Source organism: Sycon ciliatum, chromosome 8, assembly GCF_964019385.1.
Source record: "Sycon ciliatum chromosome 8, ocSycCili1.1, whole genome shotgun sequence".
Classification (NCBI taxonomy): Eukaryota; Metazoa; Porifera; class Calcarea; order Leucosolenida; family Sycettidae; genus Sycon; species Sycon ciliatum.
In genome coordinates, this window is record NC_088650.1 from 31,480,921 (window position 1) to 31,551,857 (window position 70,937).

The 70,937-nt window shown below is 47.4% G+C and overlaps 5 protein-coding genes across 6 annotated transcripts; 4 read left to right on the forward strand and 1 right to left on the reverse strand.

Annotated features, from left to right (window-relative positions):
- The first annotated feature begins 4,613 nt into the window (after window positions 1-4,613).
- LOC135822742 (protein Wnt-4a-like) lies at window positions 4,614-18,094 on the forward strand. The gene is made up of 6 exons (XM_065335569.1): window positions 4,614-5,527; window positions 14,480-14,591; window positions 15,040-15,250; window positions 15,574-15,723; window positions 16,300-16,362; window positions 16,990-18,094. Exons 1-6 carry the CDS (start codon window positions 4,873-4,875, stop codon window positions 17,317-17,319), a joined length of 1,521 nt encoding a protein of 506 aa, XP_065191641.1. The 5' UTR covers window positions 4,614-4,872; the 3' UTR covers window positions 17,320-18,094.
- Window positions 18,095-18,281: 187 nt separating this feature from the next.
- LOC135822743 (small ribosomal subunit protein mS37-like) lies at window positions 18,282-23,106 on the reverse strand. Its single transcript, XM_065335570.1, has 3 exons — window positions 22,868-23,106; window positions 19,812-19,982; window positions 18,282-18,549 (listed from the first exon to the last, which is right to left on the reverse strand). The coding sequence occupies exons 1-3, from the start codon at window positions 22,934-22,936 to the stop codon at window positions 18,475-18,477; spliced, it is 315 nt and encodes a 104-aa protein (XP_065191642.1). The 5' UTR covers window positions 22,937-23,106; the 3' UTR covers window positions 18,282-18,474.
- A 169-nt stretch (window positions 23,107-23,275) lies between these two features.
- LOC135822744 (tRNA-specific adenosine deaminase 2-like) lies at window positions 23,276-24,541 on the forward strand. Its single transcript, XM_065335571.1, has one exon. It carries the CDS (start codon window positions 23,499-23,501, stop codon window positions 24,489-24,491), a length of 993 nt encoding a protein of 330 aa, XP_065191643.1. The 5' UTR covers window positions 23,276-23,498; the 3' UTR covers window positions 24,492-24,541.
- Window positions 24,542-28,009: 3,468 nt separating this feature from the next.
- LOC135822745 (clumping factor A-like) lies at window positions 28,010-36,725 on the forward strand. Of its 2 annotated transcripts, none has more exons than XM_065335572.1 (4): window positions 28,010-28,159; window positions 31,311-31,393; window positions 33,402-34,781; window positions 35,819-36,725. In XM_065335572.1, the coding sequence occupies exons 2-4, from the start codon at window positions 31,327-31,329 to the stop codon at window positions 35,989-35,991; spliced, it is 1,620 nt and encodes a 539-aa protein (XP_065191644.1). In that variant the 5' UTR covers window positions 28,010-28,159; window positions 31,311-31,326; the 3' UTR covers window positions 35,992-36,725. The 2 variants fall into 2 exon arrangements, with proteins under 2 accessions (XP_065191644.1, XP_065191645.1); XM_065335573.1 differs by having other exon boundaries at window positions 28,027-28,154.
- Window positions 36,726-42,283: 5,558 nt separating this feature from the next.
- LOC135822746 (uncharacterized) lies at window positions 42,284-59,276 on the forward strand. The gene is made up of 7 exons (XM_065335574.1): window positions 42,284-42,712; window positions 45,794-45,983; window positions 50,611-50,802; window positions 55,603-55,779; window positions 56,028-56,139; window positions 57,462-57,585; window positions 57,902-59,276. The coding sequence occupies exons 1-7, from the start codon at window positions 42,659-42,661 to the stop codon at window positions 58,121-58,123; spliced, it is 1,071 nt and encodes a 356-aa protein (XP_065191646.1). The 5' UTR covers window positions 42,284-42,658; the 3' UTR covers window positions 58,124-59,276.
- Window positions 59,277-70,937: the final 11,661 nt, after the last annotated feature.

Genomic DNA, 70,937 nt, shown 5'->3' on the forward strand with positions numbered 1-70,937 from the left:
GCAGGAGTGCGTGACCACGGTGACCCCTAGCCTTGCTATTCAATCTCATCATTTTCTCTGTGTTATAAGTTATAACTCTCTCCACTCTACATGTACTTGTACAGTCACGTGTATTCGTCATTCATATTTTTTATATGCTGATATGGAGGCTCCCTCGACAGGCCTTCCAGCCTCTGGGGAATCCTGAAATTAATAATACAAAACTACCAGTGTACTCGTGCACTGCAGCTCTTAGCGGATAATGGCGGCAGAGAACCGGTCGACTTTGGTGCTCTTTCAGGTGCGGCTTCGTGTTTGGTATATTCAAGAAGAGGACGCCTGCCATATCTCTGCACTGCTGAGCTTCGATGTGATACTTATATTCGGGTTTGAATTCTCCACAACAGTCTGATAATCAAAGTACAGTCATCTTGTTCCTTTGCATTACTGAGTCCACGAGGATCAGCTCCAAGGCAGTAATCGCCTTCAAAGCATGCTCACCTCCATCTTATTCTGACCAAGCCCACATAACACAAGCACAATACTCAATAGAATATTACTAGTACACAAGGTCACGTGCAGTGCCAGTACCGGTATGGTTCTTTTCTCACTGATATCGAAAGTACGTAACCCCTGGGGTTACAAGGAGGAAAACTTCCTTCTGCCAGCGGAGAGGGCTAGAGGGCTAGAGGGCTCAACACAATAATGTGGAGCACTAGTACACACTGTGTCAGTGTGTGTCACCCCTGGGCCATGGGGTTATGTACTTTTGCTGATATTGATACCAAGCGTAAACAAGCTCCAAGCATAATACTCTTGTTGATATCCGTATATGTGTGTGGATATGGTTGGACGCTTCTCAACCGAAACCTTCGCCGAAACGTCACTCATGTACATAATCGTCATTGTAACTGTTACCACTGCGGATGTACATGATGTAATGCAGCTGATCCTTCTAGCTGCCAGTACTGCAGTGCTGAACTGTCCCAACGTAACGTTAGTTGCCAACGGAGCATCTAGACGACCTGGCGGTGACTTTGTGTTGAGAGGCGCAGCAAAAAGCACGCCATCATGAAACCCGGGCCTCTCCACCCCACGGCGAGCTGCTGCTATCACCCAGGCTCTACATTAATAGCCCCTGCAATAGGAGTCGACAGTCGTGGAGCGTTAGGTCTGGCCTGCGTGGCGGTGGCCTCTTTGATACTCCTCTGTGAGAGAATATACCCCAGTGGTCGTGAAAAGCCGCTTGCTTCTACGCGAAAGTTGCGTGTCTGTGAACGCTGCGAGCACATTGCTTTTACACGATCTGACATGTTTCCAAGTCGCAGTTCTCTCCGCAGATCAAATACATGTACAGTAGACGTGTATTTTTCAGGTCATGTTTGCATGTTTGACTAATGTTTGAACTATTTCAATGATGTACGATACGTTGAATGTGCCGCGGATCGCGAAAGGTAAACCAATACTATACGAGGAAGGCACACAGAAAGTAGAACACTGTTTTAGCATGCCGCTTGAGCTTCGCGCAGAGCGATCCTCCGGACCACTAAAAATTGTCATGAAACATTTGAGGAGGTTCATAAAGCATACTTCAAGTAATATTATTGTCACTGCCCAATTGTCTCGCTCCCTGTTAATCTGTATGCGTACGTATCATCATACTTCTCATTCTCCTCTTCGCCCTGGTTCGCCGAAACTCACATCACCTTGGTCCAATCTTCTCCCTGACGGTTATTAAGATGTCAGCGGTTAGTTGATGGTGACACCATTAGCACGAGTAACAGTTTATGCAGCACACACTCCCCAGTGTAACTTCTTGTTGTTGTTGTTGTTGTTGTTGTTGTTGTTGTTGTTGTTGTTGTTGTTGTTGTTGTTGTTGTTGTTGTTGTTGTTGTTGTTGTTGTTGTTGTTGTTGTTGTTGTTGTTGTTGTTGTTGTTGTTGTTGTTGTTGTTGTTGTACTTTTTTAAAGTTACATCAAAACAGACAATTTTGCCTGCTCACATGGAGTGTGGCTATGGGAAGAGAAACATTATGGAAAACTCAGCACCAGTTGCAGTACTACAGCGGGGGAACATTGACATGTAGAAGACTGGCAACTTCAATCGATAAACCGTCTCATGGACAGCTCGCAGAGTCTAGCTAGTCACACTTGGCTGTGTTTGTCCTAGATTGTGCACGTCTGACTGTTCAAAAGCTGGTTTAGTTGGTGAACTCGATTGCATAACCTGTGCCTACAATTTCCATGTTACAAATATCTTTGTATTATTATTATGCTTGTTCGCGTTGACATCACCAAGCAAACTATCTGTGTATACTGCTCTAAAACATCTCCATGATCTGACGCAATCCACAAGTCCGCTGGCTCTCACCTGCACCTAAATCTGATAGAAAGGTTCGCCAATACTACGAGCGTTGTATTGCGCCCATTAGGCATCATCATGGCGTTGGGCAACTCTGGACATCCGGATAATCATGTACATGTAATTGTTATGATCGAATAACCCACAATATCCGCCTACTCATCCCTGAAGGTGCCCTGACCGTGTGTGAACATTTAGAAGAGACCTATTGAAGTGGTGTAGCCAAGGACTGAAGAAAGTCGTGCGTTGACTGCACAACAAATGTATAGCTTTCTTGTTGTTTCCCTAGTCTTGAACTAACGACACTGCATGTACAAGTAACGTTACGTGTAGATCTACGCGTACAAAGTGACTATTGGCTTCTTGTTCTCATTGAACTTGAATGGCGAGCCAATATAATCATGGGTAAAAAGGAGAAGGACAAAATGGTAGCAGTGTTGGAGCTACAATGTACATGTATAGGTGTCAGGTCGCTGAATGTCTCAGAACTCCTTGTCAGTTTTGTGCCTTCTTGTCGCACTGTCTGACTGTATTATGATCTGGTTTCGTTGGTGGAGAGTTAGTCATAACTTGTACCATGTTGTCCTTCTTCTTTTTATTCCTGTTCTCATTGTTTGTTTTAAGAGCTTGGTGATGACAATCATGGAATATTAATGCACGATCATGGCCATGAGATTGTCGAAACGCTCAAAATACTGTTGCAAACGAATGTAGTCTTCAGAATCGTTTAACCACACACATGGAGCCAGCCTTGGGGAGTTCCGCTCCTGTTCTGCCAGAACCCGCTGGGCACTTTTCGATCGTCTACGAAACGAATACGAGACCAGATGCGATGAGAGTAGAGGGACAGCCATCAACTATCCAATGGACAGCCATCCCCGCAACGACTCCTCTTCAGAGCTCCTGCGAATCCCGTGCCCTTCTCGTATTGCTGGGAGCCTGGTGAAGCTGCCGGATGGTCTCTATTCTGATGAGGCAGAGAAAGAGCGGGACGTCATTGCAAATCAGCTAGCCTCGCAAGTAATGTTCTCACCATTTCTCAGCTACCACACACCCATACATTTACACTACAGTACATACAATGTATTAATGCATCGGAGTATCATTCTTTCTTCTGCCTGTATTCGGCACTACGTCCAGACACAGAACAGGAATACCCAGCAATTATGTATAGCAATGCACAGACATGTATAGAAACGTTGAGACCTGGATATGTGAAACCCGAGCTGAGGCCTGAGCAACCCGGGCTACATGACACAAGTGCATTGTGTTATTTGATCTAGCAGTGCAAGTGGTCGATCTCCGCCTTGCTTGTTATGTTTTCTTTCATGTATTTGATGGTCCCCAGATCTTTTAAACTGGAGATCATATGTGCATGTTAGTGGGAAAACATGAAGACAATCATAGTACATACAACTGATTGGGTGAGCCTCGGCACGAAGGCTCAACAAACACAAAACAAGATACTGGCTAATCAGCACAATACTGACTAATGTAACGGGGACAAACAGTCATCTGGTCGTTGACAAAGAGCTGAAAAGTGGAGGTCACAATGCATCCTCCAGCAAAGAAGTCAGCCAACATCAGGTCTTTTCGTTGTAACTAAGTCCGTCAACACAAAACATAAGTTTCTTCTTACTATGAACAAAGCCGTACTGGGAAACATGTGAAGAACAACATAAAACAAGACAAACAGGAGATGTAGGGGTGATATGCCCATGTACTGAGAGCAACTCAACCGACCAGAAGCCTCGGTGTTACCATTACAATCAGGCATCCGATCGAGAATGTGGATGGGGGTTAGGGCAGCAGGGGTATTGCAGAGGAAGATTGCAGTTCAAAACTTGCTAATGAAAAGCTCCCAGAAAGTTAAGTTAATAATTTCTCTATAGCTGTATATGCTACGTATGACGAGCAAAACTAACTGTGCCGTGATCGATATCGACCTATGGTGGGGTCATTTTGCAGATGGCCTGAGCTCCAACACACGAATCGCCTAATGCTATGCGCGCATACATAAATTATGCATTCCTACTCCACTAGTAGATCTACTAGCGATGAGCTAGAATCCGTAACCGATACACAAGCGGCTCAGCTCATGCTATGGAGCTGCGTAGGCTAGGCTAGGCTGGGGGGCTAGTGGCAGTGCGCGGCGCGGAGTACGAGTGCTAGCTCTAGTGCCGAGACTGCGAAAGGCCGGATCCAGCGGAACGGTCACGCGAGGAAGGTTGTGAGACTAAAGAGAGAAAAGGCCGAAGAAGGTGGCAGTAGCTGACTTTTCGGGTGCGTGCTCTGAGGAAGTGGGTTGCTTTATTTTCCGTGCTCATTTCTTCCCCTCCCGAGCCTCCCAAGCCTTCCAGGCGCACGGAAACGCAGTCCCCTATCAACCTTCCCTCACCAAAGCCCAAGGCTCTTTGCTCTAACTACTTGTAGCTACTATCATCGCGACCATCTTGGTGAGAGTCCCAGGTAAGGTCTCCTTAGAAGCATCACGTACAGAAAGACGCGAGACGTGCTCACCAGCATCTTGCCATGGACGACGGCAGTAGTAGCAGACGGAGGTTTGTCTCCCGGGTGCCGTCCCTGCCGACGTCCACATACATCAGCTCTGTTTCGGGAGTACCCGATGAGAGCATGTCCAGAATGTGTGGTCCTTCAGCAGCGCCTGCAGTGCACAGTGTGGCTTGCCGAGTTTCAGCACGGCAGCCGGTTGCAGAGTTCAGCAACTCAACGAAGACAGCAGCAGCAGAGCAGGAGTCAAGAAACGCGTCAGAAACGAGACGAACGCTGCTAGAAAGCAAGAGTTCCAGCACGTTTCGCACTCGCAGTCGAAGGTACAACAGCAACATTAGCACGTGGAACGGGAGCGTTATGGGCCAGCGGCTGTTTCTTCTCGCTGCGTCCGTTCTAGTGTTGTGCGACCTTTCCTGGGCAGTATTTGTGACCCGCAGTACGTGTGATCGCACCGACCAACCAATCCACGACATGGTGGAAGCGCTGAACTCGGAACAGCGCAAGATCCTAGCGCAACACGCCATTAACGCCACCACACCGCTTATGTACAGAGGAGAGTACTGCGCCGTGCACGTTTGCCAAGAGCTGATGCAAGGTACGCGCTGGGCATGCCACCTCAACCATTCACGCTATCCATTCTTCGGCGTGGACAATCCGCCAAAGCTTCTCAAAGGTGAGTCGCGATTTATGACCAGATTATAGTTATGTCGTCCCGCCCCTGAAGTTGATGCACATCAATGTCTGACAGACATGATTGTAACTTGCTGCAATTGCATGTGAACTCGCGGACAGGTTAGGAGACAAGTTACACCCTCCGTGATCCGTGCCACCCTATGTGTTCCCTATTATTTTATTGTAACGCCTGTCTGTGTGGTGTCGCTGTACACGTGTACGGTGCAGCGCACTGATGAGCCGTAGTAGTTCGTTTGTAATTAGATCAACGGCTTACGAGTCAATTCTTGCCCTTCGACGTTAGCCTTTTTTGCCACCTGAGTGGAGTCGAGTCCTAGAGACAGTAGAGTTGAAACGTGGTGTGCCTGATGGCAATCACTGGCAGTGGTGCGTCTAATACCTCTTCTAGTCACACACCCAACCGCCCTACTAGACACTGTATGATGGAGTGAGGCAAGCCAACGGCAATTGTAGCAAGTCCAGCGAGTGCCCTACATCTATGTACTGGCAAAGGTAACGCAGTAATCATGTCCAAGTTCAGCATCGCTAAACTGGCCACACACACTTGCTCTACATGAAACGGTCGCGCGCATCACCTCCTTCAATACATGCTTTGAGCGTATCACTCGCGTGTACGCGGGTATTTCGTGGATCCGACGCCGGGCGAATCATCGGTGATGGATAAGTGTTTGATTTTCCTGGTCTCCTCCAGATATAGATGGTGGCCGCTTGTACATGAAAAACGCGTTGTCGACATGTAGTTGATATTGTGATCTTGAGCCAGGATGGGTAGTGTAGGAAGTTCTAGTGTGCCAAGCTCCAGTCCGACCAAATATACAGCTGTTCAGCACCTGTCTAAGAGTACCTCAAGAGATGGTTGCGTGTCTCCTGACGTTGCCGCCCGTGTTGCTATATTCTGTGCGCGCGCGCGCGCGCGTGTGTGTGTGTATGTGTGTGTGTGCCTTTGGAGGCAAACTCTCGAGCTAGGTGCTCTTGCCAGTCTTGTCAGTGTTGGCAGTGTTGATGTCGAGCCAAAGCACTGGCTAATGATTGTTTCCGTGACTTGGTGCCTGGCGAGATATGATTGGGTGCAGCTTGCCTCTAGAGCTCTCTCTCCATGTACTTCTCCGAGAAGGGTGTAAAATGTATGACAGTATGTGCTCTCTTGACGATGATGAGTGTGTTGTCTTGGAATAGGCACGGGTGACCTCGCATGTCATTAGCCTTCGGGCGCTCATCCACTACCATCACGTAAGCAAGCCAGTGGTTGGTCGGGGCCTGTTTTGCAGGCATATTAGCAGTGCCATGATTCCCCTCTTCCAGTTCTCCGACGGAAGTCACTCGTACCTAGCCAAGTCATAGCTCCGTTGCAACTGGTAGGCGCTTGACGCGTCTGTCCAATGGCAATTAAATTATTTGTTTGTGCACAAGGAGATCGAGCTGCAAACCTTCTGCAAGGGAAATCATACTAGTTAACTGTTAGGTGACAGTCTTGTATGCAGTTGAAGGAAGAACAATGTATTCTAGTTTCGGTTCGTCCACTTCCACACGATGACAGCTGGCACAAAGGGAGCCTGGTATGGCTGAACACTAAGGTACAAGGACAAGTGCTTTTCTGGCACTCTGCTGCGAACAAACACCACAGTCACAGTCCACACATGATAGCTACAGTGTACTACTAATGCACACAGTGGTGCATTGTGCCAGAGTCGTTCGCGGTTTCACCACAAGGCTCCCAGAATACGTCGTCCAGCTCTATCAGTTTGCTGGAACGTCGTCGCGGAAGCACATGCAACATCCTAGCGCGAGACAGTTCTTGAAAGACCTCCACGTGCGCGCAAACCTGGCGACCTTCTTCCACTCCACTCACTATGTGCGCTTCCGCCTCCTTGCTGGATGGAACACACACGATACGTGCACGCATACACACACACACACGCGGGCACGCACGTGATGGCTCGCGCCGGCGATGAGGGACGTCACCGTTGCTTTTACCACTTCGTGCGGTGGCGATCAGTGAAAAAGTCTGAACGAGCCGTAGGAACTTTACTTCCACTGCGGGACAAGGTGTGATACTACCTGCATGACTAGTGTAAGCCCCTATCGAGTGGCCTAAACAGGAGATGTGATCCACAGTGAATTGAACCTCACAGGAAGTTTAAAACCTGTCTGTGCATACGATTGCTGTGCGCTGACTAGAGTGATTCGCGCTCACCGACACCTTGCCGCGGGCTAGAGAGACGGAACGAGATCCTGGGCAACACTGCCAGGGTTATGCGTGCTGGGCGTCGTCGAACACAGGGTAGCTCCAAGGCCGACATCATCAGCCGCCCAGACGTCCCCGAGGATATGCGCCGGCGAAGCGTGGAAAGTAGAGACAACGAACTAACGTTACTTCAGGTTTCAACGCCAGCATTTGCCAAGGCCATGCGCGTGCGACGTTAACGCGTTGTACATGATTTGGAGCCGTGTTGCGCACGGACCTACTACATGCAGTAGTATGCGAATGGCGTGTTGTTCCAGTATTTTAGCAAAATAGGAATTCGAACAGAAGAAATTACAAGTATCCGCCTATAGGCTATACTCACCTCATCTCTGGTGGAAACCTAAGTAAGTTTAGTTGGACTGTCAAGACTTCAGTCTTCAGAGAGAGAATTTGGGTTATGGATGCTACGTCCCGCCGAGTACTGTATAGCGGCAACAACACAACGCCGGCTAGATCCAACCACTACAAGAAGGTGTTACCTAAAATACATTAGCGCACCCGTGCATGCAGTGTCAAGAGCGCGTTGAAAATGATCACGCATTCCTGGTATTATGAACATTTCGTGATGACATTCACGGTGTTTATTCACCAGCAATACAACAGTCAAGAAAACAGGAATGGGTAGCTCATTAGTCGGCTCTACGACACATGCCTTTGCACTTGTACTTGGGTAACGAAGCCGCCCGCTGTCCGCGATGCTGATAGCTCTCACAAGTAAAGTGACCCTCAACGCTGATGTACCGTGTACTGAATCCCATTGGACTTTGAGTTTGTGCGCCCTGGCAATGTAAAGTGACCACTCGAACGTACAGATACGACCTATCGAAAAGCCATTAGCAGCTGGCCAAATGAAAGATGTAGGTACTAAGGCCTTGTCCCCATTCCCTCTGTGCTTAGTCCTACAATCTCGTCTTCCTGGTTTTTCCAGGAGTGCATGCGTGCGTGCGTGCCATCAAACACCTGCAGAGCATCTTGTCGAGGTGTCTGCAGACTGCACATGGCCAACTCCAAGATGATTTCGCATGTGAAGATCTCCGGTACCTGGCACTCGGGCGCGTGCGCTTAGGGTGCTCAGAATGGTCGGGATCTGCTCTCTTTGTGGTCTTGGCTTGCCCTCAAAGTCTTCACTTCCGCGATGAACAGTTCTGAAGAAGGCGGAAGGATAGAATTAAATTTTATCCCCGGAGCCGGAGGCGGAGTACGGGTTACTTGCCTGGCGCATTTTCAATCACACAAAAAACTGGAAATAATTGGTGTCCCCTCGCTGAATGGAATTCGAAAAGGGAAGTACAAAAAGGCTTGGAGTTGTTTATGACGCCAATTGACAACAAGGTTTCAATCGCCTCACAAAGCGTTCTATGTACGGATCTAGTGACATGTAGTGGCGTGACATTCACTCAGTGACAGTTCGTTCTTCGAATGCTTCAAGTGAAGAAGTGGATTGAGCTACAAATTCCGTGATGTTGTCCGCAATGGACGTGCAGTTGTTGTTAGGCCCCTGATGCAGCTAAGTTGGCACTGGATGCTACAACTTAGTACAAGTGACTTTGCGGCGAGGCGCTTTTCGAAGTGTCCTCTTCTATGGATTAATTATTCTAGCGGTTTCATGGAGACCGCTCGCCCAGTACATGGCCACCTAGCGTCGATGAGTCGTCTCGGTACGGTAGTGCATGTTGTCAAGCAAAAGAAGATACATCTGCAGTTGGCGTGCCCCGAAATTACACCGGTGCATCGATGCCAGCTGTGTGTCGTTGACTGCAGAATTCCGACACTGTTCTTCTTGTAGTCGCACTATAAACACTGCTACATGGAGGGAATTCCAGCCGACATACCAAGCCCGCTGTATGTAGCATGGATCCATGGAGGAGTCGGGCTGCACGCCGCCACGTGGCCGGAGTGCTTACTATGTGCAGCTGCTGTGCCTGGTGTCGCCTATATGGTCATACAGCCTTTTACAGGTACAATTAAATTGTGTGCCGCCGCTGCATGCATTGTTTGGCGTTGCATTGTCCGAAGACAAACGATGGGGGCTGCGAAAGGACCGGTAGTAGGGTGAGCTCCTTTGTTATTTTTTTTAAATTACGTTCTTTTGTTCGCAGGTCTCCGAACTGACTGGGTTAGACTTATGCATGGAGTAGTATCCTGTGTGATAACTGTGTGATAACTGTGTGATAACTGTGTGATAACTGTGTGATAACTGTGTGATAACTGTGTGATAACTGTCTGTGTACTGTCTGTGTACTGTGTTCTGTAGACATGGACATGATTATAACAATACCCACTGCCTGTCTTTGTATGTTTGTGTGAGTTGTGAGCAGTGATGACTGGATTTGTATGTATGTGTGAGTTGTGAGCAGTGATGACTGGATTTGTATGTATGTGTGAGTTGTGAGCAGTGATGACTGGCTTTGTATGTATGTGTGAGTTGTGAGCAGTGATGACTGCTCTGTATGTATGCATGTACAGAGTCGCCACGTATGTTATGTCCGGCCAGCATGGTGCAGTCGTGAACAGTGAAATAGGGGCAAATATGCACACCTAGCCTTTCGATGCCACCTCCTGTCTGGGTGCGAGGCCATGTGGGTGTCCACCCGGACTCTGCAAGTCGTATAGTGGCCCAGATTTCGCTGTCCACATCTGCAGTTAACTGTTTGGTATCACCAGATACACACCTGCAGGAAATGACCCGCATACATCTACTGGAACGTGTACTATAATTATTAGCTTCAAGTTTCCACAAGAGCAGTCCAGTGTGCATAGTAATAACCCAAGCAGCTCATTGTACTCAGCACTTGTCGTATTCAACTGTTGGGGAGTACCTGGTGGCCTAGTACCAGTACTTGTAGATTTCAACTTCAAGTCTTCAAAGGGACTGCTGTCCTGCCAAATAACGGCACTACATGTAACAGTATCAGACAATGTGTGCTTAGACTTAGTCTTTGTTCCCCGGGACACCATTGAATACAGTACAGTCCAGACGCTGGCACTGGTTCATGCAAACAAGGCGGCATAATTCCTGCTAATGAGGTCGGAGTGTGGACCATGCCGCGGCCTATGTTGCCTGGAATTAGATTTGCTGAACTAATGTCTGATGTGTCTCCAGTATGCTACTGATGCTAGTTATACCACTGATGTACAGCTACATACATAGGCCAGTGTGACGTGTACAGTGCACGCAGGGCTGATGTGCAAGCTGCTAGCGCATGGCATCATATCCAGGCTCATAAGCCAGTGGTGTACACTAGTGCACTGGTGTGCAGTCCCATGTTAGTTAACAGGTCTAGGCTATAGCCTAGGGCTGCCGATGATGAGTGTCTGGGGCTGAGCTGATCCAGAAGGTCTGGGCTGATCCAGGAGGGCTGAGCTGATCCAGAAGGTCTGGGCTGATCCAGGAGGGCTGAGCTGATCCAGAAGGGCTGAGCTGATCCAGGAGGGCTGAGCTGATCCAGGAGGTCTGAGCTGATCCAGGAGGTCTGAGCTGATCCAGGAGGGCTGAGCTGATCCAGGAGGGCTGAGCTTATCCAGGAGGTCTGGATTTCATTGATTAGTGAGACTTACCACCTCACCCTCACCGGCGTTAGGAGCTGCATCTGCCACCCTGGTATAGTCAGGCATGGTGGTGGCCCTGCTGGCACGAGTGAAACTTCTCTAAGCTGGCTTTGTTTCTCAACACAATTGTAAGCCACTGGTAAAGGGGATGTGCAAACTTGACTTACTTAGTGAAAACATTGAATTGTCGTTATGGTGGAGACGGAGAGATTTTGTTAATAGAGAGCAAATGAATTTGATTGTGTGGAAATCAAGCAGCCTTTGTCATGAGAGATACGGCATAAACACCACCTACCTTATCACCTCGTGTACATAGATATGGTGTACGCTGGCTCACCACTGCTGACCCACTGCCAAATGTTTTAGAAGTACAGGTACAACGTACAACGTGTTCTTTATGGGTTTGGCTATCAAATCAGTTCTTTATGGGTTTGGCTATCAAATCAGTTCTTTATGGGTTCGGCTATCAAATCAGTTCTTTATGGGTTTGGCTATCAAATCAGTTCTTTATGGGTTTGGCTATCAAATCAGAGTAATGAGACCACTTTGTTCCAGGGCTTTAGTGTACATGCACTATGTCCAGCATTGATTCTATACCCCACCCCAGGTGCACCCCCATCCCAGAGAACCATGCATGGACGTTGATTGGTGTGGTCAGGGATCAGTAACCTGGGAGGCAAGGCATTAGCACTTTCCTTCTCTGACAATGAGCAAGGACCATGGAGGAATCTTGATTTGAACTAGTCGGGGTTGTGCTGCTAATGACTGATAAAGATGCTGCTGCTGCCACGACCGTGGACCCTTGATAGCTGTGCTGCTGCTGCCACGACCCTAGGCCCTTGATGGTTGTGCTGCTCTGGTTGCTACCGTGGACCCTTAGGGGCTTAGGGGCTGTGCCTGGGATGCCAGGCATACTTTGCCTTGGCCTTTATGGTGAAAGCTTACGGTCAACTGAACACTTACATGACTATTGTACTACAGTGGCCAAGACATTCCACTGTATAGCTGCTGAACATCTCAGGTAGCCTGTTCTAGGTGACAGTACGGGGTGCTGGACTTGGCTCTGGGAAAGAGTAGACGATGTGACAAAGCCGAGACTGCTCCAGGAATGGACCCTTTGGGGCTGCATGCGGGTGGTCTTTTGTTCTTCCTGTCATTGTTGATTGTGTATTGTGTGCGTATTTATCTCATTCCTCACTCTTAACTCTAACCCAGTGATGCAAATACCTTGTGCAAATCGTCGCAACAATTGTGCCATAAATTACTTTCATGATCAATCAGAGGTAATATACATGAGGTATTGAGCCCTTGCTGAGACGGTAATCAGACACCCAAGACACCCTTGATTGGGTGCCCTGCTTCTGCCCCAGCAAACTGCCAGTGGCGATTCTTGGCTGGCTACTATGCCATTGTGATGGGAGATAATTTGGCTGATCATGAGCTGGTATTGTCGGTTATTAAACCACGCAGTCAAGTGATTTTCTTCTGTAGACATCGTCTTGTATTCTAGATAATTGCCTGGAGGGTATGCACGTGGAATGGCGAGAGTGGTGTTCCAGGAAAAGCGGACCTTGGTCAGCATATAGTGTAGCACCCCAAGATGGGTGGAATTGTTGTTGAAATAGGATAGGGTAATCAGTACTTATCACTCGGGAGAGAGGTTATTACCAGGCGTATTGCCCCGACAACACAAAGCATGACGCTCATGATGGTGCAGGGTGGTGATATCCTGCAGCATGATCATTGCCCCCCCCCCCCCGGCCCAGTAGACTGAAACCCGATCGGAGATACGTTTCTGCAGTTCCTGAGTAATGTGTCACCTGATACTCAGTCTGTGTGTTGTACACACACTATATGTACAGTCAACTGTCAATGTACATGACATTGTGTGCGTGCGTGCAATATAGCCGCCTGTTGAGTGTGGGAGACAGCATGCGAGATCTACAGTCGTGCCACTGTCAGCCTATGCAAGTGGCCTTGCGACGGTCGGCCTTGCGATGCCGGGCTTGCAGCATTCATGTTCTTAACTCACGTAGAAAATGATATTGTGACGGAGATGTTTGTCTGAGCTGGGCGCACGACCCTCTATCCCTTGCTCTCTCTCTCTCTCTCTCTCTCTCTCTCTCTCTCTCTCTCTCTCTCTCTCTCTCTCTCTCTCTCTCTCTCTCTCTCCCTGTCTCTCTCACTCATTCTCTCTCTCTCTCAGGGGATGGCTGCTTCATGCCAAGCCTAATTCTCTCTCCGGCTCTCTCTCTCTCGCACTCTCTCTCTCTCTCACTCTCTCTCTCTCTCTCTCTCTCTCTCTCTCTCTCTCTCTCTCTCTCTCTCTATCTATCTATCTGTGTGTGTGTGTGTGTGTGTGTGTGTGTGTGTGTGTGTGTGTGTGTCTCTGTCTCTCTCTCTCTCTCTGTCCGCTCTCTCTCTGTCTCTCTCTCTGTGTCTCTCTTTGGGGTCGGCTCAAACCCAGTGAGCCCTTTGTTGCCTTCCGGCGCATACAAGCTCGGTATGTATATGTACGTGTGATCATACTCCAGCCGTTTCCGGGACGACTGGGAAGGGGATCTTGTCACGTCCAAAACTACTCAGAGCTTGGTGTGAGAATGGCCATATTGGGGAATCTTCCAAAATAGACGCGTGGGCTATGGGCAGCTGGTGCAGCTGATAACGACAAGCGAGGCTGTGGTTTAAAAACGTATCATCAGTAGATCCGAATATGAGGTGTACCAGTCTGATGCTGCCCAAGGCGGAATACGCGTCGCCACTAGATGCTGAACAGCATGTTTCAAATCCTGAAAGCCTAATATTCAATGATAACAGTGACTCAGTCAGTCAAGTGAAGTAGGCTGCCAGTGTGTCAGTACACTGAGATGCCCAAAGTATAGTTTGAGCGTGTTATTAGCTGTGTTGTTCACATGCATATTGTCTTGATCGTCTTTGACGCAAGGTGTGCTGGCTTCACAGCATGGAGCCAATAGACTGAAGACAGATCGTCCTTGAATGTTGTCAACCTGTTGTAGTATTTACAGCAAGTTGTCGAGAGACTCGGATGAACACACGCCGTTGTGCAATGTGCTTGTTTACGTGCCTGATATCTGTATCCCATGGTTTCTGCTCGCTGTCGTTGTGTTGTCATTGCAGGAACAAAGGAGAGAGCCATTCTGTCAGCACTAGACTCGGCGGGGGTGCTGGTCAAGCTTTCTCGTGAATGTAACAAAGGTGGCCCACCACTGCGTGCTTGTCAGTGCCTTGGGTGAGTTCAAGTTCTCCACTTCTTGACTGCATGAGCCTTGCCCAGCATTTTGTGCCTTTTAAATTCCTTCCCATGTTGAAGCTTCCATCATACTTTGAATGGCATTCAGAAAAATGGCGGCCAGCCGTGACAAGACCAGCCGAAAAACAGGCTCTCTTGGGTGTAAGCAGAGTTCTGGCACATCGGGCACGTCAGCCCTGCGGATGTGCTGACACCGTGGCCCGTTCACGGGTGTGCTATTGCTAGCTGGAGTTGCTGCACATGGGTGCGGATGAATGGTCTTCCCTGAGATGATAACTTCGGTACTCCTGCAGCAGTGCAGTTTTATAATCTATGTATCCACCAATCTCCCCCACCATGATGGTGTGTTACAGTGACTCACTGTTGCTCATCCAGCAGGAGAGCGGAAAGGATCATGACTATTGTATGTTTGCCTGTGGTCTTGCAGATCAACCACCAGCGCTGGAACAACACAGGAGGAATTTGTGCGGCACACTGTCGAGTGCAGCCGAAATGAGGACGCCAGCTCCGGACCGATGGCCATTGCCAAGAACTTTGTGGATGCAAACGAGCACGAGATATGTAAAGGAAGTGCGAGAGCCGGTCGTGATGAAACACAATGTATGACGAACCTGCACAATAACTTGGTTGGGAGAAGGGTAAGTTTCCACATTGTTTAGTTTAAATTTTTAAATTTTACATACTTCTGTACGTACGGATGCTGTGGTGCTGTGGCATTACTGGTGCTATGGCTTTGCATCTTTGTTCCCATCCTTTGCCCCAGTCTCACTGACCCGATGATTCGAAACTCTGCTTTGTCGCAATAAAGAGCTATTTGGGTATTGTGCTTTGCCCGCAGTCGTGCACCATGCATGCGATGCGAGCTGTTGCTGTGCGAGTCTGCGTGGAGAGCTTTACGCTTTTCAAAGGACATGTACATATGTACTGACTCTGGTGCTGTCCTTCTCTGCGTCCCTCGCAGCTCGTTGTGCGACACATGCGCAGAAAGTGCCACTGCGTGGGCACCAGCGGCTCCTGCTTGGACCAAGTCTGCGTAAAGTACATGCCAGATATCTTGCACGAGGCACCATTGAAGAGAGAGTTTCTTCGGAGCTTCAACCAAGCTAAGCAGGTGAGACACAGACGTATGGACACAGACGTATGGCTGCTACGTATGCCAATGCGGCAACTTGATAACATTACAATGGCCTTCCATGGTTCATGTTGGCAAGGCAATCTTAGGGTGTGGATGCAGGGCATGACTGCAGATAGATGGCGAGACAACACATGAGTACCATAGCAACGTGTAACTATCAAGTGACAGTGGTGTATCGGTCCTCCAAGCCGTACACCGTCAAGTCAATCCGACCATGAACGTGTAGCACAGCTACAAGCAGTGATGAGCACCGGAACACAACTTCTCTGCTCCAGATAATTATACTGTTTGCTAGCGGCTGGTGAAGGTTTGCATACAGAATGCACGGTTTCTGTCAGGAAGTTATAACGAAGCAGGCTCAACCGTTAGATTTTAAACTGACAAATTCCTATACGAACCCTGTTAGATGTTGACTGACAAATTCCAATGCGAATCCACTGACCCTATTCCCTGCCGGCTTGAAGTTTTATCGCGGTGATTTCATAAGCATTAGCCAGTGCCCGCACTGGAGTATTACTGACGTGTTTCGGTGTTCTTCGTGTGTGCCTACAGGTATATGTGTCCAAAGGACAGTCTGGAAAGCTTCGTTTATCAAAGGCCACCGACCATAAGAAGGTACATTGTACATGCTCAACTGTAGATGTGGACATGCTAATAGTACACATGTTGTCGGGAGTTGCGAATACTAGTAGATCAATTTCCAAAATGTTCGTGTTTAATATGAACATATCCCGGGACTTTCGCAGAACTTTACGGGACCCTGGGAGAGAACACCATATTCCCGGGAAACCTGGGGCGGTTGGCATGTATGCATGTATCAGACAGCTGTTACAGGACAGAGGAGTGTGGCCGTGGCTATTGTTTAATCTGCTCAAAAGATCACACGCTCCAACTACACATGACATGATGCATGGAATAAACAGAATAGACCATCTTGTATCCGTCTTCCATAGCCTCTGCCTCCTTTTTAGTGACTTTATGATTCTGGCCCCAACCCCTGCCCTTCCCCTTTCTTTCTCTTTTCTTCATTCATCCCTCGCTTGTTGAGCGGCCTGGGCGAATGCTATGGTGGTTGAGTGTAATATTTATGTATCGCCTTTTTGCAGTACGACATCCTGATGCAAACACAGAGACACAAATAATTATAATAATTATCACGTGTAATCCAACTGTTCGCAATTACACAGACGTGGGCTAATTTCCTGTCTCTCTGTCCGTGTGTCTGTCTGTGTGTGCTTTCAGCCCGGTAACACTGAACTTGTATACTTCAGGCCGTCGCCCCGCCTGTGCAGCCACCAATTCCGTCCAATTGGCCCACCGGTGCACCACCGCTACTGCAAGAACATCACCGGTCCGGGAATTGTACCTGGGTCCTGCAAGTATTTGTGCTGTGGTGGGCAGTTTGAGAAGGAGATAGAAAAAGTGCCATACACGTGCAATGCACGTCTACGGAGGATGCCCAATGCCGAAGGCTACAGGTGGATATTTGATACGTGCTACAAGGAGGTTCATAAGTTCAAGTGCAGCGAGCGCAAAGAGAGACAGCGTGCTAGTCCCAGCAGTATTGCCTAGCTGCACTGGAGAATACGCATGGTGTTTGGCGAGGCGCTCGCTGCCGACAGCACAGACATATGAAATAGGCTCTCCTAACATTAGATGCAGTCTGTGCCTGTGTGTGTGTGTGCGTGCGTGTGCACGCCACCCTGCTCCGTCATTGCATTGCAACAGCATGAGACTAGTAAGAGCCAGCGCATAGATCCTACCGCCGTCGCCAAGCCACTGACCTATAAGACCTGATTGAGCCAAGTACACATTATGCATTACGCCATGCATACCAAGCCTTCTCAACTCAAAACACTTGCTCTTATTTCTTTGAAATTTTTGAAATTGTGTCCTTCCGCGGACAGAGCGGCACAGCGACAGTTTAGGAACTCTACACAACAATGATATCTACTTGAGAGCTAATAACATGCATTAGAGTGAGGGTAGAGGCGTGCATCTTGCTTGGGAAATCTAAGTTAGCGCCCTTTGGATAACTCCGACATTCTAGAACTATCTTATAGTAAGCTGTAAGCGGTAAGACCCCCTAAAACTAATAACTGAATGTTAAAATACATTTCAAAGTCACACTAATACACTGGCACCATGCACAATATCGGCCAGCCAATAAATCTCCCGTCACAGCTAACAATGTTTGCTTTCTTCTTCTTCTTCTTCGCCGTGTTTTCTTCCCGATTTCTGAGTCAGAGTTGCATCTCAACCTATTTATTCCCCCCCCCCTCCCATCTCTATGGAAACAGCTATTGATCTGTTTGTTGTTGAACATCTTATTCGCTCTATTTCCACATGATGCCATGCCGACTCAGCTCAATGTGTGATGGGAGTGTGTGAGAAGGTAAAGGGTATTGTTTCGCACTTGATGCGAAGAGCCAAACTAATGAACACTAGATGCGTGCAATCACAACCCTTTGTACAAGTGACCCAACCCCCTCCATGCTCCCAGCAGCAGTAACAGAGGAAGGCCTGGACATTAGTTTTTCCTTCATTCAGAATTGATTTTTGCAAGAAAATGAATATGGTACAAGATCGGGCTTTTGTTGCCCAGCAGGTGGTTGCTCAAATTTGTACAGTCAAAAGGGGAGCATGAACAGCACGAATACAGATACGCACACAAGCAGGCAAGCACACGCGTGTGGGCGCGCACACAAAATATTATTATACGTTGGCTCATAGTTGTCTGTATCGGATCCTGAGCATCTCGTTGATCTCCGCGCTTGTCATGCGACCCTCGGATTGGTTCAGCTGAACAGGATCACACACAGCAGCGTAAGGAGACGCGTGGATGTGCACACATGTACACAGAAAGGCACACACACATACGCACGCGCGCGCGCACACACACACACACACACAGAGTCAACTACACTTCAAGGGGGAGCTTGCACACAGTTTCTTGATATTGGACACTATTAATCCGCACCCCTGTTGCAGCATGTACCGAAAGCATACTTATTCACCGGGACTTAATTCCAGCTTTCGTCCAAAGAGTTTCAAACTTTTAAAAAAACCGCTAGACCTTCGGCAATAAAGTCGGGTTATCCACATGTGCCCGTGTTACCCATTGCCATTGGTGTTACGGGCAGTTGGACAGGAAAATTGTGAAACAACCGCGATCTGCTAGTACCAAGAGCATATAGGCCAGAGTGTGTAGCAGATACAGAGTCGGGGAAACGTAGTTTACGTCATTTCAGACATGATCAAGGCAGGCAAGAGCTGACGCCGCAGATTGTACTGATGCGCTGCAACAGTGGTATAGCAGATCACTACATCCTGCTCTATGAACTCTTGCTGGTACGCTAAATCAATATGAATCTTGATGCTCGATGTTCCGTTCGATTATACGCAACAACACTGGTCTATTTGAGTGGTTTTTGACGATCTGAGGCTCGTCGGAAGCTCTTGGAGAGAAGTTACAGTTGGAGCACATCAAGAAGGTTCAGTCCACATGTGCCATGCACGTACACACGACGAAACATGGCACGTCGTCATAGCAACAATACCCAATAGATACAGTAAAACCTGCGACTAATGACCACCCCTCGGGCCCAGAGAAAGCGGTCTTTAGTGGCAGGTGGACCTTAGTTAGAGGTTTGCAGCGCACAACCATTATATGACTGTGTGAGACCGCCCATGCCTGGCAAAGTGGTCTGTAGTAGCAGGCTGGTCGTTAGTCACGGTGGTCTGTAGTAGCAGGCTGGTCGCTAGTCACGGTGGTCTGTAGTAGCAGGCTGGTCGTTAGTCACGGTGGTCGTTAGCCACGGTGGTCTGTAGCTACAGGTTTTACTGTACTCGTGTTGCCAACAGTACATTACCGCCAACAGTGTTTAACTGCTATCTACATGTATTGGGGCGCACATGAGGCCATCACATTCCCGCGTATGCATGCAAGCACACGCAGCAACCATAGTTCAAACGAAGCTTTGCATGTGCCCGCACGCGCCTGCACGCACAGACACAGAGACACACACGCACACACAAACACGCAAGCACGATTTGCAGCATACCTGTCCTGTTTGGCGAAGGTGAATGCGCTCACGGCCACAATTAAGGAAGGCTGCATTCTGCGCCGCGCAGTATTGATCCTGAAACTCATTCTGCGCGAGACAGTCGAACAACGAAGTCATCTCTTCCATACAGGACGCAGCTTTATGTGTTTTCGTCGACACCATGGCAACCTGGACACAAGAAGAATGGGACACCGTGGAGTGTTATCATCAACCAGTCCCCAGGTCTGGCAAGAGTTCGCCCAATAGCCAAGTGATTATGACATCAACATTATCGATATGGCCAGGAGTCCAGGGCTGAAAGTGCTACTCCAGAATCAGGTCAACACTCACTCAATACAATAATATATAAGGCCATGGTAAAAAATATCTTTGCTTCTCAAGTATGCGCGCATCGATTTTTGGTGGTGCACAGACGATTTTTTTTATTTCTATGCATGCATATGCGTGCATGAAAACGGTCAATGCGAAAGGCATGAATCCGGGAGTAGTAAAATACCGGCCTGAATAATAAATTAATTATAAATTAATTATGAACCTGTGACGTACACATGTGTGACCCTATCTTTGGAAATAAAAAATTGTGGGAATTAAAATAAAAAATCGCTCGCTCGCACCGATTTTCACAGGCTCATGACCTGAGAATCAACTTTATTTTTTACCATGGCCTAATGGACTGGTGGTGTTAGTGGACATTGTAGACTAACTTGTAGTTCCTTGGCCTTTTTCTTCTTCTATAAATCAATTTATTATAATAATCTTTATTAGGATGACCCAAGGTCTTGTCGCCTAGCAAGGGATTTACTGCTTTGAAGGATGTACACGTATGAGCTAAAGTAGAAGTGGTGAAAAAATAGTGCAGTGTGAATGCGTTGGGGAGCACACAGGGGAAGTTAGAACATTAGAGAGGTTAAGATGCACGTTATTTCCGACGTGACGCGAAAGTTCAGCTCGCGTTATTTGCTCGCACGTCGAAAAATCAACGCGAGTGACCTGCTGCTCACGTCGAAATTTGGAGTTTTACGCCAAATTTGACGTGAAAGTGCGCGTCACGTCGGAAATAACGTGCATCTTAACCTCTCTATTTACTGATTCACTCATGCTTGAAGTAGCTTCCTTCGCAGCAGTGTGTCGCATGCACTGCTACTGACTGAACTGAGTTCTGGGGGCCATTGTCTGACCACCGATGCTGTTACCCATCACAAGTCCTGGGGGGGGGGGGGGGGGGGGGTCACTGCTGTTACCCATCACAAGTCCTTGGGGGGGGGGGGGGGGGTCACTGCTGTTCCCCAACACAAGTCCTGGGGGGGGGGGTCACTGCTGTTACCCATCATAAGTCCCGGGGGCCGGTGTCTACCTGCCACTGCCGTTACCAAGAGTACATGAAAACCAGAGTGTGCAGCTCGGATGGGTTGCTGTCACGGCGAAATTCCGTGATAACATCATTTTAGTGATGTAGTGCGTACAAGCAGGATTCAAGCAGGTCTCTTTCTGCACAACTGCAGCTCAGTTGTACGCACTACGCCATTTCCCGCCTCAGATCTGCACCAAATATGATGTAATCACGGAATTCCGCCGTGACAGACACCCATAGCAGAGAAGACCCCAAGCTGCACACTCTGGTTTTCATGTACTCTTGCCGTTACCCAACACCACAGCAGCATGATTCCATGGGGGGTTGGTACTGCAGGGACAGACTAACAAAGGTTTTACTCCACACTACCAAGAAATTATCTCCTTTAAAGTTCAGTGGCACCTCAAAGGGTTAAAGGGGAAGTATACCCTAAAATCAAATTTCACCAGTTGTAGTCTTCGGGGTGCTGAGTCGAATGGTCTTGGTCCGAGGAAGCTGAGACGCTCCTTCCTCCTTTATTCCCAATCGAACTCGCGCACTTCCACCGAAACTGGGTGACTGCGCCCTACTAGATAGGGATTTGTATGGAAAAGTCACTAAAAACGCCGTTTCGTTCTTATAAAAGCGCAGATGACCGCGATTGGTCCATATGTTGTAGTATTTTGGCCGCTGAGTCGACTGGTTTTGGTCCGAAAGGGCTGCGATGCAGCGTTCGGCCCTTATTCCCAATCGAACACGGTTGAGTAAGCAGTCACGTGCTCATGCGTACACCAGTCGCCTGGTCACCGTGCCTGCAGGCTACAATTTTCACATCAAGGTTCAACTCAAAGGTTCAAAGCAGGGAGTCATAAGAGGCTTTTACGACTCCCTAGTTCAAAGGTTCAACTCGAGTGACATAAACGGGCCCAAACAGGCTGTAAATGAGCACGTGACCTCTTACTCAACCGTGTTCGATTGGGAATAAGGGCCGAACGCTGCATCGCAGCCTTTTCGGACCAACACCAGTCGACTCAGCGGCCAAACGACTACAACATACTAGTATGGACCAATCGCGGTCATCTGCGCTTTTATAAGAACGAAACGGCGTTTTAGTGACTTTTTCCATACAAATCCCTATCTAGTAGGGCGCAGTCACCCAGTTTCGGTGGAAGTGCGCGAGTTCGATTGGGAATAAAGGAGGAAGGGAGCATCTCAGCTTCCTCGGACCAAGACCATTCGACTCAGCACCCCAAAGACTACAACTGGTGAACATTTGATTTTAGGGTATACTTCCCCTTTAAAAAGACTGCACTGGATACATCTGTCTTTCACGTCTGTGCTTGGCAACATGGCTCAGATAAGCACACGTGATCGTGTGTGGCAGTGCGAGGGTACGTGACAGTGCGAGCGAGTGCACGCGTAACCCTATCTGCGCAGTACGCTATATTCGTACATCATCCAGTCAGACTAAGCATAATGGTCACATAACACAGACTGATACCCTGTCTAGAGTGGCACACTATGTTTCCTCATATCAAACTATCCAAGAAATGTTGCCCTGTCACATGACATTGTACTGTACTTGTTTGTGTTAAGTGCAACTTTCAAATGAGATTATACGCACTGCCCGTAAGCAACATAGCCTTTCACCGGATAGAGCGGAGATATACTGCGACAAAAGGGCGTGAATAAAAAGGCTAAGGGCTGAAAGCACGACACGTACCCTGTTTCGCAAGATCAGACCTTTCATTCGTCTGTCGTACATAACCAACAATGGCGTCGTGCAACGCATCGTTGCTGTGCGCTCACTGCGAACTCCACGTCAAGAATGAATAACTCTAGTCAGAACAGTGTAGTCTCTGTGTGTATAGAAAACCTCGGCACACAGCCCGGATCACATCATCAGCCAAAACAATTCGTATTCACTCGACTTCTTGCTCAACAGCACTCAAGAATTTCTTCCATGCGAAATGTTACGAGTTCGAGACTTTAGCAACGATCAATAAATACGTCACGATCATGTCACGGGTACATACACGTGTAAAAAAATATTCAAAAACAATCAAATCTCGCACTGCTCGAGCTCAGCTAGCTAGCTCAGTGCCAGTGGTGTACAATCATGTACTTTTATCCTGTCAAGAGTGAAATTGTCCTACATGTAGACGTGCAGATCTTGATCACTAAGGCCAAGGGGACATGCTGGCCTATGACCCAAGACAAGTGGAGGTAGAGGATACGTTTCATGATGCGAGGGTATTGATTGAGTGGCTTACATCTGTGAAATATTATACATCGAATCGCGAAGTAGTTTGCTGACGCAATTTTTGGAAAATAGTGTTTGCAAATGTAATGGAATGGCGAGCAATACGGAGAGCGAAGAGACCGTGAAATGGATGGGGCATGCAATGCAGCTAGCCCGCACTGCCCTGGACAATGGCGAGGTCCCAGTAGGATGTATATTGGTGTACAAAGATCAGGTACTGGGGTCGGGAGGCAACGTGACGAATGAAACGAAGAATGCGACTCGCCACGCCGAGCTGATAGCTATAGATCAGGTGTACGCTTGGTGCGGCCAGCACGGCCAGTGTGCAGTGGAGGTGTTCAAGCAGTGCTGCCTCTACGTGACAGTAGAGCCGTGCATCATGTGTGCCACTGCTCTCCGCCTGGTTGGTGTGTGGCGCGTTGTGTATGGCTGCCGCAACGAGCGCTTCGGCGGCTGCGGATCAGTGCTGGATGTCAATTGTGTATACTCGGCTGCAAACAGGGAAAGCAGCGCAAATGGTGTAAAATTCATGATCCCGTCCGCGGTCTCCGAAGTCACCACCCGAGCGGAAGTATGCCGGAGACAGCACACTTCGTTGCACTCCAACAAGGATTCTTCTGTCGAGGGAAATCAAGCGGATACCCCTTGTCCTGTGCTGGAGAATTGCCAGTGTGGTAGTGCGGAGCGACAGCAGGCAGCTGTAGACAAGAAGATGTGTGCGCGTCAGTCCATGTCCATGCCTGCACGCTCAACGCATGCTGACAGCTCCACTGCTTCGATCGCGGCACAGCGTGTTCCTAGCTGTGAAGACCCTAACAGACAAACTACTACTGCTACTACGTCTACATGTACTACCGCACACACCCGGCCTGCTGCCCCGGTGCTAGAAAGCCGCGTTGGACCGCCGTTTGAATGCACGGGTGGCTTAATGGCCGACGCCGCCGTCGACTTACTGAAAACGTTCTACGAAGGGACGAATCCCAACGCACCAGTCCCCAAGGTCAAGCGGAAAGCAGGGAACAACAGTAAGCAGTGTTCTAGCAGTGTAGTTCCTGTTTCGCAAACTACAACTAGCAGTTCTTGATTTAAAACCAAAGACTAATACAGTTGTACGCTCGGAACATGATAACTATTTTTTTTTAAATTTCCTGGACGATGGCACCCATTGTGCTGGGAGTGCTCGATACCGCGGAGGCAGAGTGTATTAGTACACAGAGTCACAGACACAACACGGACTGTGCAAGGCTAGGTTGGTGCTACGCTGAGTTCAGAGCGGCAACAAACAAACTAGCCCCCCCCCCCCCATCGTTGTTCTGTATTTTTTTAATTTATTAAATTTTGCCTCACTTCAGCTGGCCTGGCAGTGGGTGTATAGACTTGAAGCACTGCAATGGACGCATGCAGATTATAGAGATTGGGTATTGACTTTTATGTAAGAAAGGCAAATGGTATGCTGTATAAACGTGCTTTCCGAATTTCGTGGCGGACTGTTCCAGATGCGGGTCAGCACGGTATGTGTACCCCGGTTGAGATGTTGTATGTACCTGGTTTTAACCAAAAGAGGGTGTGGTACCCGGTTGAGGGGGTGTGTGGACCCGGTTGAGAGGGTATGTGGACCTGGTTGAGAGGGTATGTGGACCTGGTTGGGTTGTGAGGGCCTTTGTACATGGTTGAAAGAAATCAGCCGGGTAAACACTCACCTCGTTGAGACTCCCCCCATTTTTCGATGCCTATAATTTGTAGTTGCAACGCTGACGCCGAGACCTCTGGTCGGTTGAGTTGCTCCCAGCACATCGGCACGTCGTCCCTACATCCCCTCTGTTTTGTCCTTTTCCTCGTTTCTTTTTGTTCTCCACCTGTTTTCCAGTAGGGCTGTGTTAATACAGTGAAACCTGTCGAAGACGACCGTTCACGGGACCTTCAAAACGTGGTCTCTGTTACCAGGGGGTCTCCTTATCCAGGGTCATTTGACTGGAAACATCATCCCTTGGTCCTGGTTTCAGTGGTCTTCTAGGACAGGTGGTTGCCTTATCCGAGTGGTCGCCTTGACAGGTTTGACTGCAGTAAAAAGAAGAAGAAAAAAAAGATTGGGTTATATTGGTCTGTAGAGTGTAGGAGAGTTTTTTCACCCAAACTATTCCAAGTCGGGGTGAATTGCGTGACTCAGAAGGTGATGACAGCCAGGTATGTATGTCATTGCTTCTGATCATTCTTCCTGAGTGTAACGTGTAGTATGAAGTCCAGCTGCTCCGGGTTTGACTTCAGCCCTGCTCCGCCAACCGCCCAGGTTTTGCTTGGAGGCATACACATACCACGTACTGGAAAATAGATAGAAAAGAGAGAGAGAGAGAGAGAGAGAGAGAGAGAGAGAGAGAGAGAGAGAGAGAGAGAGAGACAGTGTCTGCTCCAGCGCCGGGTGAGCCGGGTAATCCACCCGGTTGGGCGGCGCTTGGACCCGGTTGAAAATATAGTACCGGGTCACCTGTGACCCGGTTGGTACTTTACACTTTCGAACTTTGAAAGGACTGACTACATGGCTTGTATGTGTCAGATACTTCTTCTTCTTTCGTAATTTTCTAATTCCTGTCCTCTCTTTTCTAAATGCGGCTTATCCATTCGCCTTTATATCATTGGGCCTAGTTCCCGTTTACTGTCCGAATTAAAATAAACCAACCAACCAGTTAAAGCATGTGACTCGGCTGGTGAGACAGCGCCAGGTACATGTGTATCCGACCCGGTTGAAGTGGTTGCGCCAGGTACACGTGTACCCGGCTGTCCTACAATCCTAGAGCAGACACCGTGAGAGAGAGTGTGTGTGTGTGTGTGTGTGTGTGTGTGTGTGTGTGTGTGTGCGCGCGCTCCATCTTCCTCTCTGATGCCCCTCCGGGGCCCACATGACCCCTGTGGCAGTGGCTCTACAGGACAGGTGTGTGTGTGTGTGCAAAGGCTAAAAATAGTGGCGGTCAATTCATCAGCCTTGCAAGCTGTTGAATGGTGTAATCCCAGCACGAGTTGCTATGTCTACATAGCTGTTCGCTATCATCGCTTCTGCGATGGGCAGGTCTGAGGTCTGAGGTGTGTGTGTGTGTGTGTGTGTGTGTGTGTGTGTGTGTGTGTGTGTGTGTGTGTGTGTGTGCGTGTGTGTGTGTGTGTGTGTGTGTGTGTGTGTGTGTGTGTGCGTGCGTGAATGCTTATCACAAGCACAGTAGTTATGTATACTGTATTGTTCAAGTCATCTTCAGTTGACTGTACCAATACTAGAGGGTGAGCTGCATGCCTACTGCCTGCACTGCCTCATTCATCTGTCCACTTCTGCCAGTTCTGGATGTGGAGAGCAGTCCTGGTGTTTTGTTTGACAATCCACTGGGACAGGTACGGCATAGTACACAAGTGCCGCGGTTTAGGTTTAGCAGCTTCTCTGTCCTGTGACTGTTCGTTCTCATCCTGTCACTGTCGGACCTGTATGCATGTAAAACGTACCGGTAATGCCATTCCGTCTGATCTCACAAATTTACTTCCTTGTCTTCCCTCACCACCATACAGTAACATACCGTATACATGATATCGTACTCTTCGACTCTCCACAAAGTACAATGTAGCTGGCCAACACACCAGACTGCTGGAGCATCCAGTACTGCCTTACTTCTAGCAATACAACAGACACGCCATTGGTATTGTAAGGTACAGACAAACCTCTTGAGGACGAACACCAAGGACCGGTATTTTTACCAAATACTGAAATAGCGAGAGTTCTTCTTATCCCTATAATATCTCATACATTGACCATGCTGCAGTACATTGTAGACACCGTTCAACTGCGCAACCCATAAGCAGTCCAATACTATTAAAGCAGTCAATATTACATGTACAATGTAAGGAGTGAAATATGCAGGAATATTTGACTGCTTAGGTATAGCGAAAATCAATGGGAGTCAATGCTAAGAGAATAGAAGCAAGATTCGAGTCGAGTCATGAATTTCCCAGTGATCACGGAACTCGGCAGTAGTTCACTAGTTGATCTAACGTCGTACCGACCTGTCATCCGTCACACGTAGAATCTACACAGCTTGATGGTGAACAGGCTCAGGCCTAGACTACGAGAGCATCATAAACAGGCTGTGGGTATCCCTGAGTGGGTTGGACCCCAAGTCTTTGCGGCTATGCGCGTGGACTCACCCATTCCGGCCTGATACATCGTAGCTTCTTCGACTTCGATACCCGGTCCGTTCGTCATTAATTTTTTATCCGGGTCGACTTGTAGATCTACACACGACGCGACTGCAGCCACACACGACAACGCGGTGTAGACATGGTAGATATACACTCTGACATGCTCTCCATTGCTCACCGCCAGAGGAAAAGCAGTGTTCATCTCAAGTCCCTTCATTCCTTGACGCTTTCCACGATGTTTTCCCTGACAAGTGTCAGTTCCCCCTGCGTTCTGGTACATGTACATGGTGCGCTGCATCGACACCGATTTGTCTTGAGCAGTGACATGATGAAGGTCAGAACACGACAGGAGATGTCAGCAAGCTTGAATACTCGAGAACAAGCGAGTGTCGCGGGGACGGGAATGGACTGTGAACGACTAGTTGCTCCAGTCCGGATCAGAGCGGCAGAAGCTCGGGTAGAGCAATGACTATTGCCGACGTGCATGGACAGAGCTCAGTTCTGAGTTCTCCGCACCGCAGAAGGACGTCGATTGTTATCGTGCCTGAACTTAGGATTATCTTCGACGAAGAATAGTGTAAGGTAAGTCGCCGCATGATGTGCTTTATTCAATATTCATTGGTTTGAGGGGAAGATGAAAATGGGGAAAGTCTGAAGAAAAAAAATGATGGTCAACAGCGGGACTCGAACCGGGGACTATGGCCAGCGCTGCTCTACCACTAAGCTATGGACAAGTATGGTGTAGTCGTCCTCCAAGCAGCGACCGTTAAAGGGTAAGGCAAAAATCAAAATTTCACCAGTTGTAGTCTTCGGGGTGCTGAGTCGAATGGTCTTGGGCTGAGAAAGCTGAGACGCTCCCTTCCTACTTGAATCCCAATTGAACTCGCGCACTTCCACCGAAACTGGGTGACTGCGCCCTACTAGATGGGGATTTGTATGCAAAATGTCACTAAAAGCGCCATTTCGTTCTTATAAAAGCACGGATGACCGCGATTGGCCCACATGTTGTAGTCTTTTGGACGCTGAGTCGACTGGTTTTGGTCCGAAAAGGCTGCGATGCAGGGTTCCTCCTTTATTCCCAATCGAACATGGTTGAACAAGTGGTCACGTGCTCCTGCGTACACCAGTCACCTGGTCACCGTGCCTGCAGGGCAAGGGCGTCGGAACCGCACCGGCCGGGGCGGCCATGGCCGCCCCACTTTTTCGGCCGTTTTTTTTTTTTTTTTTTTTTTTTAGCACACTGCAACAAAGCGCGATGATCTCAGCGCAAACGTGGCAAATCCTTGTCCCCGATCGTGGTTTGTTGCAGAATCAAAAGTCCATGTACACTGAAATGGCACCAAATGCTTGGGAATGCTTGCAATTGGCTTCAATTTTTGAATTTTTTTCCCGGGGGAGGGTAATGTTTGTCCCCGATCGTAGCATCTTCTTGGTTTTTTGCAGAATCAAAAAGTCTTTCATTGTAGTTACCGTACACTGAAATGGCACCAAATGCCCGGAAATGCTTGCAATTGGCTTTAATTTTTGAAATTTTTTCCCGGGGGAGGACCCCCGGACCCCCCTTCCATGGCCGCCCCACTTCCAAAGTCCTTCCGACGCGCCTGCAGGGTACAACCAAGAGTACATAACCCCCAAGAGTGTGCAACTCCAGCTATGGGGTCTGCGACGGCAGAACTTCACATCACGTGATGAACCCGTACACATTATTTGCACTCTGTGCATGATAGATACAGGGTTGTACGCAGCCCAGCTTTGGGTACAACTCTCTTGTGGTCACTTTGCACTGTTTGCCAGCATAACCTTTTGAACCATGTCACGTGATGTGAAGTTCTGCCGTCGCAGCACACCATAGAGGTTGTGCAGGCAGTTGCACACTCTTGGGGGTTATGTACTCTTGGTACAACTTACTAGCCTGTTTGACCTTTTTTGGGTGCAGTCCTGTCACTCGAGTTGAACTCGAGTTGAACCTTGGTGTGAAAGTTGTCGCCTGCTGGCGTGGTGACCAGGTGATGTGGGCACCCAGAGCACGTGCCCGCTTGTTCAACCATGTTCGATTGGGAATAAAGGAGGAACGCTGCATCGCAGCCTTTTCGGACCAAAACCAGTCGACTCAGCGTCCAAAAGACTACAACATATGGGCCAATCGCGGTCATCCGTGCTTTTATCTCTTAATTTGCTAAATCCTATATATAGGATTTTGGTCATATTTTTCAACTCAAAATGGGTGTGGCATGAGAATAGCAAAAAGTATGTGACCAATTTTTCCTTGCTAGGTCTTAGTAGATATCGAGAGTTGAATAAGATAATTTTTTCAAACACTAACATCTCAGGCTTATCTCCTTGCCCGATATTACTAAGGCCTGTGCCCTATTTTTCGAATCCTATATATAGGATTTGAGATTTTATTGGACCTTGTTTTATCCTTAAAACTGGTAGTTTCATGACGGCATGTGCGATATGTCGTCATGAAACCACCCCGTGCCACACCTGCAATGTTCTTCTGCACATTCACTGCTTCAGTCCTTTCCATGACAGCAGCTGAACAATTATGCTCAAATTTCCAATTATTGCTGAAAATGGGTATTCATCAGAAATATTATCACCCTATGAATCTAAAATTCATGCCTCAAACATATTTACAACTTCCATGAAAACCATTATGTCGTTATTATTGGTCGTGATGACCAATAACAACGGCATAAAAGGCACACATTTTCAAATCCTATATATAGGATTTTCGGCCAGCAAATTAAGAGATAAGAACGAAATGGCGCTTTTAGTGACATTTTGCATACAAATCCCCATCTAGTAGGGCGCAGTCACCCAGTTTCGGTGGAAGTGCGCGAGTTCGATTGGGGTTCAAGTAGGAAGGGAGCGTCTCAGCTTTCTCGGACCAAGACCATTCGACTCAGCACCTCGAAGACTACAACTGGTGAAATTTTGATTTTGCCTTAACTTCCCCTTTAAACATTTTCTTCAGACTTCAGGCTTTATTCGAGTTAGCTGTTTATTTGTCGTCTTTGCAATGACCGGCATGGCAGCTAACTAACAAGAGAAGAGGATAACTACCTCCGACGTTGTCTATTCCGTTACTCCCCCCCCCTCCCCCGGTAGCTTGTTGGTGCCGGTTTTGACAAAAAAAGAAGAAGGGGAAGTGTCACGGTCCTGTGGAGTTTGTAGAATGTACCGCGCCATGGCAGGAGACCAGTTCTCCGTGAGCTGTAGAAATCGTTGGCAACGACACGGCATTGTCTTGTGTGAGTGGTCGGGTAAGGTTATGGCCATGGGAGACTGGGAGGGAGGCACTGGATGCTGACCATGTTGGCCATCAACAGCTCACACCCAACATACAGTAGTACCCCTCTCTCCCCCCCCCCCCCCAGGGCAGACTCCCTGATCCGTGTACTCCTGTCTACTGGGCACCTTTCCTGCCCCTCAGGACTTACAACTGAAATTAGGCTTTTCAATGGGAAATGGCCCCAAATAGTATTGATAGGTATGAAAAAATGTTAAAATCGCATACACTATGTATGATTATGTTCTGAGTTGCTAATTTGGATGCTTTGAAAGGGGAGGCTGAGAAGTAGAGCAGGAGAGAACTCTCAGAGTTATGTTTCGAGGCACATATTCAAAACTGATTCAAATGCTCCTGGCCTACAGTAATGCTAGCAATGCTCTACACAGAATTTGTTTTCTGAGTGCCCATCTTGTTGGCTGTGTGCATTCCTGACAGGTTGTCAGCATTCATCATGAGACGGCTACTGTGCATTGCCTTGGTCTGCATGGCAGTCCTGCAGCTTACCAACTCCATGCCTAGTAAGTTAAAAGGGCAGTAACATGCTGATTATCTGTACATAACACACTTGGCCAACACTACTGGAATCTCCGGAAAAATCTAGGAAAACTCGCTTTCGTCCCAGTATACCAGAATAGTAACAGTATAATATCTACCAGATTGTCGAAAAATGTCCATCAGCACCTTTCGTTTTTCTTGATTTTCATATTTTGGACGCTCGCTCGCAGTGCTCCGTGCCCACAACTGAGTTCTAGCGAGCAAGAACTCTTGTGTTAGCGCTGAATAAGTACGTTTCTGTCGTACATGCTGTACTATTTGCGAATGTTTTGCGATCATGGTGATGTCATTATGATGTAATATTAGGGCTGAAACGATTACACCGAATAATCGAGTACTCGTTTGATAACTCTAATGATTGAGCAATCATTTAGATTACCGATTACGATTATTTTGCGTTTTTTAAATTTGTGTCCAGAAAGTACTGTAAACCCTCGTTTTGTGAAGTTTGAATCAGTTTCCGCTGGGAGTATGCCATGTTTCGGAGCTACCCTTTCACTAATGCAGATTTGTTGGTATTATGAAGGCATAGTTTGTGGAAACAGAGTAATGTTTGCACAGAATTATGACTGTATTTGCTAACGATTATAATCGATTACTTGATCGTTAAGCTAAAGAGTAATCGATACGTGAAAATTCACGATCGTTTCAGCCCTATACAGTAATATGCAATATTTTGCACAATTATGATGTAAAAATAGCAGATCAAGGAAAAGTGGGCAACATCAAGGAACAAACCTCATTAGTGTCAAGGCCTTGCAACTGGGGTTAACTATCCAAACAACGACTCCAGCTTTGCATGTTTTAGGCAGGCATCTGCCCGCTCCCTTTTCCGAATATGCACCTCGTCCTACCCTTTGGAGACTCAGAGTCTTCACCCCAAGTGGGCAGGCAGATGACCGGCACTCTGATGAAAATTCAGTGACTATAACCCAATTGGTTTGTCATCATGGCATGCCTAGGAAACCAGATAATTCTTCCAATTAGGCCACCAGACTCTGCATTACTCTGCATTACTCTGCATTACTCTGCATTACTCTGCATTACTATGGTACGCTGGTACTGGTCATGTACATATAGACAACTCCCAGGCTGTGTCCTAGGTACAGTATTTTCCAGAGTATAAGCGCTAATTTAAACACTGGTAATTCACCCAAAAACAGTCTTCGGGCAGTGTCCCACCGTTAGGCGCTGCATCTGCCGCTAGGGTTAACCGGGTGTTAGCGGCCGTGGTGAGTTCCCTTCGGGAACGGACACGATAATTTAAAAAAAAAACTTTTTTAATACTCCAGTGCGTCTTATACTCCAGCGTGGCTTTATAATAATAACTCTGGAAAATACGGTAGTTTTAGTTACTGGGCCATACCATTGTCCAGACATCCGCATTTTGCTGCTCAGAGGTATTGGAGGCAAGGCAACAAGGGCATGGCATGGTCACTCCACTTTTGTCGGGTATGTTTTTCCTGATCCATCAGGTGACAAAACAGCTTCCTTGAGGAGTTCTGCGCTCTAAAAGTGCTACTGTCCCATTGTATTCTGATCCCTGATCAAATTGGTCAGGGGCGTCGGAAGGTATTTCAGGGTGTGGTGAGGTCAGCCACCCAAAGTACAGTATACTCGTGGAGTGTGGGTGGCTCCTCTGAAATATTTCTCAAATTTAGAACCCAGATCAGTGCAATTTATTAATTCACGTGGCCCATGGGACAAAGAATGGTACGGTCAAAACCATAGTGACCGTAGCGTGTCCAACGCCCCTGAATACTCTTTCACAATATTTCCGGGAGGTTCCGGGCACCTAAAATCTATCCGTCAAACTTCTTATAGTGCTTCTGCTGTCTACGCTGGACCTTTCTTGCAAAGTCCACAGGGTCATGCACCCCTTGAAAGGGGGTCGTGCACCCCCTCAAAGGGGGACAAGCTACGCCCCTGATCGGTGTCACTCGTAATGTTGCTGTTCTCCTTCTCCTGCAGTGGGACACAATGAACCGGCATCGGCTGGTGTCGCTGGCAAGCACAATGAAGATAGCGTCGGAATCACAAGCGGCAGGCATGCACGGAACATGTACGATGATGAGAGCGACGCCAACAGTGATGATGACGGTGTGTCTGATGATGCACTGGATGAGGCTAATGGCATACTGGATGGACTGCTAGCCCAGAACCACAACATTGACGGGAGCAGTAGCGAGATGTTCGCTTCATCTCAAGAAGATAGCGAATCCGACTCCGCAGCTGCCTACTCCGATGCAGATGCCAGTGATATGGAATCTGACGAGAATGATCTGTCCATGTTCAGAGAATCTGACTTTAACGCCGACAGCTTGGATGAAGCAGAGGGTAGTGAGGCTGAATTGTCTCTTTTGAATGAGGCCGATGAAGATGCAAATAGCTGGCAAGGCATGCGTGAAGAAGCAGCATCGGAAGAAGACGGCGTCTTTGATTCTAAAGCTGCAGATTTCAACTCCGACTCTACTAGCAGCGAAATGTCCAATTCCAGAGACGACGATTCTGATCTTGCTACTTTAAGGGACATGGATGACGCAGAGAATGATTTTGTTTCCAGCTCCAACGACGCGATTGACGAAGCAGACAGCTTGCAAAGCAACAGAGCCAATGATGAGGCTCTGGGGTTTCAAGCCACGGATGATGATGCTGAAAACTCGCAAATGGACGAAGATCATGCCCTGACTGCCAGGTACAAAGCCCAGCTTGAGAAGATGTCGCGTTCAGATGATACCGAGCTGGACGCAGACAGCTGGGGCAACACCGTCGAAGCTGACAGTGATGCATTGACTGATGACAACACCGCTGAGAATAGTTACAATTCGGACTCTGTCTCCGAGAATGATGATGATGATGCCCAGTTGCAATACGACGAAGACGACGCGGCGATCGACACACGAGTGGATGATTCCGACATGCTCGACTCATTTGAGGCCGAGTCTGACAACGCTGATGCTCTGGATGCCACACAGTACAGTGCCGATGCAGTTGACGACTCTTCATGGCTGGATGACATGGCGCAGACGGCCAGCTCTTCGTCGAACGAAGCTGATGAGAGTTTCGATGACACACTCAGCTCCTCTTATGCAGAAAACGACGCATCAAGTGATGCAGTCCTAGCTGAGAACAGCGATGCCGTGAGCGATTCCCTAGCTGCGTCCGATGACCTGGAATTCAACCAGGAAATGACATCATCGGATGACATCACCGACAGTGAGCAGCAGCAAGAGCAGTGGGATGATGACAGTGACTACCACCACACTGGAAACGGACCTGATGATGTCGATGCTGATGGCCAGAGTCTGTGGGAGAGGGTAGCTGCCGGCGAGACACGCAACAGCGATCAAGGTATGTGATCATGTTTTATTACGCAAGCCAACTTCTCTCTGGTCTTCTGCACTCTCTAACATTGCACATCGCTTACCAACAAAATTATGTTCCTGCTTTCTCCTGAGATTAATTTCAAACAAAAAATTTAAAAACGTCGAGGGATTTAAGGTAGCTCGATAGGAAGTCAAAAACTGGTCTTCTGCGCATCTTTCTGCGCATCACGTCACCCCGCAGCCAAGATCCGCGTGCATGCGCTTCCCATTAACTGGCCGTGCCTGTGCATGCAGTGGTGCTAGATGAATCTCCCCTCCCCTCTCCCCCTGGATCACCTGTAAGGTTTTGTGCAGTTGCCTTGCACCTTCAAGTACTCTCTTATGATGATACTAAGAAGTATTGGTGCTGCAGACAACAGTCGTTTTGCCCTATACTAGTAGGGCACAGCAGCAAAGCAAAGCTTTTTGATGAATTTTCAGCACTGCTTCTAGGTCCGTTCTTGTTTCTCTACACTTCGCTGAGGAGTCCACAAGGGTGAAACTCAGTATATGTACTACTGTACATAGATGATGGATAGCAGAGGCTTTCCAGCCAGATTCAAGGCCACACGTTTCCACGAAACCTTTGATGAAAACTGCTGCTGCAGCTTAGAGACTCCGAACACTCGTTTCATACAGCAAATACAGATGAGACCGTCATGCATATTGTGTCTCCAATAGCAGTGTGCTGCTTACGTTTATGCCCAGTGTGATTTTCACCCCCAAAATACCTTAGCAGTGTTACACATCCTTGACTGGTCCGTTCTTGGGCACCGTACCCGATACACCATATTTCTGGCATGTATGTCTGGGAGAATGGCTGCAATGGAGTCTGCATGGACTTTGAAAAGCTTATGTTCGAATAGATTCTTGGTTGATTGCTGCGGATTTAAAAATCACGACTGTATTTGACTTGAAGAGTAATGGTACGAAAGGTCTCGTCGAAGCTATAATGGCTTCTGTGCTTAGTGTGCTGGAAAGCTTATGTCTGTGTGTGCGTGCTCATCACTCCCTATTCTGCAGTGGCTAGTGACGAGCAGAGCAGCAGCAGCAGCAGCAGCAGCGAAAGCGATGAGATTGATGAAATGCTACAGGAGCTACAGGAGACAGACGCGGAGTCCCTCGATTCGACGATGGGTGACAATGATGATGACCTTGAAGTGGACCTGGATAGCCTTGGTCGAAAAAGGCGCTGAGCATATTCAAATAGCGTCAGTCCCGAGAAACCCTTTGCACTGCTCATTAGTTCAGTAACATTCTGGTTATGTCTTTTTCCCGTTTTAACTCCCTTAAACTTTTGAATGCTGTATTGTTTTCCTCTAAGTATATACCCTTGCTGCTTCTCTGAAGAGCCGATGCTGCTTTCTGAGATGTTCTGGACTAAGGGCATATTGTACTCTCTTTCAAGTGCCGGCATAAACATGATAAATAACACATGATTTCCTGAGCTGGCCACTTCTGAATGAGCATGCCGGTCACGTGGGCCTTCGGGATTATCCCAGAGGTGACGCTTCTTTGCCGGAGACCAGACAGTCTGGCGTGCACTACTGTCAGAACAAACACCATATCTACACGATGCAGCTGAGCAGATGATCACCATGCTTCCGCCCATATTCTACTGTTCTCCGTCTTCACGTTGTATGATCCCCCCCCTCCCTACCCCCTGCCCCCTCCCCCCCCCCCATGCCCCTGCTCCCTACTCACTACCCCAACATAAACGTAAGTAGTTTTCACTGCTTGGTTGGAGATACTACAATGTATGGGCTGCACTCTGCAGTGTCTCCCCACTCACAGGTATATGTATGTAGTGTGTGGACAGTCTAACTCTGTCAAATACCAAGTGCCACAATAATACTACTACTATGAACAGGTCGCATATTGCCCGCATAAACAAATCATACGGGGTCATGCATCTGTCAATGATCGTTAACCAGAGTTGCTTGTTGCCACAAACATGTAACAATTATGACCCTCGCTCCTTTTATCTCCTATGTACCGGTATGTCCGGTACCCGTCGAAATATTAAATCACATACATACTGGTACATTCACACACTTGAGAGGGACGAAACGCGTTTCTTCTGTAACTCTGAGTTTCACGGTTTTAACCGATCATCAGGCAGCAACTCGTACATTCTAAAACTTTGAAGTTCCATTGCAGCCTTCTCTCATTATGCCCTCCTGGGTGAAATTTGGAAACAATCGTTGGACGTGTTGTAGCCTAGGACTCTTCGTGTGTTACAGGTTGGGGAGGTGAAGTGAAAACAAACATCATATGCATGATATGTGTGTGTGCGTGTGTGTGTGTGCGTGTGTGTGTGTGTGTGTGCGTGTGCGTGTGTGTGTGTGTGCGTGTGTGTGTGTCTGCGTGTGCGTGTGTGTGTGTGTGTGTGTGTGTGCGTGTGTGTGCGTGTGTGTGTGTGTGTGCGTGTGCACGTGTGCGTGCGTGTGCGTGTGTGTGTGTGTGTGTCTGCATGTGGTGTGGGTGTGTGTAGAAAAAATGAAAAAATGAAAAAATAAGGATTCACTGGCCTGAAAAAGTCACTTCAAACAGCTGTGTGGTGGATACCAGGCTAAAAATAGTGGCGGTCAATTCATCAGCCTTGCAAGCTGTTGAATGGTGTAATCCCAGCTCAAGTTGCTATGTCCAACATAGCTGTTCGCTATCATCGCTTCCGCGATGGGCATGTCTGAAGTCTGAGGTGTCTGCATGTATCGCTCTCTCACACACAGGCACACACAGTACAGCCAGTAGGGGTAAGCAGATTATGCTGGCATATGTTTTGGCATAATCAGGTCCTTTTTGAGAAGGAGCATAAAATGGCATCCGAAAAACAAGGGCAGATGCCCAATGTTTGTTTGTTTGTTTCTTTTATTTGAATTCGTTTAGAGCACAGGCAATTCTGCCTTCTCACCAGAGGAAAAACCTCCGGTTTCTGCGAAGAACGAATATAATATTATGAGAGAAGGAAATATTAAAAAGAATCATAACAATCATGATAATTCCAAAGCACAAAGTTTGTATATAATTCAAATGGGTGTGTGTATGCAATGAGGCTGTTATAATACACACCTGCTATTGAAGGACCATAGCGCTTCTTGTCGATTTGGAATAATATTTTAGCAGCCACTACAGGACATCTCCCTAAAGTTCAGCGTTTGCTTGTGAATTTGGTGTTCCTCTTGCATATTATTGTCTTGTACTTCCACAAAGCTCCCAGTCCACATCATGACAATGGTCTGAGTTCTTTTTTTCATGACGATTATCTGTTCGTTTGGTCTTTTTGCTGAAGAATATAAAACATAAATGGCTGTTTTCTCGAGCATCCTGCCAGCATCCGCTAGAACATAATCTGGTCATTTCCCGAGCATAATCCGCTTACCGTAACCCCTAACAACTAGCATACTTTACAGTACATGGTAGATCTACACCATGGTAAACACGCACACACACACACACACACACACACACACACACTCACACACACACACACTCACACACACACACACACACACACTCACACACACACACATGCACACACACACACACACACACACACACACACACACACACTCACACAGACACACACACACATACACACACACACATACACACACATACACACACACACATACACACACACACACACACACGCGGTCACACATGAAAAGCTTGCACCGCTTTCGCGGAACACACATGGAGGTCACATGTCGACTATGTAGTAGTAGTATTGACATATCCGCGGCAAGCCGCTTATGTACAACGGCATGGGAGAGGATAACAAAAAATGAAAATATAATTATTGTTGGGGAAATCCACGCTATTATCGAATATTCAACAATGACGGGTGTGGGGTTATACCAAATTCCCATAATGTGGAAGTACGTTATTATTGTTGAAAGCACTAGGTGATCTGCACTCTACAATGTGACCTGTGCGATTATATCGTTGAATGATTGCCTGTTCCGAGCCACCAAACGCAGTGTCTCCAGGTCCTTCAGACTCCGGAGACGCATGGACGTTGCCTTAGCTAATTCGTTGTCTATCACCACTGGTAGGGTGATGCGCGGGCGTCCGAGCCAGCCCCGATTCTGTCGCTGGAAATACGCTGTCATGCTCACCTGTGCTGGAGTTGCTTCAGGGAGGCGTAGAATATGACCAAACAGTTTCCACCGTGCTCTTCTGCTTAGTACGGATATTGGCTCGGCATTGCAGCGGGCATATAGGTCTGTGTTGGAGATAATTTCCGGGTAAGATATCCCTAATAGACGGCGGAGCTGCTTTCTGTGGAACGCATCCATTGCTGTAGCATCCCGGGATGAAAGCACCCACACGCCGCAGTTGTAGGTCAAAATAGATAGCACAAATGCATCAAACAACCTCAGGCGGGTTGCTTCAGAGATAACTTGTCTCCGCATCCACAGGTTGACAAGTGTGTTGAAGGCAGCTGCGGCTTGCTGGCGCCGGCGCTTGAGGTCTTCTGTGACTCCGTACAGTGAACCAAGCAACCGGGTGGACCTCCATCGTTCCTCACCTCTTCTTGCAACATCCTCTTCTTGGTATAGATGGGTCCACTCGGTCTTGGTAGGGTTGATGTTGAGGTTCCACTCTTTGAACACTACCTCTGCCTCTGTTAGTGCGCACGCTAGATGTTGACGGTCCGTGGAGTACAGGTTAACGTCGTCCATGTATGCTGTTTCGCAAGGTATGGACATATCGACAGTCGTGTAGGCTGTCCCTCCAATATTCAGTATGGCAGGTCTTGGCGATATCCTGGGACGCAGGCAACGCATTGTCGCTTCGAGATAACAGGTGAATAGCACCGGCGACAAACTATCTCCTTGTGGGATGCCTATTGATGTTGGAAATTCTGCCGAGAGCGCATTCTTTATCTTCACTCTTAGCCTTGTGTTGTGCAACAACATCTCCACCATTCGTACCTCATCTGTGTTAACTATTTGTTTCATTACCTCCACCAATCTTCCCCGCTGCACTGTGTCGAACGCCTTGCTCATATCCATTCCGAGGACCGTACATTGCCACTTGAAACGTTCAGCCTTGGCTGCCAGCCACCGGCCACACCAGACAAAATCCGCGGTACTCCGACCCGGACGGGAAGCGCTCTGGGTTGGAGATAGGTAGGAGTCAATCTTTGGCATAATCCTGCGAAGTGTGATTGTAGACAGGCATTTGCGTATAGAGTTCAAGAGTATTATTGGCCTGATACTGGTTAGCGGCCCTCTGGGTTTCCCTGGTTTCGGGAGCGGGATTAGTGTTCCACATCCAAGATCCATTCCACTGCCATCCGCAAAACATTGGTTTAGAATGGCAGCGATCTCATGTGTGACCCTCTCACCAGCATGCTTGAACAGGTCCCCGGGGATGCCATCCGGCCCAGCTGCCCTCTGCGATTTCAGTAATCTAATTGCCAGGGCAACCTCCGCAGCGCTGATCCTATCTTCAAGATACTTCGAGCCCAGCGGTCTCAGAATATCATTTACTGCGGATGGATCCCGAAACTGCTGCCTGAAGTGGTCAGCTACCTTCTCTGCCGCTTCTTTATCGTTGGCGATTATCTGTCCAAGAGCGTCATGAACAACCAATGGCGCGGGAGACTGCCGCCGCATCAAAGAGGCTGCTTGGAAGACCCTTGCATTGTTTTTCAGCTTCTCTACTTCTTGAGCGAAGGAGTCCAGGCGGGCTTCAGAGTTGTTCCGGGCGATATCTCGTATCTGGTGTAATATCTGATTCCGATCGCTTTTCAGTGATTTCCTCCCGTCTGGGCATTTTGTCGAGTCGATTTTTACCCGCAGTTCTTTTTGTTGGGCTGATAGAAGGGCTATGCCAGGATCATGGGCTTTTCGGCTACATTCGGCTCTCTTTTTATATCCAACTGTTTTTGTTGCAGCCGACTCCAGTGCATCCCTCACACCTCCGAAACGTGCCTCAGCTGAAACAGTTCCCTGCTGCGTTTGTTGCGTTGCCAGTGCTTTGTCTACCTCCTCCTGGAATTGACTACAGACCTGGGGGTTCTGAGTAAACATCGAGGTGTTGAAGCTACGCTTAGTTGTCTGGTTTCCCTTCCGCCAGATTGGAAATAACGCACGAAGCTGCAGTGTGGCAATGACTATTCTGTGGTCCGTTGGTGTCTCGCAGCCTGCATAGCTACGTGCATTACACAGCAGTGGCTTGTGTTGCGTACGGCAAAGAACAAAATCGATCTGGTTGTAGACAGGTTTTGGGCCAACTTCTCCACTCCCAGGTCGCCGCCAACCCGTCCATGTAGTGCGGTGGCTCTGGCGGTGTTGAAAAGCTGTATTGGCCAAGAAGGCATCATTTTCAATTGACCATTCCAACATGTGTTGTCCGTTATCATTTCTGGCGCCTCTGCTGAAGGAGCCTAGCCATTTACTTTCATCAGCTCTCTTACGAATTCCAACTTTGCTGTTGAAGTCTCCAGCGATGAAGCATAGAACTCCGCTTCTCGTTGTATCTTTCCATACAGTCGACAAGGCGCTGTAGAACTCCTCTCTCAGCGATGGGTTCTCTTCACAGGAAACAGCGGTAGGGCCATATGCACTTATGACACGTACCGTGTTGTGAGTTGGTTTACAATTACTATTATTTTTGTTGCAAGGGAAAACAAATTCCGCAACACCAATTCTCTCACCAACGCTCCAGTATCTTGACAGGAACGGGTCCAGACGAGGAGCGACGACAATGCCTACTCCTCGCTGATATCCATAGTCCTGAGCGAACGTTATGAGCCGGTACCCCAGCGGTAACACGGTACAATTTGCTTCACAAATTTTTGTTTCTTGGACTGCACAAACATCAACTCGATACCGCTTGAGGTCTCGTTCGAGCGTGTCGACTATGTGTCACGTAGAACAGCACAAACCATAGGGCACGGGCGTTCACTAACGCTGAGAGCTCGACGGTCGTGGTACACCAGTATGGTAAACAGCCAGCTGTGTTATGCTTCAGCAGCATTCTACCCAAGCCTCACTGCTCAGCTTCTCGACCGTTTGGGGAAGATCAGCAAGGCTGGAGTCAGAGTACATGACGGGACTTTTGACCTTTGGACGCCCATCGCCGGAGTCCGGAGGGCGATGATAGCGATGCTAGCTACGCGTAGATCTACGGTAGAAGCCATCCAACTAACCGTAGGCGTAGACTCTACTTGTGCTGGGATTGCATGCACCACTACTTGCTACGTCAGTACGTGGCCAGGTGCTAGGCACAAGCACTTGCGCTGTACAGTGCCATGTCAGTGGATCAGCCGCAGAGCTTCCAGTTCCACGCACTCTTCAGTTACTTCGCATTTCTACAAGTACAGCCGCAGCCACAGGCACGCTAATCCGTGACCTGGTGACTGTCTCTGGATTCGAAGCCACTACACGTCTTCAACTAACTGTTACTTACATACAAGGCAATCCGACATGGCACTGAGAAGCCTCGTAGATCTATTGTTGTTTGGTCAAGTAGTTCTAGTTTTACAGGTTTCTCGTTCAATTTAGGCCGAGGATCTGAGCAGGCTACACTCCCCGCCGCCTTCGCCCATACCGGAGCAGTGACGGAAATGATGCCTGCTCAAGAATGATCGCACACACACGTAGAAAAAAAATGGGACCAGTCATCTCTTGCTCTCGAACTAGAGCTACACGCGTGCGTATACATTTTGGGTGTATATGGAAGGAAACTATCTGTTGGTGAACGCACGGAGACGCTACGCCGAGCGAGGAACGACTCACCGAAGCATTCCCACAATCCTGTGCTTCGCCCAGGGCATTCGAAAGTTTTCGTCGGGTTTGTTGTTTGTGGGAGACAGGACGGAGTTAGCGGAAGCGAGCGGCCGTCACTATGGCAGATAACACTTCCAATCATCCGGTAATATCTGGATACCTAACTAAAAATGTAAGTACCGTTAGTCTACCATGAATGATAGTACCATCACTATAACCCCCCGTGCCAGAGTAGGAAAGCTGGTGTCGCACTACCCCTACCGGTCTGAGTGGAGAATCGGGAAGGACGACAGACTGCCGACGCAATGTGAACGTAGCCGCTACTAGTACAATGTAGTATTTAATATACTTGGAAGCGTGTTTTATTGACCGCATAAATGATGATGCAAAGAAAGAAAAGGCCACCGGAGATATGATGCTGGATTTGAAAGAAGAAGAGAAAAAAGAAGAGGAAAAGAAACCCGACCAAGAGAATTCAAGCATTGCACCCAGGAAGCAAACATGAACTCAATCCCTAGCATAGGCTCAATGAGGTCATGTATTTGTACAAATTTCAAAAGGATCCAAGTAAAACTCCAACAAACCTCCCACCAACACAATGGCAGCCAGAAACCATAACGAGAGAAACGAATTCTAATAGTTGAAGTATTGCAAAGCAACAGCAAAAATCGAATACCAACACAGTCAACAAAAAAAGAAGGAAAAAGACATTCGATAGACAAGTCCAGTTACTGCACACGTGACATGTGCGCCAGTGCGCGGCACTCGGTTACGAAACCATGACGGCCTGCACCGGACACACCACGAGCATACGATGGTCTTGACCCCCGGAAACATGTTATCTGCCACCGGATTAGGGAGGTACCTATCCTCGATTGCAGGTGACCAAGGACAAGGGCGTACTGAAGATCCCGATTCGTATCCGCTATATGGGCCGCCGGTGTCTTCAGAAATCTTCTGCACTCCGGCGCACTTTGACCGTTTGTTGCAAAAACCAGAGGGGTAAACGACAAACGATGCACCTGGTTAATTCGGTCTGCATACTGCCGCTTCTTCTGGCGCTCATGCTGGGGCACCTGACCCGCCACTTCCGGTCCAGACAGCAAAGACCGCCTCGGGTGAGTCACCCACACATCAAAACAACGGCGTTTTGCTGCCTGGTCCAGAAGCCACAAGCCCGTATGTCCACGCGCCATCAGCCAAATGTAGTATTACTGCGTCTACTACTACCACTACCCTGCTTCTTCTCCAGATAATCTTGGAATTTTCAATACAGTCTCTCTCTCTCTCTCTCTCTCTCTCCCTCTCTCTCTCTCGTTGTCTGTCTGTCTGTCTGTCTGTCTGTCTGTCTGTCTGTCTGTCTGTCTGTCTGTCTGTCTGTCTGTCTGTCTGTCTCTGTCTCTCTGTCTCTCTGTCTCTCTGTCTCTCTGTCTGTCTCTCTGTCTCTCTCTCTGTCTCTCTCTCTGTCTCTCTCTCTGTCTCTCTCTCTGTCTCTCTCTCTGTCTCTCTCTCTGTCTCTCTCTCTGTCTCTCTCTCTGTCTCTCTCTCTGTCTCTCTCTCTGTCTCTCTCTCTGTCTCTCTCTCTCTCTCTGTCTCTCTCTCTCTGTCTCTCTCTCTCTCTCTCTCTCTCTCTCTCTCTCTCTCTCTCTCTCTCTCTCTCTCTCTCTCTCTCTCCTTCCCTCTCTCTCGTTGTCTGTCTGTCTGTCTGTCTGTCTGTCTGTCTGTCTGTCTGTCTGTCTGTCTCTATCTATCTATCTATCTATCTATCTATCTATCTATCTATCTATCTATCAATCTTTCTGTTGAGTACGAAAAGGATGAGTCATACTCCCCAAGACACAACGGACAACGGGAACAGGTAGGTTGAACAACATTTATTATAGACGAAGAGACGGAGACCAAGACGAACGAAACGACTACATTGTGGAAGAGAGGGAGAAAGATCGAGTGAGGGCGGCAAGATAAAGGGCCTGGGTAGCTATGACAAATATGGGTGCGCAAGTAGCTACCCAGGCCAATGGTAGAATAGGTGACAAAAGGAGACAAAAGGTGAGTACGAGGGTGCATGCAGGCCAGCTTGGAAAAGGTTGTACAACGTATGGGAGGAGGTACCTAACATATCTATCTATCTGTTAGGTACCTCCTCCCGTACATTCTACAACCTTTTCCAGCTGGCCTGTATTATGTCCATGCACCCCGTACTTACCCTCATAAAGTCAACTTCGCTAATAACGACTGTGGATATAATGACAATTCGTGAATAACGACAGAATTTCCATGCCCAGAGCAAAGTCTGATCTAACTGTAATACATAATAACAAGAGTAGATAAACAAGAGTGTGCAACTCGCGGATGGGTTGGCCCACGGCGGAATTTTTTGTTGACGTAATCTTTTCGACGACGCACGCGCTGCGAGCCTTTTGGAGAGTTTTCCCTCGTGCACTTGGCTGGGCTTTACACTACAAGGTCGGTGCCCAGCACGTGCTCTCACACTGCTCTGCGGCAGAATCCGCGTTTCTCTGAAAAAAGGTGACGTCAACAAAAAATTCCGCCGCGGGCGCGGGGTATCTGCAGATTGTGCAGGAGAGATCCGGAGTTGCACACTCTTGTTTATCTACTCTTGATAATAATATAATGATAAAAAGGCGACGTGGAGACAATAACCTTAATAATTCAATGAATATAACTAAATGCGCACTCATATCACAACCATGGGGACGAATAATGTATTCCAGAACGTTTCGGCTTGTCACAATTATCAATGGAATTCTGATGCCTCGCCGAGTGTCGTTATACGCAAAGTTGACTGTACTCACCTTTTGTTCCGTTGGCCTGGGTAGCTACTTGCGTGCCCATATTTGCCATAGCTACCCAGGCCCTTCATCTTGCATGTTCTCTAAAAACTCCCTCTCTTCCACCATGTAGTCGTTTAGTTCGTCTGTCTCGCCTTCTCTCAGTCTACAATAAATTTCTTCCCACTACTAGTGCCTGTCCCAAGTTGTTCCTTTGTGTCTGTGATAATGGACTCCTTTTGTGATTCAGCATATCTATCTATCTATCTATCTATCTCTGTCTCTCTCTCATTATGTTATCTGCCTCTCTCATTTGCATGTATCTGTGTCTGTGTGTTTGTATGCATGTGTGTGCATGTGTGGTTGCATGTGTATGTGTGTTTACTCACCCCCCCCCTATCCATCTAAATACTTCAAAATACCTCTTCATGTCTCTCTCTCTCTCTTTCTGTATCGTGCAGAGCAAGAAGGTGTGTTATGCCGTGGTCAAGGGTAGAACGAAACAGCACAGTGAACGGCTAGAATTCTACGCCGACAAGATACACTATCTCAGTCACAACTCCAAACCGAACAAAGTGATCAAGTTCAAGAATATGGAATCGGTGGGATTTCTAGGCATGAGCCCCGGAAAGATTGCAAACACCACAACAGGTAATGTCCAATTGCAATCACCCCTTTGTTAACCCTCAATCATTTCAATGCCTTGCTTTTTGTATTATCCTTTTGATCGTAATTCTTTTTAAATTATACTTATAAAAACCTCCATTGATTGTCGTGTAGGGTTAGAAGTTTCTATACTTCATACACACCTGTATAAAAAACCTGGTGGCTATAAAAAACCTGTATAAAAAAACTGTATAAAAAACCTCTTTTTAGGGGTAGATGAGAACAAGAGATAAGAGTATTCACGAAAACAGTACAAACAGATGCAGAGCAAGATCAGAAGAGCACAAATTGAACTGGAAAGGTTAAATAGTCCACTCAAGAATGGTAAGATGAGAGACACATACATATGATCAAAAGGAGAGAATTGAGCTACTCACTCCCTGTTGTGTATCGGTAGAAAGACTTTTCATGGCTCTTTTTGTTGTGGTCCTTTCGTTTATTTTGGTTTGTTTTGCGTTCTGCTTTGACTTGTTTTGGTTGCATGTATAGTTTGTACATGATCCAAGTAACGGTTACGTCATTGTCATACGTTGTGTTTTGTTGCGCGCATGCTCGTATGCTGCCATAAATGTTAGTCTTTTTCTTCAGTTATCAGTTTACCTCGTCGTGTCCGGTCTTCTTGTGCGTCCGTCTCCGTCTTGTCAAGAAATTATGTAGAACTCTCAGTTCAGTTTCGTTGTTGTGTGTGGCGGGTCGGATGGGCAGGGAGGCTGGGCCCCTGACACCTGGACAACATGTGCGCGTGCACAAAATTTGGCGATCACGCCAGGATTGTCAGGGAGACGAGGAACTGGAAGGAACTCCGGTGCGAAGGAAAACGCATCGTGAACAAATCACCGAAACGACGTCGTCTGAGCTGAAGGCGCTGAGCGAGGAAACGTCTGCGAGGAGTGGCTGGCTCGTCGGAGCTGAATGCGCTGAGGGCAGATGAAATGGATGAACATCTGCGAGGAGTGGCTGGTCCGTCGGAGTTGAATGCGCTGAGGGCAGGGACGTCCCGCGAGGTGGCTGGTGAAGACGACGACTCGGAGGTTGGTGCGACGGAAGTCGTTGGAGCTGTTGTAAAATGATGTGTTGTTTTCCTGTGTGATGGCATTCCCCAAACTGTCTCGTCTTTTGTGATATGAGCATGCGCGATTTTGTAGTCGAGAGTCCTTTTGTCAGTCTACTTGTTCGTCCCTTTGAGTGTTGTCTCCATTTCCGTAATGTCAATAATAATTATGTAAACCAAACTAGTCTTGTCCTTTGTGTCCTGCGTCCCGGGGAACGGAATGGCTGAGATTCCGTAACAACGTGGTGCCGAAACCCGGGACGCAGAGGATGAGTAAGTTTGTCATGAGTCTGTTCGTCGTCGTCAACAACTAATACAAGTAATAGTACAACTAGAGAGTAAGCGTGGGGATGGAGGAGAGACGAGGAGCTGGTGGAAGCGGAAGAAGACGCGGAGAGGAGGCAGAGAAGGTGGTGGACCGGCAGAAGCTGGGGACTGGAGCCTGGGACGGCAGGTACCGCATGGAGCGTGTGGCCGTGGCTCGCCAGAGGCCAGTGGATGAGTCTGGCATCACCGACTGTGTGTCGTCCTTTGTTGTTCGTCTTGTTGTTGTCTTGCTCGCTGTGTTGCCTGATCGTATTTCTCTCGCTGTTCAGTTCGTTGCTGTGTTGTTGAGTTTGGTTGTCGGTATGTTGCTCTTCTCGTCGTTGTGTTCTGCATTAATTTGCGTTGTAGATTTATTTTGCGCTGCTGCGCTCATGTTGTTATTTGTTGGAGCTTTGGCTCTCGTGTTTCGGTTATTCTTGTGTGCCTGAGTTTAGAGCGTCGGCTCTTGTGTCTTGGTTTTGGCCCTGTGTCGTGGCCCAGTTTTGTTGTGCTACAATGTAAGCTGTTGGTTGGTTTTTCTGTTTTGCTGTGGTTCCTTTTGCTGTTGTGCATGTGGAACGTGGTGTCGGTTTATTATTTTGTGGAATGTCATCAAGGGGGCAGGTGTTGTAAAATGATGTGTTGTTTTCCTGTGTGATGGCATTCCCCAAACTGTCTCGTCTTTTGTGATATGAGCATGCGCGATTTTGTAGTCGAGAGTCCTTTTGTCAGTCTACTTGTTCGTCCCTTTGAGTGTTGTCTCCATTTCCGTAATGTCAATAATAATTATGTAAACCAAACTAGTCTTGTCCTTTGTGTCCTGCGTCCCGGGGAACGGAATGGCTGAGATTCCGTAACAGAGCTGAATGCGCTGAGGGTAGACGAAGTCGGATAAACGTCTGCGATGAGTGGCTGGTTCCTACGACAAGGACGGTGCGAAGGAAAACGCATCGTGAGCAAATAACCCCATGTGAGTGTGACGCGGAGTTTAGAAGGTGCTCCTGCTGTGATTTGTTGACTAGTTTGATTCGATTTGTTTTGAGTGGTTTGGTTTGCTCGATTTGTTTGTTAGTTCGAGTTTGGTAGTTCGGTTTGCTCGAGTTGTTGATTAGTTTGTTTTGCTCGAGTTGTTTGTTAGTTCGAGTTTGGTAGTTCGGTTTGCTCGATTTGTTTGAGTTTGATTTGTTTGTCCCTGGTCGGACGTTGCCTTTCGTTGGAGTTTTGTTGGCGTGTCGATCGTTTATTTGTTTATTTGTTGCCTCTTGTAGTTAGCTTGATTAGTACGCTTGCGGCGTATACTCGTAGGGCACAGTGTTCGCAGTCCTCGTAGAACCCTGAAAAGGTCTTTGGTGGGGAATATGTTGTGTATCGGTAGAAAGACTTTTCATGGCTCTTTTTGTTGTGGTCCTTTCGTTTATTTTGGTTTGTTTTGCGTTCTGCTTTGACTTGTTTTGGTTGCATGTATAGTTTGTACATGATCCAAGTAACGGTTACGTCATTGTCATACGTTGTGTTTTGTTGCGCGCATGCTCGTATGCTGCCATAAATGTTAGTCTTTTTCTTCAGTTATCAGTTTACCTCGTCGTGTCCGGTCTTCTTGTGCGTCCGTCTCCGTCTTGTCAAGAAATTATGTAGAACTCTCAGTTCAGTTTCGTTGTTGTGTGTGGCGGGTCGGATGGGCAGGGAGGCTGGGCCCCTGACACCTGGACAACATGTGCGCGTGCACAAAACTCCCCTCGTCGCTTGCGTGGGTCCATTGTCGTCATCCCATCAGCAAAATATTCTTTGATGAGCAGCCAATCGCCATCAGACAAACTCTCCTTGTGGCATACAGGAGCCTCGCGGCCTCCTTTTTTCTTGTCCTTGAGGACGGCATCGAGGAGCTTGTTGGCCTTGACAAACACGCCACGCTTCAAATCGAAGCCCCGGTCACGGTCATTGACTTCTCTCTGCAAGGCTCCTCTTGCAGCTATTAGACTGGCCCGTTTATATTCCTTCTTGTCATGAGTTCTCACGGAGCAGTAAAACCTTTCGAGGATTTCCGCCAGTACCTTGTCTTCGACAGTAGCAAAATCACAAGACAAGCTCTCCTGCATCAAAAAATCGCTGAACACCTTCAACCAAAACTTCGTTGCAACTTTGGTTGACTTAGGAACTGCTGATTCCAAAAGTTTCTTCCTTTCTTCTTCAGCAACGGACGCAAAACGTCCAGTAGACGTTGAAGAGGCCATTACACTCGTAAACCAAAATAAACAACACGAGGAGAAAGTTGAAACACGAGGAGTAAGTTCGAGCATGTGCCGAAATAGGTACGAAAATCCAAAACGAAAATCGGTTTTTATAAGTAGAAAGGAAAAGGACATAATTATGGAAACGAGTTAAGAGTAACTTTCCACCACTGTAACTAGATACTATATACAGTCAGAAAGTGCAACAACTAGGCACAAAACTGACAGAGTACTGAGACATTCGACGTCCTGACACCTAGCTTCAACACATCTCCGTAGCGCTAACCGACAGCCTTCCAACTTGGAAGGTTCAAGGTTATGGAAAGACCAAAGAGGGGAAGGCAAGCGCAACGAAAACGAGCACAAGCTACAGTCTCAACGGAACAAAGAATGTCGATTGTCACTGGACGATGACGAGACCAGTAGGCGATTTGACAAAGCGGTCTAACTACAATTCGAAGCAGCAAAGCAGCACACCACCCAACTTGGGTGGGTCAAAAATATCAAAGATAAGTTAAGAAGGGGGGGGGGGGGTTATAAGTATAATTTAAATAAAATACATACTTCGTCGTCGTGTTTACTCGAATTATAAAAAACCTCCACAAAACCCTCGGCTTCGCCTCGGGTTTTGTGTCGGTTTTTTATTTCTCGTAAACACCTCGGACTCAGTATGTATTTTATAATTATAATAATTATGGTCATCTTAAAAGATAGTTTAAGATACCCACTATATTATACCTATTCCTCACTATCCGACCTTCCTCGTTGAGGAGCATTATGCTGGGTCACAGCAGCCACTTGAAGGAATTCAATACCTGTCGATATCTTGCTCTCCTGATGGCATGCTGTGGCAATGGAACCAAGATTGGCTGGAGAGACTGTTTGTTGTATGACAGAATAAAAATACCATAATGCTGAAGTCAAATATTTCTGTTACACTGAATAATGATTGTACTTTAAAAGTCCCTACTGTGTGGTACAGAGGCAATATGCTTTGGTTGGTATTCATCTGTTTTGCCGTGTGCAGATCCCAATGAAGGCACCTTCCGCCCGGTGACAGACCCACAGGCACGGTTTGTCATCTCCCTGAAGTCGTCAGGCATATTCGGGCCGCAGTACTTGGAGCTGTTTGCACCAAACCCGTCGGCCTGCCGTTCCTGGGTAGAGGCTCTGCAGGAGTTCATCACGGGCCAGCCAAGCAAAGAGAGACTTCGATATGGTATGATTGTCACTACATGCACATCCACTTGATTAGTCAACACATGCACATCTACTTGATTAGTGCTAGAAAGGACATCTAGTACTGTCGGGTAGCGCCGAAGAATCACCAGGATAGAATTTCATCAAGCACAGCATACCAAATTACCAATGTATACACGGTTACTCAACTGCTCATAGACTGTGATAAATGAGAATAAGAACGGCTAGGAGGCTGACCCCCAGTTCTTCGGCGACCAATAGTACTGTATTCCATTTCCTTTTTGGCAGAGTGTGGCAAGAAAAAAACAGTCACATTTATTTAGACTCGGGTGGAGATTAATTTATAAGAAGAAAAACGGACCAAAGAGCTACAAGTTACGCTATAATTAACTGGTGGTGTCAGTGGATAATTATAGCGTAAATTGTACCTCTTTGGTCTTTTTTTCTTCTTATTAACCCTTTCAGCCCTGACCGGAAAATCACCTCCCACTGGGCCAAAAATGGCAATTTTTGAAAATGCATATTCTGGTCCAAAATTGGTTGGAGATGTTGGGTATGGACATATGCACTGTGAATCCAAAGAAATTTTGTAGGATTTCATTGTACGAGACTCATAACACCATATTTAGATATGCGACTTTTGGCGATTTTTCCTCAAAATTCATTCAATTTGGGCAATTGACGACAAAGATCAGACAAGCAATGGCAAGCAGTGCTATAACTGGCCAGTGTTGACTTCAGAATGGAGGAATGTCATATAACATGCTTGATATGATCCTGGTGTTCTACGGCAACCTAGACTAGAGTACAGCAACTCGTTTTATACGGCGCTTGCATCATATGCGACTTCGCGATCTAGAATGGGTCTTTCTTTTCTTGGGCGCCTCGTAAAGCTTGAATCCTCCAGCAGCCCTACCTACTTCAAGACAAAACCATGTGATGGACAGTGAGGATGCCGAGTAACTGGAGTAGCAACCACAGACACTGCATCAGCTATAATAGCAGCCGATGCAGTGGCAGCGATTGGCTCACTGTGTTCGGCACATCCCAGGGGGGATTCATCTCTGGCCGCACGCGTACGTACGTACGCGGCACAGGTAAAGTCATATTGATGGAGAATGCAAATGCTGCTCATTCTCTGATTTGGACACTCACTGGCAAGACAATCCAGCTATCTAAATAGTCTGAAGCATTCCCTAAACAGCCGAGTGCATACTGCGTACCGGTGTACGTACGCATGAAAATTCAAGAAACAATTGGCTGCGCAATTTTTGATAGTGATTCAAAATTGCACAATTGTTGACTATTAGTAGAAAGGAAAAGGACACATGGAAACGAGTTATGAGTAACTATCCACCACTGTAACTAGATACTATATACAGTCAGAAAGTGCAACAACTAGGCACAAAACTGACAGAGTACTGAGACATTCGACGTCCTGACACCTAGCTTCAACACATCTCCGTAGCGCTAACCGACAGCCTTCCAACTTGGAAGGTTCAAGGTTATGGAAAGACCAAAGAGGGGAAGGCAAGCGCAACGAAAACGAGCACAATCTACAGTCCCAACGGAACAAAGAATGTCGATTGTTACAGGACGATGACGAGACCAGTAGGTGATCTGACAAAGCGGTCTAACTACAATTCGAAGCAGCAAAGCAGCACACCACCCAACTTGGGTGGGTCAAAAATATCAAAGATAAGTTAAGAAGGGGGAAGCTTTGCGAGAACGAATTGTACAAGCCGAAATCAAAACTCCTACAGTACTCCTCATGCATGACATTGTGATGGACTAGTTGACTACAAAACAAGTTGTTTCACACGACGTACGTTTCGCCGTATGGTTCGTGACGGCTCATCAGGTGTGCAATTTGAAACTCGGGTATTGACCCAATAATAAAAGTAGAAAGGAAAAGGACATATGGAAACGAGTTAAGAGTAACTTTCCACCACTGTAACTAGATACTATATACAGTCAGAAAGTGCAACAACTAGGCACAAAACTGACAGAGTACTGAGACATTCGACGTCCTGACACCTAGCTTCAACACGTCGAATGTCTCAGTACTCTGTCAGTTTTGTGCCTAATTGTTGCACTTTCTGACTGTATATAGTATCTAGTTACAGTGGTGGATAGTTACTCATAACTCGTTTCCATAATGTCCTTTTCCTTTCTACTTTTATTATTGGCTCAATACCCGAGTTTCAAATTGTTGACTATTCTGGATTATTCTGGATTCATATTAGATAGCAATCTCCATCCTGTAGGTGCCTGGCTCTGTACTCAACATACAATACTTACATGTATGCACATCTCTATTGTGATCTGCATGTATGTCTGACCAGTACACTTGACTTCAAATTCAAATATTTTCAAAAATCTGACCTTCAAATTTGATCGCAGTTTACTTGAGGAACTTCAGCAAACGGGCTCACGACAGATAGCTCCTGTTCAGAACACCATGCCTAGGTGTCAGAGACTTCAGCATCGCTTTCCAAATCTCTTTGGTCTCCAGCATCCCCTGCGTCCGAGTCAGCTGCGATCTTTTGAATAGCAGCAAATTCGTAATCCTCAGAAAACGACTCCGACACAATTTCGCTGTCTCCAGAATCATCTTCAGAGTCATTACCCGCCTCACACTGCTTCACAGGACTCCTTCCATCGACACAGAGTAGTTGAGCTACTTACCTTGCCGAGAAAAAGCAGGGCAAAGTACACTCCTACCTCGTTTATCCGGGCAGTCCGGGACCTTGCACTGCCCGTAACTTTGAAATGTCCGTAACTCCGAATCATATGCATCTTGATGGGGAAAAGGCCATCGACATGGCATATGACGTCAATATTTCTACGAAAAGTGACAAAAGAGTAGTAATATTTCCCCTGAAACTCGCCCAAATAGTGCCCGGTAGACCGAAGTGCCCGTAACTTCGGGGTCCGGATAACCGAGGTATGAGTGTATTTTGATTGTAAAAAACTTTGTATTGTCACAGGAAGTGTGAGTTACGAAGTCTGAAGAAAATGTTGAACAGTTGCTACTTATATGACAGCTACGCCATGTCTCAGTGGCTAGAGCCTCGCTGGCCACTAGCGAAGGTCCCTGGTTCCAGTCCTGGGGGTGACGGTCAATGCTTCTTCAGACGTTTCCTATTAATTTTCATTAATTATTTATTACCTCAGAACATTGAAAAAGTCTCAAACCAAGGTGTTGCGACATCAGCGTTTTACAGTAGGTATCGGTTACAGCGTGGGTGTTTGAAAAAAGACTTTCTATTCTTTTTTCCGATATTTCTTACACACAATAAGCCGAGTGTGACATATCACATGCATGTGCGCAGATACAGGATGGCCATCATACATACAAGGACGTCAACGTATCGGTGCTGTGCATGCGGGTATTCATAGTCCCACACACTTGCCATGTGGCTGTGCAGCATGAGATACATGACAGCAACAGTTGAACCAGCAGCACTACGATGCGATGCGTTGTCAGCGATCTACATGGTCTACATGGTCTACATGGTCTACATGGTCTACATGGTCTACATGGTCTACATGGTCTACCTGGTCTACCTGGTCTACCTGGTCCACCTGGTCCACCTGGTCCACCTGGTCCACCTGGTCCACCTGGTCCACCTGGTCCACCTGGTCCACATGGTCCACCTGGTCCACCTGGTCCACATGGTCCACATGGTCCACATGGTCTACATGGTGGACGGCTTGAGAGGACCTTTCTAGATGTCCGGGTTTTCAACCCATTTGCCCCCTCAAATCGGAAACCAAGGATCACTGGCAGCTACAGAAAGCATGAAGAGGAGAAAAGGAGGAGTTACGAGAGTCGCATTATCAACGTAGAGCACGCTTCCTTCATCCCCGTGGTATTCAGTACAACTGGTGGTCAAGGGAAGACAGCCTCCACCCTCTTTGGCCGCATTGCAGGCATCAAGTCTGAGAAGAATGGTGAATCTTTCTCTGTGGCAATGGCTTTGATCAGAGCCCAGCTGTCCTTTGCTCTCGTGAAGGCGGCCGTGTCATGCCTTCGCGTGCATCGCCACAAGTCGAGCAGATTCGACCCTCATGCATATTCTGCCACACTTGCTGTCTCCGAGTGTCATCTGTAGTCATCCAGTTACCTGTCTGTTTCCCCCGGCCTTCCTCTCCTTCCTCTTTCTCTGTATCATTTTGTACGTTATAATTTTCGCGGATTCCGGTTTTTCTCCTTTCACTATAATTTAAGCGCAGTTTAGCGCGTATTGGCTTATGATTTCTTTTCCTCTGTTTGTATTTAGCGCTTGACCGGTTATTATTTTCCTTCTCTTTATTTTGCACTACATATTATTATTTTTCTTGTTTTAGAGTTCGTATCGGAGTAGCCGTTCTGCAATACAAAAAAGATCTTGATGTCGAGCAGAACTGCATTGGACATATGTTACTACAGGTGGTACACTGTGTACTAATCTGGTATGTTTTGCTACACAAAGTCCATTCTTAGGATCGATATATTCTACAATGCGATAATAGTTCTTGTAAGAATAAATGTTCAACTGACACCCATGTTATGATTATGAAAATATGAGAGGTCATTCTTGTAAGCAGTATATTCTTTCACACGACCACGCTATAACCGATACGCACTGTACTTATATGATGACTGTAACGAAGGTGGCTGCTCCAAATATTAGAGGCCGGGTTTCCTTCCGGCAATTACCTGGCCTTGTGCTGGGCTGAGCACTGCTCTATTAAACTCTCTGTGCTTGCTGTACTGTACTGTGATAAAAATGACATCATTCTGTTCTTGCTGTTACTCTGTATCGTGATGCAGATCATATCTGGCATGACATTGTCAACATGCGGTGGGGCTTGGGTGACAGCGTATGCCCAACGGACATTGTGCTTAGCCTGGCGCACAACTCCACTGAAATCGCCCTTATCTTGAAGGGTTATCAGGATCCAGTCTTCCGCTGTGATATAAACAGTGTGAAAAGAGTGACCATCACAAGTAAGCGGCAATTTGCAATGTGCTGTTAGAAGACTGGGACTCATGGTGGTGGTGGTGGTGGTGTGTGTGTGTGTGTGAAATTGCTTTATTTAACATAGCTTATTCGCTATCATTGCTGCAGCAAAGGGCAGGTTAAGGTGTGTGTGTGTGTGTGTATGTGCGTGTGCCTGTGTGCACGTGTGTGTGTGTGTAATGTGTGTGTGTGTGTAATGTGTGTGTGTGTGTTTATGGGCATGTATTTCCTACAGTTTGTTCGCTCCAAATTGACGTTGGCAAGGGAGCATCATGCGGTGATGGCGCCATATTTCTGCGGGCTTCTCAATCAGCAACTCTCACGGCGATTATCGAGTCTCTTAGCCAGTAAGTTTTGGACAGAGCAGCATTCTTGGGAATGACATTGTAGTCATTGAATTACAATTAGTCATTGAATTATAATTGAATGCGTTGAGTACTTTGTACATGTACCATGTAACTGTCCATGTTCATGGACACACGCAGTCAGTAACTTGATCTAGGCACATACAGTGGTGTCAACTGAAAACCGACCCCAGCGTGCGTTCACGTTGCAAAGCCCCAGCCAGCATGCGCTTGTAGCACTACCAAAATAGAAACCGCTAGAATGGGTGCTGCACTCGAGCATAACAATCAGGTGTGGGATGGTTCAGTAGCCAGCACTGTAGTTGTACAGTCTGATAAGACATACTCCCGGCATGGGGATAATGACAATTCTGTACTTACAATCCCATGTTCTTCTCACCCTAGCATGCCTGAATAATATGGATGCAATGCAGTGCACTGGTGCTCCGGACAATCTCCGTACGGTCAGGCCTAGCTTATCCGGTCCTCTTTTATCCGGATCCCTCGCCTATCCGGATATTTTTGGAAAACGGATGGGTGCGTTCCAGCGAGGTCTGACTGTACTAAGCGAGTGTACACTCTATCAAAGTACGTATTTTGTGACTTGACTGGTGCAGCATGCAGACACTCTGGATAGAGGGTATATTCTTATCCTTGCTTTGATATTGAGATCAGTTATCGTGATTTAGACGATACACATCGCCTATTGGAACAATACAGTGTTTGCCAGGGCAATCCTGGACTAAGCTGACTGGACCCGCTTTGCTTCTTTTCACATATGCCTAGCGTCAGGGGAGTGAAGCTGATCTATTCAGTGACAGGATGATGAAATGGCATCAATGGCAGTCTTTTAACTTTGTGGAAATTTCTCTTTGAACTCTATGCCTCGTCCAGCTTCACACTTTAAGAAAGACCACATCCAACTCACAAGCTTGCTTTCAAGAAAGTTCGTGAGTTGGATATGGTCTTTTTACAGACAGTTGATGTTTTTAAACAAGTTCAACATTTGCTGTTTAAAAAAAAGTCCCAGTTGAACTGGTTTTAACATCAACTGTCTATGATTTCTCTTCTGGGCATACACCAGGGCACCTGGGTGGGGCGTTTTTTTAGAATACCCCTATCCATATGGCCTGCTGTTTGCAAACACTGTTCAGGAGAAGATCTAGCGGTAGAACTCTTCGTAAGTTTGAGGGAAGTGAAACGGAAAAGATCTGAAGCAAAAACAATTGATTGTGATCACCAGGACTCGAACCAGGGCCTTTCACAAAAAATATAGAGAACAATGTGTTGACTGTGTAGCACTGTGCTTGTGTGCATGTTGTAAGGGTACTGTCAAAGCACACGTATGCAGAAGAGCCTCCAGTGAAGCCACCGAGGCTTCGGCCAACGCCAAGAAGCAGAACACTACCAAGACGGATCCGCCAAGAAGAGCCCAGCGCTGCAGGACAGGTACGTGAGAAGAGAAGTTTGATGCGCGAGAACTGCCAGTACTTAGTAATTGCCTCTTATCTGTTGAAGAAGTAGGAAATACCACTCATTAGAGATTCAAGATCAACACAACCATTATGATGCTGAAGTGGTTATGAGCTAGCAATCAAGTGTAAACTCTGAACAGGAGAAAGTATTTCATGACTCTCTGACCAAGAGTACATGAGATGTGCTGCTGCTGCTGGGCTCCCTCATGTCATGATGAACAATCATACATTGTACCCTAATAGGTGCATGCACTGAATATGGAATATGCGTGATTATCTGTGTTGTGCAGATGCAGCGTAGACACGCTCGCTCCAATGCCCACCGCTGGGACTCCACGTCCGCACCCTCTGTGCCAGCCATTGATGTCGATGATGAGCCTAGGCGGGAGTTAGGTCGGGTCAACATGGAAGACGGCTCCAGAATGCTGTCCCGAACACTGTCGCACCGAGCGAATGCATTGGCTCGTAATCTGTACAATTTCACGTTTGAGATCGAGGACACCTTGGTTTGATTTGCTCCTGAGCAGCAGCGACCTCAACCACATTCTCTCACTGTCACTGGCAATGACATGCATATGCATGTTCACAGTGCTGGCCAGAGAAACCCAACCTCATGAACAAAGGAGCGCCGCGTTCGAGTGCACAGACCAGTAGTACGCGCAGTGCTAGGGCCAGTAGGGGTGCATAGCGCCCGGCAATGCTATTTTATTCATGAGGTTGGATTTCTTTGACCAGTATTGTACATGCATACATGGTGGTAGTGGAACCGGACTGCCTCTCATTGAACATGCATGGAGTTGGTTGTTTGTATTTGTCATACTCAATATGTACACTTAGCTGGTTCAACATTGGTAAGTCGTCTCCTCAGTGTGTAGACTTCGTGGCTCGTGCTTGCATTAATGTTATGTACATGTAAATAAACATGTTGCAACATACATGGGCATTGCTTCCATTACCCAGTTTTTCCCGGCATGCTTAAATTTGCAAACAGCAGGATTCTGCTCCTGGCACGGTGATCAGCAGGCATCTGCTATTCCAGGCCCTGCCACACTGTGTCATCTCTACTCCCAATGATACGCTTGACGGCACACAGTTAACCCTCTGCATAGCACATTTATACTTCTTGTGTCAATGCATATTGTACACAATCTGTCACATACTATCTAGCTAGTGTGTGGTGGATAGGGTAGGTAAATGTGGGGTTCTTATTTTCTAATCCCTTCACTCAAACTGCTTGCCAACGTAGTCGAGAAAATTCCCGGGATGTGATTATGGCAGATGTATGTGGCCAACCAATCAACTTGCCCCAAATCACAAAACGGAAAGTAGTTCAAAAATATTGTTCATTGTCTTGTTTTTATAATTGTTTCTGCTGTGTGTTGTTATTCCTTGCTGGCTGTGTCACTAGGATAGCATAGGTTTCTCAGTCTAGGCCACCTTGTTCTCCTTTTTTCTTAAAGCTCACCTACAGCTGCTGCCTAATGATTTCTACATGCAATCATGATAGATGGTGCAACCAAAATTCAATGGCCGATATTATGCACATGGAGTTCGTTCGATTGTGTGGAAGAAGACTATGGTTGTGCCGTTTTTATTACGGCAATCCTATTATGTTATTGAAATTGCATGCTATGACACTCTGAAATCTTCAGCGGAGAAAGCTTAACTCAGTACGAACACATCATTGTAATTATTAATAGCAATCTACTGGCCCACAGATTGAGTGAGTGCTTGATTTCTACTTCTTGTAAAGAATATGCAAGCCATGGCCTAAATGGGTATGTTGAGAGGCAGGAGTGCAGAAATGATTACTTCCCCTGTTCATTTCTACTTTCGGAAATTTATCATTTTTACGATGCAAAATGTGTTCTTTTTTATAATCACACGCCTGTCTTTATTTGACAGAAAAATTACGCGATTGCTTCAGGACGTTATGATGATGCCTTCCTGGGTGAACATTTGGAAACACATGGTGTAGCCCAGACTGTTCGTTCTGACAGAAAAATATGATAGGAGATCAAAGGAGATGGGCGATCCAGTGATATGAGAGCGGCAGGGTTCCATAATACAGTCCAGAACTGACAGTTGAAAAATGTTCGTTTATTCAAACACTCTACACTGGACTATGTAAGTGATCATCAGTGAGGGCAAAGGCTCCAAAAAGCTCACAGACGTCCGCTCCACGATAGCACCCCACGTCAAAGTGCTCACTGTGCCTTTTCACCTAGTCACGCTTCTCCAGGCCAAACAGTAGCCATTGTCTGGAGGGGAAAATAATGTCACACTCCTCCAGGGAGATGTCCGTGTAGGGACGGGCGAATTCCATGGATCACTGGAGGAGGTCTTCAGAGATTGAGGAATAGAAATTCACAGTATCAAAGTATGCGAACATGCACCTTTCTTTTTCTGGTAATCACCGCTGCCGTGTTCCCCCATTCATTAATCTGCAGCTGGGGGCGGAGCTTTTAGAGCGGTATCGAGTATGGACTATGCCGATTTCACTCGTTGACGGATTAATGAGCCTGCATGCGTCGGGACATGAAGTTGACCGAATAAGAAAGGAGAAGACCAAGATTGTGTTAAAAGTCAACTGTGATAGCCTCATCTCTCATTTCGACAAAAGAAGAAGAAACTACAAATACAAGAGCATCTGAAGCTTTGCAGGATCTTTTCCTACTTGGAAAGATTCCCTTCATATGTCATTACTGGAGCATACCTTGTCAAGATCTGCTCACACTGCCAACAATAGGGTCTGCAACAGTTACTGCTGCTGGCCTTTTATCGTTGTCAGATGAGTCGACATACTTCAGCCTGTTGTAGCAAGGGCTACTAGCTGGGCACCAATCGTATTCATATTGTCTTCACTACTTCACAGTGTGCACCATGCGTCAGCTACTCCAGTCCACAGCTACGACACAAGGAAGAAAGGCATGAAAAACACGACATTGTACACGACTATCAAAACTGTGTATGTATCCTTGAACAGGGTTGCAATCCCAGCATCTCACGAATTGCCACGACTGTACTGTGCACAAAGATCAGCAGATTATTTCAACACTTGGTTTGGAGGTTCGACGTGGTCTTTTCTGGTCACCGTCACGTCATACATGTAATAGTGATTTGGCTGAATGTATGGACCTCCAGAGTGCAAACATGAACCAGCCCAGCAAAACCTGAATAGTTATGGTTTCCCTGGACTGGTCTGTGTTTACATTTCACAGTGGTGATTGACCCTATCTGGTGTAGTAATAACTGTTATCATCAGTACACTAGATTGCATCATCCAGCACTTTACATCTTCCCCATGGGCGACAGGAACAGGCAGACAAAGTGCAAAACCTCACATTGGTTCAATGTCCAGTCACAATCGGTTGTCTCCCTGAAGGGCAAGAGGCGTGTGAAGGACAAGGCGAAGAAGCCGACTTGATGAGTCCCACATTTGTGGCAGGGAAGAAGAAAGAATTGTAGGAGCTGGTCGAGCCTGTGTGGGGGTGCCAGGAACGTGGTCTTCAACGCACTGCAGCCGACCTCGTACATCTCTCTATGATGCGAGAGACACACACTGACTAATTGACAGGACAATGCCACCAAAGCTGAAGGGATGAAGAGGATATATGGCCGCCAGTCCGATGAGATATGTTCCAGTCCAGGCTTACGACTGGCTTGCAGGGCATGCTGTGCAGGACCTGCGTCACGGTTGTGTTTCTACAAGAGACCCTAGGTTCACACGTAGTTCACACATCTTACTTCCAGTCCAGCTACTCTGGAGGTCGACGATTACGGGCGAAGGCAAGTGTGCCGTACCATTCTCATCCCAATGATCGTTGTCCGACTCCGAGTCAACCACGTCCTCGACGTCCGTGGCGGCGGCAGTCGGGTTGTGCGCGAGCAGGCGCTGCACTAGATCAGCCCTAGTGCCTGCAGAGGACAGCAACCCAGCCAAAGCAAATCCCTTAGTAACACACCCAGCTTCCCCTAATTTTTTCTCATTTCCCTTGTTTTGCTGGTTTTCGCCAATTTTCCTATTTTTGGGCAATTTTGGAGTATTGTTGCGTATTCCCCCGCAATTTTTGGGCAATTTTTTCTTTTTTATTCATTTCTAACCCATTGCTCATTGGGGGACCAAAACCTGAGTTTCTTCATTGTCAGATCGCCCCTACATGTGGGATTCTGTGAAATGCAGGGCCACATGTGCCCGTGTCACACCACAAAACAACTCATAGTTCAGTGCCAATACCGGCAGTTGTTTCGATTAAAGTAAACAAATACCAAATCCCCTATCTTTTCTGCATATTCGTATTGGCTCAAGCTGCCCATGGAAATGAAGGCAATATCCAATACCATAAAATTCCGTTAATAAGCCCCGGGTGTATACTTTGCAGAGCGTCAAAAACCGGGCGTATATTTGGGCATGGGCTTATTTTAGGGCATGGGCGTTATTTCGGACGCAATCTGCAGAAGATCAATCTATCAGCAACCCACTAGTTTCAGTGAACCACCATTCACACTGAGCGTGGTACAGGTACATCAAACCCCATTTTTTGGCAGTTTGCTACATTCCAACGGAACATCGCTGTCCTCGCGCGCCGTGACAGTGTTGAGTTCTGCACTGTGTTGTGTGCAGTTGGATGGCACGCATTTGATCTACAACTGTTCTACAGTTTGTACGCGCACGCTCGCGCGCTGGTCATTTTGAGTCCACTTTACGCCCTGGGCTTATTTTGGGCATGGGCGCTAAAACGGACTTGAAGTGTACACCGCCTAAAACTGGGCTTATCGGACATGGGCGTTATTTAGGGTGGGCTTATTCACGGAATTTTACGGTATTAGACAGTTCATAGACCATGCTGTAGGCTCACTCGCCTCTTTTGCTAGCTTCTCTCGCCACTATCCACCATGGTCAATATAGTGATAAATTTCAACCCGCTGATGCGTTCTTTTCTTCCGATTATTTCTTTTTCCATCTCTTGCCATGGCTGGCTCATGCCCCCTCCTTTGCATTGGCTTCTGCCATTGGACGGTGAAATACAATAAATAAAAAAATCCCGGTATGCCGGTAGTTACCCTAGTTTTCCGGTAGTATACCGGAAAAACCTGTATGGTTGGCAAGTATGCAGCTCCATGTCACGACAGTAGCTTTTCAGTTGCCCCTGGTGGGCGAACGCCAAGCGGGCTAGATCCATCTAGCTAAAATACGGCCGGCGGAAAATAATTATCTCCGATGAACGGAAATAAGACGAAAAGGCATCACTGACAAACAGCAACAGTACGGGCAAGGGCAAGAAGAGTCTGACACACAGAGGTCTCTTGTCACTTCTGACACCATGTAAAAGGATTTCACGATCACACCGGATATCCAAGTAAGTTCTTGTTAGACTAACCAACTTCGAGCGAAAACTCGCTGTTGGCCAGCCTTTAGTATTCCCAAAAATATTGCATACAAAGTACGATGCCAAAAGAGAGTGTGGAGATGTGTATACGCACACCATGCACCACGGCGCGAGACGGGAAGGGATGTGGTCATTTACGGGGAAGGGATTTAACGTGCTTACTAGTGGTAGCCGGACTATCCTGAATGGTACAGTAATACACTCAAAAGACAATGACAGATAAAGTAACTTGCAGACACTGAATACATGGTCACGTTACAGTTTAAAAACCTGTGCGAAAAGTTCTATTACCAGGAAATCCATTCTGTCACAGACACCTTGGTTTGATTGCTCCTGAGCAGCAGCGACCTCAGCCATATTATACTATCCCTGTCACTGGCATGCAGATGTATGTTCCAGGATACCACAATCACCGCCATCACCAGCATCTAAACCATCGACTGCACCCCGGCACTGCACAACCTCCACATTTTGTGCCTCCACCGCTTTCACTGCCTGTTCAAATTTAAATAGTCAAGTATGATGCCACCGTTGTCACCTATACCATGTTGCAGTGTGCGGTCAGCAGCAGTAGGACCATTAGCACATGAAGGACAAGGTATAATGGTGCGTTCACCACCTCCCTCGTCTATATGTTTGCAATGTTGAAAAACAGACAGGTTCCAGGCTGTCCAAGAGAGTGCTCAATACCAAGAGGCAGAGCTAGTTCAATAATTATTATCTTTTTTGTAATGTTGACCGATTTCGGCCAGTTTTCTCTCTTTTTTTGCCCGCAAACCCTTCTTTTCTTCTTCATTTGGTGTCCTATTTAAGGGGGGACGGGAGGTTCGCTGGCCATATTGCGGTGCCCGTTATAAATTCGCTTGAATCTCAGCACTCAAACATCAGAATTCCTTCAAATTTTCAGTATATGTTCCTTGACATCCACTGACGACATTGCAACCAAGAACTGTGGAAAGTATACTGGTATCATGGAGAAATGCAGGAAAGCAATTTTGGAAAAAATGCGATAGCCGGGCATGATTTCTGCGCAGTTTTTCTCAAACATGGTCACTTGAAGATAAACACATAACACTGCAAAATGATCAGGTACCAAGGGGCTAGGGCTGTTGCCTAAGCACAATGCGATTACAGTTCCCATGGTGTGCCACTGCAGCCTTGAAATAACAATGCACGTGCGCAAGATAACTTGACTGAAGTTCAAGGTCCATTATTTTGTTTCTAACAGAAGATCTTGTGTCCTAAGAAGGCAACGGATCTAGAATGGACCGTACAGAACCAGAAAATATATACTTTTACATACAAGATATGTACAGCATTTCTAAAAAACTGCGCGGAGTGCCCATAATACCCCTAAAATCAGAGAAAAATGCACCTAAAAATTACATAAAAAGGACTGATAGTGGAGTGCTACTGAAATATTTTCACATATCTGACCTGAAGTTGCCATTCAGAAACCACCTTTGTCATATGTAGTGCCCTCTTTCTCAATAGTGGTCTCCTCCCAGCCTTTCCTCTGCCTCCTTCTCCTTTTCCTGCTCTCCTTTTCCACTGCTGATGACTTGCGGAGGGACTTCTTCACACGCCATTGGTCTTCTAGCTCAAGCGCTGCCTTCGTGTGATTGCCATCAATGCATCCACACTCTTTCAGCACACTGAGCAAGGTGATAGCGCCGTTGTTGAAGTTGAGCACTGCCAAACTACTTGCCAGCTGAACGGTGTCGACGGAGCAGAAGCCTTCCTTCGGACACATTCTCCAAATGACGTTGTTGAACGACTCGTTCGCATTCTGCGTTGCACCCATCTGGCAGCGCTCCAGCAGACTTCGTTCGGACAGCTGCATGTAGATGGGCTTCACGACTTCGAACACAGCCTTTGGGAGAGGGTTCTTATGCTCATAAGCTTGGCGTGCACCACTCTGCGCCTGCTGCCACTTGCACCACGAGTCTGGACCTTCCGGACAGAATTGATGCTGCGGCGTAGCATCTGTTGAGCAGCAGTGCATGAGCCCAGCCCAGATCTCCTTGGCCATTGCTTGCAGGTCTCCGACATTCCTCCTGACAGCATTGTTATAATTGGTCTGGAGACGCTCCATCTGCCTGTCAGTGAGACGGCCCTTTCCACTGAGACCGATGCCATCGCTCAGCTTCATGCCCTTGTGTTGCCGCTTCAGTTCCCGGAGCCTATTGCCAACACGCTTCTGCACATGGCCTATGCATTCTTCCTTGCTGATGGCAACACCATCATAAGGGTCCAGGTCGCACACCTTCTTATAGCCTTTGGAGTCGCCATCTCCGATGTACGACGTGTACATGAGGCCTCCGCGTGTGCCCACAGACCGCTGCCAAATATCGCACGCAGCTTCACTCTCCATACCGGGTGCAGATGCCGCTGTGTTTATGCTGCACTTGTGATTATCCAGCCAGGTTGAAAAGGCTTCCTCCGTGATTGCACCACTTCGCTTCTTCTCAGTCCAGATCTTACATTCGTGACAGTATCGACCCTTCACTGTGATGTCCAGTACACGGCCGCTCTGGAAGGAGATGCACGCGAACACACCATACGGCGACGAATATCCCCTGCGCATCCAAGTGCCGTCGAACGTCACTGCGACGTGGGTGGAATCTGTCATGGCACGCAACTCAGCTGCGGATTGAACCATGTCAGTTTCAGCTAGCTTTACGGCTGCAGCAAGGACAACTTCCTGGTGGCTGCGGTACGCTTTCTCCGTTACAGGAGCAGGAAAATTCATTACGCCGCAAAACTTTCGGAGTCCACCATGGCCACGTCCAATGCATCGCATCGCCAGTACAGATCGTCAATTCAGATCATAGCTCCTGCAAATTTTCTTGCTCAGAGACGTACTTCCACTGTGTCCACACAAAGCGCATTGAAGTCGCAGGGTCGATCCAAGTCCAGTGTCATGACAGTTACTGACGATCATGTCTCCCTTCGTGCACTTCCTACAGACAGTAAATTGATCCATCAGTTCCTGGAGACACTGTAAATCCACGATCTTGTAGCCAGAGACAGACTCCTCAACATCAGGATAGAATGCATCATCATCATACTCCTGGCAGCTATCACTGGACGACTCGTCTGAATCACTGTCACTCGAGCACACAAGCTCAGATTCAAATTCCATGACCATATCACTAAGCCATTTTGGCCTCGACGAAATCTTCCGAGAGGAAGCGCTCTGCGCCGCTTCAACGGTGCCTTTTTCCACAACTGGTACAGAGCTTGACTGCTTTGGGGCGTAGTATCTCCTTTTCTTCCTCCTATGGCCACTTCCAGAGCTGCTGGTGCTTCTCGTTCGGTTCCCCATGTAAAATTGTTCACTTTCACGATCACAAACAAAAAAACAAAGATTTTTTCCTTCGCGTGGGCGTCGTGGCGCTGCAGAACGTCATACGCGATCAAGGAAGCACGTGGCAGCTCTCCATGACTACAAAAACAGAAGCCAGGGTCGCTTACCTGGCGAAGTTGAATCAAAAACGCTTGATTTTGGACTAAACCAAAATCACAAAATTAGGCAATTGTAAACATTTGAGTATTTACATTTGAAATTTATCTCGACATACTTTAGCTCATAACTCCACTTCTACTAAACCGATTACGCTCAAATTTGAAATTCTGGCGCTTCAAATATCCTAAGACAAGATTCCATAGCAAAAAGTTCAAAACTCAGAAATTCATTTTTTGACCCTCTGAACCTCCCGTCCCCCCTTAATATGCTGTTTGAACAGACACCCTGTGACTTTGCCACATCTTATGTTTTGCATGCTTCACTTCTTGGATTCCTCCAACACCAACATAGAAATCATGCGTATGTGTGCCGCACTGGCCACAATTCGCATTTCGAACACCACAACAAGTTACCCAGTCGTGGTTCTTCGCCATTTCCCTTAGTTCTTTTAAAAAGAAAACTCTAGTATGTCTGTAATAACCCTAGTTTTCTGCTAGAAGATGAATTATGGTTGGCAACTAATACTTACAAAAACATACACGACTTGACGTCACGGACATGCCACACATCCAGGTGTGTAGCCCGCATGGGGCACGGGGGCCAGTTCCATCACTGTGTAGGCATACGCCTGGCGCATTCGGGTTTACGACGAAAGGGCGCGAGATTTTAGGGCGCTAAGACGTTTCGGCGCCCTCAAACGGCGCTGAGACACGAGGGCGCTGAGATATCAAGGCGCTGAGACATCAATGCGTTGGGACACGTCGGAGGCGAGACGAATCGGCGCTAAACTGTATAATGTCGACCCATGTCGAATAACTTAACAAATCACCTCGGAATAAAACACAGGTACTTTCTGATGTTCGACAGCGGACCTGGAGAAGACCGGATTCTTCTGTTCAGTACAGACGAGAATCTGAACCTACTCGAAACCTCCGAAAGCTGGTACGTGGATGGACCTTCAAGAGCGTCCCCAAGCTATTTTGTCAATTATACACAATCCATGCTCGCTGATCCATGCTCGCTGTGACGGTCAGGTATTTCCGCTCGTGTATGCCCTATTACCTGACAAACAGCGAGTAACGTATGACCGGTTGCTTGCTGCCCTCGCAACGCTACGAGATACCTTGGAACCACACCAACTCCTTTCAGATTTCGAGAAGCCAGCTATTCAGGCCTTCCAGCATGCGTATCCACTGCTAAGAGTAACACGATGTCTTTTCCATTTGGCACAGAATATCTACAAGCATGTACAAGAGTATGGCCTCCAAGTACCCTACAGCCAAGACCAAGAGTTTTCCTTGTTGGTGCGAATGATATCTGCTTTAGCGTTCGTACCACAAGGGGATGTTGTCAGATACTGGGAGCTTCTCAAGCCACGGTTTCCAGGCACCTATGCCGAGGGAGAGCAGAAACTCCTTCGGTACTTTGAACGTTACTACATTGGAGAGGAAGTTCAAGACGGCCCACGAAGGATTCCGTCCTTCCCAATAACACTCTGGAACGTCCATGAACGTACGATCCAGAACGAACCAAGAAGCAACAACTGCCCCGAAGCGTGGCATAGAAGATTTAATTCGTCCGTAAACTGCTGTCATCCGACTCTCTGGAAATTCATCGAAGTTCTTAAGTCAGAGCAGCAAACATGTGAGACCGAAAGAGCCAGACTACAAGGAGGAGATGCACCACCACCAAGGAAGAAGAAGTATGTGGAGGTGGACAAGCAATTGGCAACTCTAGCGAGTACCTTTGAGCAACGAGACCCGTTACAGTTCCTCAGAGGAGTGGCCTTCAACTTGAAGGCGTACTGAAGAAGCTTCCTTCATATCAACGAATATTTTTGCTTTGCGTATTGTACGATGTTGAATTATTTATCGCTACTTCTGACCACCATTACATTCGAGAATAATTCGATAAAACTTACATTGTATTCACAGCAAACTTGAAGATTGAAAGAAATTAATCAAAAGGCAATGGACGCCCTGTGGTAGTGGTGACATTCTGTCTCGGGGACGTGTGGTCCATACGCCTTACTGTCTGCGCGGCAAAATGTTCTCGCGCCTTACGGTGCAACGCCCTATTGTCACAGACGCCGTCAAGTCTGGCGCCCAGGTGTACTTCGACCTACTGTTAGACGCCCTACTGTCGCCATCCCTTCGCACCACTTGATCGAAAATCTTCCAGGGCGCTAATGGCCAAGTCCAGGGTACCAAACGTGCATTTGGGGTGGGATTTCACCGAGCACGTCTGTAGCAGTACTAACAGCTGCAGTGTGTTTTGTCGGCTTACCTTCGTAACCGGCTCAGTAGACCTTGACTCAAGGCTTTGCGCTGCCTCCATCTTGTCGCCTGGCCGAGTCGCCTGCTTTGTTTCGCGCTCACACAAAGTCTCATTTAGGGTTCCCAGTAAAAAGGCAACATTGCCTGTTGGGAAATCCCTAACAAAATAAGAAAAAATAATAATAATATAATAATAATAAGGCTTAACGTATCGCGTTTGCTTCATGACTGTGCCTTCCGCTTCGACGTCGCTGTTCTCCGGTGTGTCGCTTCGTTGCCGTTTACCCATACACACACCAATCATGAATGTCTTACTGTGCGGGTAGCGGGTGCTGGCCAGCATGAGCAAGGACTAGGAGTAAACCCATGTGCCGTGAGCTGTCAGGAGTGTTTCGTTGCTTGCTTCTGCCTCCGGGTCCATTGCATCCGAGCCAAGCTGCTCTGCAACTCGCTACGTGTCCGCCTCGCCCGCGACCGTCCACATGGCCAACCTTGCTTCAGCAGCTCTCGCCATGCCTCTCCGAGTCTCCGCTGCAGCTCACTGAGTGCGTTCGATTACACACTTGAATCGATTCATGAATCCATTCGCATGCATTCAAGTCGTTCGATTTCATGTCATGAGCCCTGGAATCGATTCGGAACCATTCACTCTATTCACATGGGGTGATGTGAATAGCGCGAATCGATTCATGAATCGATTCGTGAATCGATTCGCATGCATAATCGAACGCACTCACTGAGTGCGTTCGATTATGTACGCGAATCGATTCACGAATCGATTCATGAATCGATTCACGCTATTCACATCACCCCATGTGAATAGAGTAAATGGATTCCGAATCGATTCCAGGGCTCATGACATGAAATCGAACGACTTGAATGCATGCGAATGGATTCATGAATCGATTCAAGTGTGTAATCGAACGCACTCACTGAGTAGGTTTCTAAACGGTCTCACTCATTTGCCCTCTGCTCCTCCTCAGTGTCGGATGGCACACAAGCCCATATGCTAGAGAACTGGCGGGGAGCGAGTGGGTGGCACACGAACCCACAAAGAACTGGTGGAGAGCGAGTGATGGAGCCGCCGAAGAGCCTAGCGTCGTAGCATCCTCAGCTCGGGAAAAGACGACTGCAAAGTGAGTTCTAGTATTCTACTGTCGCTGCTTCCTCGAACGTCTTATCCTCCATTCTGCCTTTTCTGGCAAGGTGTGAATTGGAAACTTCGCGCCAAATCACACGCGGGTCCCGCGCGGCAAGCGTAGGCGTGTGCTCACACTCCTCACATGCACAGTTAGTTCCGATCAGGGAGTCGTAAAAGCCTTTACGACTCCCTGGCCGAAACGATAGCGTTCAGCATGTATCTCGTCAGTTTCGGTGGTATGAAACGTTTCAAATACAGAGAGGAATATGCAGACTTGCACCTACAAAGTGCAATAGTAGACTCCATCCGGTAAACGACCGTTTCTGTGCTGCCTTCTCGATACATACGTATGTACACTGTATATCATGTGCACATTCACATGTCTGAAGGTTTGTGGTTTTCAATAAAAAATAAATTAAAAAAATTAAAAAAACGAGGGTGTCGCGAACGCGCACCGCACGAAGGCAGCGCATCCAACATCGACACAGTCATCATGTACAGTCAACTTCGCTAATAACGACTGCGGATATAACGACAATTCGCGAATAACGACAGAATGTCCATGCCCGGAGCAAAGTTCCATCCAACTGTAATACATAATGAGACTTCGGGTATAACGACACTTCGCGAATAAGGACACTTTTTTGATGCCCAGCCGAGTGTCGTTATTGGAAAGGCTTCCTGTCTGAAGCCTTTCCATACTTACTGGTACTCGATGTTCCAGTTTTGTGACACGAGAATGGCACGAGAATTAGTGTACCGCTGAGTGTACCGCTATACACGTGGTCGACACGTAGTCGACACGTTGTTGATACTTTTTTGACACGTGACCCCGTCAACGGTCTGCTTTGTGCCAATGACACTCGGTAAACGCCGATGTCGCGTACGACAAAGACGACTATCCCGTACGCGAAATAGTTGAGAACTGCATGACGTGGACCTGACGGCAAGGACAACTGCGAGGAGGCCCCTTTCAGTACCCCCTAGGCCCTGACGGGAAGGAGAACTGCAGAAGTCGAACGAGGAGGCCCCTTTTCCGTAACCCATACT

Coding starts and splice junctions, on each gene's coding strand:
- LOC135822744 (XM_065335571.1), top strand. CDS start 23,499: ATGGCGAGCAATACGGAGAGCGAAGAGACCGTGAAATGGATGGGGCAT.
- LOC135822742 (XM_065335569.1), top strand. CDS start 4,873: ATGGACGACGGCAGTAGTAGCAGACGGAGGTTTGTCTCCCGGGTGCCG. Junction 15,251..15,573: donor ATAACTTGGTTGGGAGAAGG/GTAAGTTTCCAC, acceptor CGTCCCTCGCAG/CTCGTTGTGCGACACATGCG. Junction 15,724..16,299: donor GCTTCAACCAAGCTAAGCAG/GTGAGACACAGA, acceptor GTGTGCCTACAG/GTATATGTGTCCAAAGGACA.
- LOC135822743 (XM_065335570.1), bottom strand. CDS start 22,936: ATGCGTTGCACGACGCCATTGTTGGTTATGTACGACAGACGAATGAAA. Junction 19,983..22,867: donor GTCTGATCTTGCGAAACAGG/GTACGTGTCGTG, acceptor TCTTGTGTCCAG/GTTGCCATGGTGTCGACGAA. Junction 18,550..19,811: donor ACCTTCGCCAAACAGGACAG/GTATGCTGCAAA, acceptor GATCCTGTTCAG/CTGAACCAATCCGAGGGTCG.
- LOC135822745 (XM_065335572.1), top strand. CDS start 31,327: ATGAGACGGCTACTGTGCATTGCCTTGGTCTGCATGGCAGTCCTGCAG. Junction 31,394..33,401: donor GCTTACCAACTCCATGCCTA/GTAAGTTAAAAG, acceptor CTTCTCCTGCAG/TGGGACACAATGAACCGGCA. Junction 34,782..35,818: donor GACACGCAACAGCGATCAAG/GTATGTGATCAT, acceptor CCTATTCTGCAG/TGGCTAGTGACGAGCAGAGC.
- LOC135822746 (XM_065335574.1), top strand. CDS start 42,659: ATGGCAGATAACACTTCCAATCATCCGGTAATATCTGGATACCTAACT. Junction 42,713..45,793: donor CTGGATACCTAACTAAAAAT/GTAAGTACCGTT, acceptor TGTATCGTGCAG/AGCAAGAAGGTGTGTTATGC. Junction 55,780..56,027: donor GAAAAGAGTGACCATCACAA/GTAAGCGGCAAT, acceptor TATTTCCTACAG/TTTGTTCGCTCCAAATTGAC.